The 72,089-nt window shown below is 44.3% G+C and overlaps 2 protein-coding genes across 3 annotated transcripts in view; both read right to left on the bottom strand.

The window, feature by feature from the left end:
- Positions 1-270: 270 nt before the first annotated feature.
- Positions 271-49,963, bottom strand: IL17RE (interleukin 17 receptor E). Its single transcript, XM_069736404.1, has 16 exons — positions 49,587-49,963; positions 30,170-30,185; positions 26,607-26,753; positions 15,945-16,051; positions 15,678-15,801; positions 13,687-13,823; positions 12,886-12,948; positions 11,644-11,710; positions 11,091-11,260; positions 10,774-10,821; positions 10,365-10,410; positions 10,008-10,162; positions 5,941-6,009; positions 5,109-5,163; positions 3,406-3,513; positions 271-1,593 (listed from the first exon to the last, which is right to left on the bottom strand). The coding sequence occupies exons 1-16, from the start codon at positions 49,731-49,733 to the stop codon at positions 959-961; spliced, it is 2,094 nt and encodes a 697-aa protein (XP_069592505.1). The 5' UTR covers positions 49,734-49,963; the 3' UTR covers positions 271-958.
- Positions 49,964-69,751: 19,788 nt separating this feature from the next.
- The window catches only part of JAGN1 (jagunal homolog 1), a 2,926-nt gene continuing 588 nt past the window's right edge, over positions 69,752-72,089 (bottom strand). The window contains exons 2-3 of one of the 2 annotated variants that reach the window (XM_069736405.1): positions 71,564-71,670; positions 69,752-70,579 (exon numbers count right to left, since the gene is read on the bottom strand). In XM_069736405.1, the coding sequence (XP_069592506.1) occupies positions 70,117-70,579; positions 71,564-71,652 (552 nt within the window). In that variant the 5' untranslated portion in view covers positions 71,653-71,670 and the 3' untranslated portion in view covers positions 69,752-70,116. The remainder of the gene's footprint in view (positions 70,580-71,563; positions 71,671-72,089) is intronic. The other variant, XM_069736406.1, reaches the window with a different exon arrangement.

Consider the following 72,089-nt stretch of genomic DNA (forward strand, 5'->3'; position numbering starts at 1 on the left):
TTCTCTCCAGCAGCGTTCGCTGGAGAGAAGATATGAAAAATCCTTTTTTTTTTTTTTTTTCGTGTTTAAAATAAAGATCCCTGTCCCCTCCCCCCTCCCACCCCCTGTGCGCCCGCCCGCTGTTACTAAAATACTCACCCGGCTCCCTCGAAGCGTTCTCTCCGCGCCGCACCTTCTCCAGTATGAGCGGTCACGTGGTGCCGCCCATTACAGTCATGAATATGCGGCTCCACCCCTATGGGAGGTGGAGCCGCATATTCATGACTGTAATCGGCGGCACCACGTGACCGCTCATACAGGAGAAGCTAGCGCTGAGAGGAAGCTGCGAGGGAGCCGGGTGAGTATTTTATTAACAGCGGGCGGTACCGTACAATCAGGAGGCTGCACAGAAAGCCTCAGGGGGGAAAAAAAATTGCAGGAAAAGAAAAACTCCAAATTCCTTCTATACAGAAAAAAACTAAATATCTACATATCATAGAAAAGTGGAGTTTTCCTTTAAGCCAGCCACCGTTGGTTTGGGCGGAATTTTTTTTATTTTTTTTCTTGAAGAAGCATCTAATACTTTAAGCGCAGCTGATCTTGAAAAAAAAATCAGACTGGGAAAAATCCAAAAGTGAATCTTTCATTAAGAGTCATCGATAGACACTCAGGCGGCTCCATTTACAGAATTTTTTTTTTTTCGAGGATCACATCAAAATTCCAGCTTAAAAGTCTATACAAGATCCAAAGGTCCAAAGCAACCAGATCTCTGAACAATAAGTGACCAGATCGAGTCAATCAGTAATCAGATCAATTAATCAGCAACCAGATCGATCCGATCACTCCAGGACGGGACCATTAAAAAGGGGCGGAGCTTATGTTGCATATTCTGAAGCTTAAAGGGCCACTGCGCCAAACTAGTCAGAACCACAATTCCAATTTCTCATGTGCTTGGGTTCCAACTTGTCCTCTCCCGTTATCAGCTGACATCCTCACCAAGTTTCTTTTTGCAAAGTTCCACGTGATGCTGAAAACCCTTCCTTTTTTCGGAGCTTATGAGCTTTTTCTTGAGGTATTTGGCAACTACCTTTATCAGGCAAGGAGGAGAGAGGCAAGTAGTGTCTTGTAGATGGCTGACCAGTCTATAGAGGTCCTTAAACAAGGGATACCTGGAGATCTTCAGGAAGCATTCAGGGATATCCTTCCTTTCGCATAGTCCTTCAAAGTAGACCATGGTGTAGTGCTTCAGGTTTTTACGTCCCTGTTGCATCCCTAAGTCTTTCTCCAGGCAGGACATGGCCGCCCCAAACAGATTAGTTGGGTCCTTCCACCCGATGCTGTTGATTTGCCGTTTTTTCCATTGGTCGTACATGGTCGTGCTTCGTCTCGTCCATATCACCATGACTTTGCCTTTTCTTTCGCTCACCAGCTTCCTCTTTTGGTAAAACCAGGGCAACATGCCAATTTGGCTGACTGTGTTCATGTCCCATAGGTCCAAGATGACCTCGCATCCCAGGATGCCGTGCAGGAAATCGGCAAAGTCACAAATGAGGGTCTTGTACTCTGCCGAATCGGGGGAATACACAAGTAAAATGGTCCTTCTCCAAAGCGGAGCTGTGCGGAGATAAAGAACAATGATGATTAGAGAGCCGCTCACCTGCCAATCCATAGACTAAAACTAGCCTTCATTTATGTGTGCCCCTCGTTTACTCCACGATATGAAACCCTCCCAGTGCCCCCCGAGAGCTCCTCAACCACAGCGGGCGCCACCATCTGGTCCACGTCCTGTATTATAAGTTCTACGAAAGAAAAACTAATTTTTTATGGCTCCTGGGAATATAATATAACCGCTCATATGGGGCAAATCAAGATGAGAAATAATAATCTATACTGGCCACATTATATTGCCATACAGAAGCCAAATAATACCACCATACAGTGCCAAATTATTTCATATACTGCCATATAGTACCTCCAAAACATTGTCGCCCTGGAAAAGTATAAAAGTGCCATAATAATCCCACTATACAATTCCAAAATATTACATTACCCACATAATAGCGCCATACAGTACGTACGAAATAATGCTGCATATCATGGCAGTATACAGTGGCAAACAATTAGGCTATGTGCCCACGTTCAGGATTGTTTGCAGAATTTTCCTGATCAAAACCGGACTCCTTTCGCAGGAAATCCGCACGCTTTTTTTGTGTTTTTTCACGTTTTTTTCTGGAGCATCCCAATACCATGATATAGTGGCAAATCAGCAGATATTCCGCAAAATTATTGAACATGCTGCGTTTTTTTCCGCAATGCGTTGGGCATGGGCACAAACATTGCAAAATGCATTCTAATAATGGGATGCTTAATGTAAGCGTTTAAGCATTTTTGCGGCGGAAAACCGCCGCAAAACCCCCCAAAAAAGGCGAACAATCCTGAACATGGGCACATAGCCTCATACTTCTGAACATAAATACCGTATACAGTATCTGCACAACATTCCCAACAAGTAAGCACATAAGTGTCATAATAATCGCACTATACCGTGCTCTACAGTCACATTTCCCAGAAAATACTGCTATATAGTATGTGTAAAAGATTTCCAACAAGTAAATGCATAAAAGTGGCATTCAGTGTGATAATAATACCACTATACAGTGCCAAAAAATTACTGCCATATAGTCCCGACGATTCAAAGCATCACAGTAAATCTGCAGAAGTGCCAAACTGTGCCATAATACCACTATATAGTGCCAGACAATGACACTTCCTATATATATATATATATATATATATATATATATACACACATATATATATATATGTATATATATATATATATTATATATATATATAAGCCCTGCAAAACATTGCCTCATAGTAAATGCATAAAAGTGCCATACTGTTCCATAATAATACCGCTCCAATTACTGTATACTGCCTGATAAATACTGCCATATAGTACTGTCAAAACAGTGTAAATACACACTGTAAATACATAAGTACCATACTGTAAATACATAAAAGTACCATAATGGTCACTATACAGTGCCAAACAAGGTTGCCCCTAAAATAATTTCATGTTGTACCTACAAAGCATTGCCACAAAGTAACTGCATAAAAGTGTGATACTGTGTCACAATAATACCACTATGCAGCATCGAAACAGTACATTGCCCATATAATACCGCCATATCCCACCTAATAAAACACTATCATAAAGTAACTGCATAAAATAACATCACCACGCAATGCCAAACAACTGTACATGTGGCCAGATGGTGCCGAAAAAATAAGTACCAAACACCAAATGCATAAAAGTGCTGAAATAATACCGCTATACCGTACTCAGACCATGCCCTGTAACTGTGCTGTGTTCAGTGGCGTCGATTGGATTGATTGAAGGGGAGATTTTCTTTTTCTCACCTGTAAATATCTTCCACATCCTCCGACAACTTGTGTAGATGATGAGAATCATCGTGAATATCGCCAGCGACGCGACAAGAGCAAGAAGGCCCAGGTGGTTGTGAGAGACTGGGGGGGAGAGAGACCAAAGAACGGGTGACGAGAAAGTTACCAGTGTGCACCGTGGATGACCCTACACCGATGTATCAGGCAATCGCTCAACCAGCAATTCCTTAAGACTTATTACACAAGCGTTAATTTTGAGTTGTCATGATAAAAGAGATATAATATGGAATTGCTAGCTATGCAATTATCTAATAAGTTTGTATACGGGGTTTTCTGATACTAGTAGTGACCTATCTGTATATTCACTAGTATGGGAGAGAGCCCGCAGTACCATTCACGGCCACTACACAATGAATGGCGCTGCGTCATTCACAATGAACCAAACGATTGGAGGTTCAAGTCCCCGAAGGGCATTGAAAATGGGGGATTAAAAAAAGAAAGTGAAAAGTAATTTAAAAAAATATATATAAGTTTTTAAAAAAATAAGAAATGTGATCAAAATAAGTATTTAGTATTGCTGCGTGTGCAAAAGTCTGATTTTTCAAGAAATAAAATTATTTATCTCTCACGTTAAAAGTCAAATGCACTTAAAATAAATTTTAAAAAAATTGCAGAATTGCAATTCTCAAAAAATGGAATAAAAAGTTATCAAAACATTGTAGGTATCCCAAAATTGTATCAATAATAACTACAGATCAATATAAAAAGGAAAAAAATTGATGAAGTTTTAGAAAATGGCAACACAAACCATATTTTTTATTTTTTACAAAGTTAATAATATATATATCTCAAATATAAAAACACACATAAATGTTTGTTTTCGCCGTAATCACACTGACCTGGAGATCTATATAATGTCTTTTTTTTACTGTATATTGAACACCATAAACACAAAACACAAATAAAAATGGCGGAATTACTGCATATTTTTATACTAAATGTCACGCCGTAAGCGTCGTTAAAGAGGCAGGATGGCGTACTGGGACCCGCACCTATCCCTATCACTTTCCCTTATCTCGGGGTTACCTATGATGGTTAGGAGGCCCGAGCCACCAGCGTATCCCTGTCTCCTGTGCAGGCCCTATCAGTGGCCCCCTCTCCCCCCAAAGGAGGTGGACTGCACCAGTGTATAAATACGACAATTAAACAGGGTATACAGACAGGGTAACTAAAAGTCTCAAACTCACCAAATGCTCACACAACCACAGAGGAAACACAGAGAGGGGAAGAGAAGGAATAAACTAGGAAGGAAAACAGGTTTTACATGCAACCAAAACCGCAGACACCAATCTCTGTAAATAAACCACCAACACTACGCTCCTTCAACCTCCAAGCCAGGCAGTAGAACTGATCACTGACAATAGCTGAAGTCAGGACTGGGTCTATATAGAGGATCAGATTACAAAATCCACTTCAGCTGAGAGAGACCCAGCTCTCAGCAACTCAGCAATAAGGTTAACTCCTACACTGCTGGCACAAAGCAGCCAGGTCAGAATATAGGTGAAGAGCTTCTGTTCACTGTGTGTGAACGAGGCCCAGAGCGCTGCGGTTCTCTGGAACCTCTCTGTCGCGGTAGCTCCGTGACACTAAAGTTGTGAAAATGCAGGGAACTACAAGTCTCAGCATGCTGGGGAGAATACAGCGATGTAGATACTTACAGTCAAATGAGCAGAGGAGATACTGATGTGAATGACGGACATCGGAGCGCCAAACCTACGAGGAAAAGTCCAGCGTCAGAGGATTACAAAGAATGTGAAGAAATGACTGTAGCCGAGATTAAGGCGCCATTCGGACGCTTCCTCTGGTGTCGCCTTTACGCTCAGTGTTTTATCCCATTATCACACCTTTATCAGCCCCTGCACAAAATAATGAGAGCATTGCTTGTACAGTCATTGCCCAACTTAGGATCGGGTGTCTGGGTAACACGTGGTACAATCCACCAGAACCTTTGAATGATCAGAAGAAATGAAGAAAACTCCGATCACGAGATCAATGTCAGCTGGTAACGCAAACGCAAAGCGGATATAGACCCGGTGCACAAGCACCAGCGTCCTACATGTGTACGGCTCCTGTGTAAAGGGGGCTCCTAAGATTGACAGTCCCAGATATTTCTTAACTGGGGTTATGCAAGATCAGAAAAACATGGCTGCTTTACGCCAAAAATGATGCCCCCCCCCGTGTAGAATGTAAGACCGCAAGGGCAGGGTCCTCGCCCCTCTGTACCAGTCTGTCATTGTTAGTTTGCTTACCGTAAGTGATATCTGTAACTTGTATGTAACCCCTTCTCATGTACAGCACCATGGAATCAATGGTGCTATATAAATAATAATAATAATAGGATGTGAATGGTATTGCAGTTCAGTTCTACTCATTTTCATAGAAATGTTGCTGCAATACCAAACCCAACCACTGGACAGGTGTAGCGCTGTACATAGAAGAAAGCAGCCTTGATTCCCCAGTTCTGGGCAAACAAACATAGAAATTTCCTACCTTGATACAATCTCCAATGCCGGGCCAAGGGAGCGATAGCTGCAGATCATCCGATCCAAATTTATAGTGCTGAAAAGAAAATAGTCTCTTTGAATATCAGCGTAATATACCGGTCACCTGCCCAGTGTGGTACACAAGTCACCTCTCCTATGTGATACACCGGCCTCCTCTCCTATGTGATACACCGGCCTCCTCTCCTATGTGATACACAGGTCACCTCTCCTATGTGATACACCGGCCTCCTCTCCTGTGTGATACACCGGCCTCCTCTCCTATGTGATACACCGGCCTCCTCTCCTATGTGATACACAGGTCACCTCTCCTATGTGATACACCGGCCTCCTCTCCTGTGTGATACACCGGCCTCCTCTCCTGTGTGATACACCGGCCTCCTCTCCTGTGTGATACACCGGCCTCCTCTCCTGTGTGATACACCGGCCTCCTCTCCTGTGTGATACACCGGTCTCCTCTCCTATGTGATACACCGGTCACCTCTCCTATGTGATACACCGGTCTCCTCTCCTGTGTGATACACCGGCCTCCTCTCCTATGTGATACACCGGCCTCCTCTCCTGTGTGATACACCGGCCTCCTCTCCTGTGTGATACACCGGTCTCCTCTCCTGTGTGATACACCGGCCTCCTCTCCTGTGTGATACACCGGCCTCCTCTCCTGTGTGATACACCGGCCTCCTCTCCTGTGTGATACACCGGCCTCCTCTCCTGTGTGATACACCGGCCTCCTCTCCTGTGTGATACACCGGCCTCCTCTCCTGTGTGATACACCGGCCTCCTCTCCTATGTGATACACCGGCCTCCTCTCCTATGTGATACACCGGCCTCCTCTCCTATGTGATACACCGGCCTCCTCTCCTGTGTGATACACCGGCCTCCTCTCCTGTGTGATACACCGGTCTCCTCTCCTGTGTGATACACCGGTCTCCTCTCCTATGTGATACACCGGCCTCCTCTCCTGTGTGATACACCGGCCTCCTCTCCTGTGTGATACACCGGCCTCCTCTCCTGTGTGATACACCGGCCTCCTCTCCTGTGTGATACACCGGCCTCCTCTCCTGTGTGATACACCGGTCTCCTCTCCTGTGTGATACACCGGCCTCCTCTCCTGTGTGATACACCGGCCTCCTCTCCTGTGTGATACACCGGCCTCCTCTCCTATGTGATACACCGGCCTCCTCTCCTATGTGATACACCGGCCTCCTCTCCTGTGTGATACACCGGCCTCCTCTCCTGTGTGATACACCGGCCTCCTCTCCTGTGTGATACACCGGCCTCCTCTCCTGTGTGATACACCGGCCTCCTCTCCTCTGTGATACACCGGCCTCCTCTCCTATGTGATACACCGGCCTCCTCTCCTGTGTGATACACCGGCCTCCTCTCCTGTGTGATACACCGGTCTCCTCTCCTGTGTGATACACCGGCCTCCTCTCCTGTGTGATACACCGGCCTCCTCTCCTGTGTGATACACCGGCCTCCTCTCCTGTGTGATACACCGGCCTCCTCTCCTGTGTGATACACCGGCCTCCTCTCCTGTGTGATACACCTGCCTCCTCTCCTGTGTGATACACCGGTCTCCTCTCCTGTGTGATACACCGGTCTCCTCTCCTGTGTGATACACCGGCCTCCTCTCCTGTGTGATACACCGGCCTCCTCTCCTGTGTGATACACCGGTCTCCTCTCCTGTGTGATACACCGGTCTCCTCTCCTGTGTGATACACCGGTCTCCTCTCCTATGTGATACACCGGCCTCCTCTCCTGTGTGATACACCGGTCTCCTCTCCTATGTGATACACCGGCCTCCTCTCCTGTGTGATACACCGGCCTCCTCTCCTATGTGATACACCGGCCTCCTCTCCTGTGTGATACACCGGTCACCTCTCCTATGTGATACACCGGCCTCCTCTCCTATGTGATACACCGGCCTCCTCTCCTATGTGATACACCGGTCACCTCTCCTGTGTGATACACCGGTCACCTCTCCAATGTGATACACCGGCCTCCTCTCCTATGTGATACACCGGCCTCCTCTCCTATGTGATACACCGGCCTCCTCTCCTATGTGATACACCGGTCACCTCTCCTATGTGATACACCGGTCACCTCTCCTATGTGATACACCGGCCTCCTCTCCTGTGTGATACACCGGCCTCCTCTCCTATGTGATACACCGGTCACCTCTCCTATGTGATACACCGGCCTCCTCTCCTATGTGATACACCGGCCTCCTCTCCTATGTGATACACCGGTCACCTCTCCTATGTGATACACCGGTCACCTCTCCTATGTGATACACCGGTCTCCTCTCCTATGTGATACACCGGCCTCCTCTTCTATGTGATACACCGGCCTCCTCTCCTATGTGATACACCGGCCTCCTCTCCTATGTGATACACCGGCCTCCTCTCCTATGTGATACACCGGTCACCTCTCCTGTGTGATACACCGGTCTCCTCTCCTGTGTGATACACCGGCCTCCTCTCCTATGTGATACACCGGCCTCCTCTTCTATGTGATACACCGGTCTCCTCTCCTGTGTGATACACCGGCCTCCTCTCCTGTGTGATACACCGGCCTCCTCTCCTATGTGATACACCGGCCTCCTCTCCTATGTGATACACCGGCCTCCTCTCCTGTGTGATACACCGGTCACCTCTTCTGTGTGATACACCGGTCTCCTCTCCTGTGTGATACACCGGCCTCCTCTCCTGTGTGATACACCGGCCTCCTCTCCTATGTGATACACCGGCCTCCTCTCCTATGTGATACACCGGCCTCCTCTCCTGTGTGATACACCGGCCTCCTCTCCTGTGTGATACACCGGCCTCCTCTCCTGTGTGATACACCGGTCTCCTCTCCTATGTGATACACCGGCCTCCTCTCCTGTGTGATACACCGGTCTCCTCTCCTATGTGATACACCGGCCTCCTCTCCTATGTGATACACCGGCCTCCTCTCCTGTGTGATACACCGGCCTCCTCTCCTGTGTGATACACCGGCCTCCTCTCCTGTGTGATACACCGGCCTCCTCTCCTATGTGATACACCGGCCTCCTCTCCTGTGTGATACACCGGTCTCCTCTCCTATGTGATACACCGGCCTCCTCTCCTATGTGATACACCGGCCTCCTCTCCTATGTGATACACCGGCCTCCTCTCCTATGTGATACACCGGTCGCCTCTCCTATGTGATACACCGGCCTCCTCTCCTGTGTGATACACCGGCCTCCTCTCCTGTGTGATACACCGGCCTCCTCTCCTGTGTGATACACCGGCCTCCTCTCCTGTGTGATACACCGGCCTCCTCTCCTGTGTGATACACCGGCCTCCTCTCCTATGTGATACACCGGTCTCCTCTCCTATGTGATACACCGGCCTCCTCTCCTGTGTGATACACCGGTCTCCTCTCCTATGTGATACACCGGCCTCCTCTTCTGTGTGATACACCGGTCTCCTCTCCTGTGTGATACACCGGCCTCCTCTCCTGTGTGATACACCGGTCTCCTCTCCTATGTGATACACCGGCCTCCTCTCCTATGTGATACACCGGCCTCCTCTCCTGTGTGATACACCGGCCTCCTCTCCTGTGTGATACACCGGCCTCCTCTCCTATGTGATACACCGGTCACCTCTCCTATGTGATACACCGGCCTCCTCTCCTATGTGATACACCGGCCTCCTCTCCTATGTGATACACCGGCCTCCTCTCCTGTGTGATACACCGGCCTCCTCTCCTGTGTGATACACCGGCCTCCTCTCCTATGTGATACACCGGCCTCCTCTCCTATGTGATACACCGGTCACCTCTCCTATGTGATACACCGGCCTCCTCTCCTATGTGATACACCGGCCTCCTCTCCTATGTGATACACCGGTCTCCTCTCCTGTGTGATACACCGGCCTCCTCTCCTATGTGATACACCGGTCACCTCTCCTGTGTGATACACCGGCCTCCTCTCCTGTGTGATACACCGGCCTCCTCTCCTATGTGATACACCGGGCAGTTGCTGTGCATTGGGCACCTACATTATAGATCCCTGATTTGGCCGCTCACCGTGGACACATTATAGACTTTGGATTTCAGGTCACAGCCTCCAGTTTGTGGGTTTTTGCGACACACGGCTGCACTGAACGACGCTGCAATATCGGAGGAGATTGTGAGCAGCACGTAATAAAGCTCAATCTTCGCCTTCATATCCCAGAATCGATCTGTAATTAATCGAGAGAGAAATAATGAATGAAAGAAGCGCCCGGATCCGGAGAGAAGTCATTATAGCGATGCATTGTACCTATTACAGACCGCATCTGCACGGCCTCTTAAAGGGATGATTCCCACACTGCTACATAGTAACGTATGCTACAGTAATCATACATCACTGCGGTATGGTTTCCCACATTTTTTTTAGCTTACCTCCAACATCAGGACATTTTATGTAGCTGTGATTCAGTGATGAGAACTGTGAACAAATGGGATAAAATGGAGACATTTATAAGGGCTTCAATACAAAATCTGTAAGAGATCCTACCTACCATGTGCCTATGAGGGGCCCTGGAGCAGCTGCAGGACTGCACCACCATAGCTATGACCCCATTAGACAATATGGTGCTGCCCCCTGGTGGCCAAATGATTGTATAAAAGGACTTGATGGTAAAGGCAAATGAAGAAATTTTGTGCACTGCCACCTGGTGGTCAGAAATGGACAGCATAGTAAAAAAAAAAGGCCCTGTACTGCCATCTATGGGTAAGACTGTCTCAATACACTAACATTTTAGTCTTGCTGCTAGACTGTAAGCAAAAATATATAAAGACTCCGGTTCACCTCAAAACATAGGTGGTGATCTCTGTCCACGCTCTCCAGGTAATATTCCTGCAAGACACAGAAAATCATAGATTATTACACAATTCTGACAAAACCCGAGTTGCGCCCTAAAATAGCCCTTTAAAGCAAATCATATCCCCTGAGTGCCCCCTATTCCGAGCTGCCAAGTCCTCTTCAGACCGGCACGTGTGGTCCAATACAGAGACCCTAAAGACATCTGTGCTAATTTTTTTATTTATTTTTTATCTTTTATTTTGCGCCCCCAAAGAATATTTTGACCACTGCTTAGATCGGGCCATGACAGATACGAGTGTTACCTTCGCATGTTCTTTAACGATGGTCTCGTTCTCTCTGACACAGCTTCCGTTTTGCTTTCTGCAAAAAGTCACCGTCGGGACCAGAGGACAAGGACTGGAGAATCTGACGGTCATCGTGTTGGAGGGGTGATGGACTTCTTTCACAGAGACCTGCAGTAATTTTTCAATGTCTTTTGGAGAGAAGGTAAATGCGTTATAGGTGTGAAGTCCTGACTATATACATATATATATATACGTACGATGTACATAGGTCTACAGCTAACAGTGCGACTTCCAGGGCCGCTGCTGATCTGACAGCTGCCACTAGAGGGAGCTAAATGCATGTGTGTAGCTACAGCTGCCTGTATACATCTGTATGCAGGGAGCTCCCCCTAGTGGCGGCTGCAGGGATCAGGAATATTAACTTTTTAACATTTTATTTTTCATCTATGGCAGAGATCACCATGGGTCGTCTGATCCCACTTTACTATCGAAAGAACAGACAATTCATCTATATCTAAGGAGCCAATTCTATATTGCAACATGGCTATGTATACATGAATATATGTCTTACATGGCTCTGGATGATCCTGGAAAGGACATTTTTTCTCCCGTTTACTGTCCCGATGAGTGTAAAATGCCTGTAGGAGAAGTAAAATATTCCATATTTGCATGCCCAATATCCTAATAATATGGGATACAAGATAGCCCTGGTAAGTGAATGCCCCACCTGTGAAAGGGGTGAGGTCATGGACAATCGGGTTTACTTAGGTTGCAGGGGGACTGCATGGTACCCTCCAAAGAAATGGATGTTCATTGATGTCTTTGGGCATTTTGTCATACAGTACAATGCAGCTCCCTGATAGATCTCAGCTAGTGGGCACTAGGATCATGGTGGTGGGGGACATGTTGCCTGCTGTACCAGGCATAAACCAGGGATGGGAGTTAGAAGACAAGATTTACCCCTTTTCGACATAATAGCACAGTGCATAGAGCAGGCTCACAAACTGAGCCCGCACCTTCGGCGGCAGATGTTGGCTGTGTGACGTAGCCAGCATTTTCCTATAAGAGCAGCGACCTGAGCTTGCTCTGATCTCCGCTGCTGATAATCTCAGACAGTGGTATATAATTGAACTGGTTGCTCAGTACATACTGACTCCCATCAACCCCCTAACAATGCAATCACGGGACGCCTAGGGGTTGTAAAGTCAGCTGGAGGCCGTCTCAAGGCGCCCGTTGCAGGCACCTTGGTCCTCCTATGAAGTCTAACCTTAACAAAAAAATACCATAAAGAGCAATCGAAACATAGTATGTGCCCCAAAATGGTATGCATCAGATCGCCCTGCAATAAAAACAAGGCCGCATATTGCTTGGCTGAAAAAATAGATAAGTTACGGGTCTTAGAAATCAGATACAAAAAAACAATTTTTTAAATTAAAGTTTTTTAGATTATTTAAATATTTGTAAAAAAAATACAAGTTATATACAGATTATAAAAGTGTCAGCGTATTTGTACTGACCTGGAGAATCATATTTCCAAGTCATTTTCTACCATACATTTAATGCAGTAAAAGCAAAACCTCAAAAAACAATGGTGGAATTCTGTCTGGGGTTTTTGTTCACCATTTCATTGCACTTGGGAAGTTTTTTTCCCATTTTTTTTTTTCAGTGATAAAATGTGCGATGTTCAAAACTAGAACTTGTCCCGCAAAAAAAAAAAGCCCTTGTACTTGAACATGAAAAAAAGAAAAAGTTATGGCTCTTGGAAGAAGGAGAAGAAAAAAATAAATTTGGATTAATAATTAACGAGACTTACCTCAATACATAAACAAGGCAGTAAATTTTCATATGACAGGGAGGAGTTCTGGGAGGAAGAGATCTACGGAAGGGGGAAAAATATACGGCTCTTAATACAGAAAAAGTTGCATCAAAAACACTTGCTGATGGTTTCCAGATATCAGTCAGCAAGACTGTAAACGGAGATCTAGCATAGATGCGAAGACCTGATGTTACAGAAAACATTACTAAGGTGTGTGAGGTGCAGGAACTGTGCACAATAGGCAGGTAAGTTGCAATTACCTGCCTGTTAGTGCTTAGGTACATTTTTTGTTTTTTTTTATAAAGACAGATACCCCCTTTAATTGCACCCTCTCTATAGATAATGTGTAGCACAAAAACAAGTATAATTATATAATCAAAATACACGTAAATCAGAGGATGAGGCACAAGCCTAAGAACGTGTTCACACAGTCATACGGGAAAGACGAAGGAGCATAAGAAGAACCAAAAAACAAACGGAAAATGTGGAAACCTCCGAGACCTAAAACATATAAGAAAGGAAAGGGTGCTAGGGAGGAATATCCACAAACAAACCACAGGAAAAGCAACAGAGATTAGCTAGGCAGCTCATCCTTGGCTGAGGGGCTGGATCTCAAGATGTGATAGGACAGAACAAAATGGGGAACAGGGAGACACCCGAATAAAAGCAAAACCAAAGAAAGGAAAGAAAAGACAAAATAATCATCAGCAGTTGGACAGAGACCAAACAGGCTGTGGTTCAGCAGAAAGGGGAACCGACCACACAGCAAGAGGTTACGAGTCGTGACAGTTTTCTTACCAGCCGCTTGCTACTGGTTTCCAGATCCTCACAAAGAAGGAGGTCGTAACACAGCCGCACGATCACATCTGGGCCTTTGGGGATAGAGATCTCAAACTTCTTCTCCTCCGCTATGTGCCGATAATGAAAATCTGGTTCTTTTACAGGACAGAGAAAAATTGTGTTATTCTGCAAAAAAATATACGGCCCAAATCACTTCACCAAAAATGACAGTAAATGTAAATCGTGGAGTTGTCATCTAATTAAAAATTATGTTTCTTAGCTCAACCTGTTTCTGGAAATCTAAGTGACAACCAACCTGGCTGCCATCACCATAGAACGCTAGAGGAATCTAGACTAAATTTAGTAGAAGCTCAATGGGCTCAGGCGTCGCACTTTAAAAGTCGACTATGATAAGTCTCTGTCTGTTTAGAAAAAAATTCTTCAGTATTCCACAAATATAGTTAATAAGGGTTTAGACAAAAAAAAGAATCTAAAAGATGTAAAAAAGCCAACAAAGAACAAAAACAAGAAAATGCCTTAATTAAACACAATAAAAAAATATATGAAACACAATGAGACAAGAGAAAAAAATAAGTGGAAGGTTAAACAAGCCAAAATGATGTCCATAATCCAGAGGGTAACATGATTAGATAAAAATAGATAATAATCACTTATAATAATTTATCCAGAATTTTTAATATCACAGGGTGTGGGTAAAAGAAGCTGGGTAATAAGTATTAATAACTTATTAATTTAGACTCCCTGATGAAGCAACATAGCGAAACGCGCGTTGGAGTGATGGTGAGGTGGAGCAGGCCACACCATGTAGCTGGATTAGTATGAATTGATTATTCAGCTATTTGTTACCTACTTTCTTTGATACAATCAATAATTATATACATTATTAGTGATTAAGAATCCATAAATCTTTGTAAAGTAACGCAGGCCGATTTGCCTTTAAAGTCTCCAGGAGAGCTGGTGATGATAACCAATATGGCTGCCATCATCACAGAACTCTATAGGGATCGAAACTCAATTTAGGGAAACCTCCATGGGCTGGGGTGTCGCACCCTTAAAGGTGACTTTGCTAAGTCATTAATGGCCCTGATAAAGTGACACAGCCCTCTAATGTCACTGCATAATCAGGCCGATATACCATTAAGGGCTCCAGGAGAGCTGGTGATAACCAATATGGCTGCCATCATCATAGAGCTGAATAGAGTACTAGGTTCCGTTGGGTGGAACCTTCATGGGCCCGGGTGTCACTCCCTAAAAAGCGACTCTGCTAAGTAGCCATAGAGCCTGATAATCTAGCCTGATAGGGGCAACAGAAGAGTTGGGTGATAATAACCAATATGGCTTCCATCATAGAACTCTATAGGGAATAAGGCTCAGTTTAGTGGAACCTCGATGGACCTGGATGTTGCACCCTTAAAGGCGTCTGTATGACACATGTTGTCTCACGTTTCTTAGACATCTCAAGACAAGGAGATTTATCACCAAATTACTAGTTAGATTTGTAAGACTCTTTGGAGGCCATACTGATTAAAATAATTCTCATATATATTATATTTATAAGGAATTTACCACTTTGGACTATTATTTCTGGTTAAAAGGGTCCCAAGACAGAGAATGTCTCTGGTAGAACACCCAGTGATCAGAAGTGATCGTCAGAGGAAACCTACAACAAGTGACTGATTTCCCTACAGCACCGCCGCAGGTGAAGTCAGGTACTGCACACTTCCTATTAAAATCAATTGAGCTGATGGAATAATGCATAGACATGACGTGACTCCTTTTTGTAGCTGATCTCCGCCTAAAAGATGAGCGTCCTGAGAGGGGTCTCCATTTTACTAACTAAAAAATACTGCTTTTGATTAGACAGCATCTTTTTGCTCATAATGGAAACTGTGGTTTTGATTCGCAGTGGGTCTTGCTGATTGACCGCGATGTTGCACTTCCCTTTAAGACTTAAAAATATAATTCCAAAAAAAATCCGTGAAACTTACTTGCATCTGGGCTAGAAATATAATAGGTTTTATTAACAGGAAAGACGTAGTTCGGCAGAGTGCTCAGGGTGACAGATATATATTGTCCAGGCGTGACGATCCAACAGTCATACGTCACTTCCCACTAGGCAGAAAAGAAGGGACATGTATGGGTTAACTGGCTGCCATGACAGATCCGGGCTGGTGGCTCTACATCTACTAGAAAACTACAAGTCCCAGCATGCAGCAGCCACGGGCTGGACATCACTGCTCTATATCATTACTTACCAAATCTACTCTTTTCCAGTTTTTTTTCTTTACAATCCGGAAGGAATGAAACGTGTTTTCACTTATTTCTAGACCCTGAACGACAAAACCTCGGAGATTGGGGAGTCCTAAAATAAAAAAAAAGCAGAGAGTTGTACGAAATAGTTGCAAATAATTTAGTAAAATTTCCAATTTCACAAAACAGACACGCACCAAAATGAGCATTTTTTTTTCCCACCAGAAAACATGGGCAAAACACTTAATAAATTAAATGGGACTGTTTCTGGGGTTTTCTTTGGCATCTTCTAGCAAAAAAAAAAAGGAATTGGCCAGATGTTACCTATAGGAAGTTTTATGTTTGGGGTTCAGTGACTATTTTTTTGCAAAACACGGAATGCTGCTAAGTGTGAAAGAGGCTGTAAGGGGTTAAAGGGTGCACAAAATCGTAAGTTGTCCCTGATCCATAGGATAGAGAATAACTTACTTATCATTGGGGGTTCGACCTCTAGGAACCGATTGCGAGAATTGGACCCTAAATCTCATGCATGAACCGAGGTGTGCAGAGCGTCTTGGATGGAGTGGAGATACACATGCTCTTTTCATTATCTATTGTCTTTCATGGAAACTAAAGCGTGATCATCGTACTATGATTTGTGGCTGATACAGAGCACAGATGGGTTTGTGCAGATAAAAGCATAATGAGGAAGGTTTCGGCTGAAATACCACTACAAAGTCGCAAACAGGTATTTGAAGGTGCTGATCTGATGCCTCTGGAGTCCTGTGAACCACAAGATGTAGGATCCTCCACAGGCTACAGTTTGGCATTAACCTTTTGTTTGGGCGCTCCTAAATAGTGCCCGCAAGCAGAAACCGTTGCAGTGGCCCAGACATACATGAAATCTAATTTAAAAAAAAAAACAGTCTTCTTTATTGATGATCGTCATGCAAACCTGGATGATCCAGATGGATGGAATAGTGGATGGGTGGTGGATGACGACCAACAAGACTGCATCGTCAGCATTGAGGTGGAGGAGTCATGTTTTGGTCCGGAGTTATGGGGAGAGAGCTGGTAGCCCCTTTTAGGGTCCCTGAAGGTGTGAAAATGACCTCAGAAAAGTATAGAGAGAGAAGAAAAGGAAAAAAAACAAGAACCGTGCCACCTGTAGCAAAATCATTTCCATGCTGACAATGCCCCATCTCAGGCTGAAGAAACCTCAGCCATTGGCTGCTATGGGCATAAAAGGAGATAAACTCGTGGTGTGGCCACCATCTTCCCCTGACCTCAACCCTATCGAGAACCTTTGGAGAATCTGCAAGCAAAAGATCTATGCGGGTGGGAGACCGATCACATCAGAACAGCAGCTCTGGGGGCGATTCTGATATCCTGCAAAGAAATTGAAGCAGAAACTTTCCGAAAACTCAAGTTCAACGGAACCAAGAATTGTTAAGGTGACATCAAAGAGGGCGTCTTGGCCTATCAAGATGTTTGTCATCGAAGATCTCAGTAAATGTGACCTCTTATTGTTCCAAATTCAATAAATTACCATTTTCAGTTCTTAACGACCTATAAAATATTTGAAAACTCTGCTGTGCAGAACAATTTGATGTGTTTTGACTACCGTATTTTAGTTTTGAAAAATTCCCGTTCTCATTGGGAGGTTTCTCCAGTAAAATGTGATTTATTCTCTAATGTTCGATGCTTTGAACATTATACCGACTCATCTGCATCAACTGTTTAGGAAAATCAGAGAAAAATAGTATGTCCATAATAATATGGAACGCAATGTAATTTTTTTCTTTGCTATTTCTAATCGGACCAGTAGAGGGCAGTGTTTCTCTGACTTGATATAATCTATAATAACCCGGTGATGACATCATCATCACAGTATTATCGCCAGCACAGGAATGTCTCTGGAAAAGGTCTGGGGCTGGCAATGTTAGGGGGACTACAGCTGGCTGTGTTATGGGGGCACTGGAATTGTTTAGGGGGCACTGCAATTAGCGGTATTATAAAGATGGCTGTTACGGGGCACTAAGCTGGTGCTGTATTGTGGCCCCCTCCCTGGCTACTTTATAAGGGTGCTAGTATGAGGGCACTTCAGATATCGTTTGCTGTGTTTGCATCTTTATACGGGTATTCTCATTCCCTAGATCCCATCCCAATATGTAATAGATTTAATAATAATAATAATAATAATATTAGCAAATACCTCCAATTAGAAATGTAGTATAGTTCTTCTGATTAGCTATGTCGCTTACCGCATGTGCAGGGCATTGCAGTAGAGGAATCCATGGTGACGACCACTCATATAGCGACAGTTAGCTGTTAGTGGTCGTAACCATGGATACCTAAGCTACTGCAATGACCTGCACATGAGGTAAGCGACATAGCGAATCAGAAAAACTACACTACATTATGCTAATAGTATTGTTACTACTCCTACTCCTTATTGGGATAGGATCTTGGAGATGGGACTACCCCTTTAAATAAAGGCAACGGTGGATATATGATTATTTCAATATCAACACAGTTTAATAATCTGGCAAGTGATTTTATAGCTGCACAAACTAGTAATGCCGGTCGCAGCGCCACCACCTTGTCCTCCGCGCCCCAGAATAATATTTGGATCCAACTTAGGGAAATGCAAATTCCCAAGGATGTGACCCGAGCGCCCGGCGGCTGTTCCCTTATTGCAGCTAATGATTGTTTACCGGACTGTTACATAACGGCAGGGCCGGACTGGGACTACAATTCATCCCTGGCATTTGTAGTTACACACGCCCACTTGTCACATGGTGACTGTATGATATCTTTGTACACTTGTAGGTTACAAGAAGTGAGGGGAGTGTAACACGACTATATAACATATAATCACAGCTGTATCCAGCATTACAGCTCAGTCCTATTTATGGCTTTTAGTTGCAGTACCAAGAAAAAACGCTACTTTACCTCCATAACTGGATCTCGTAGATAATGAAGGGATTGCGGAACCTCATTCTGATGCTCCATACACTTTGCCTACAGCCACTTTTGGTTCCGCTGCGCAGCGCGAGACCCGGTGACTCTGAAGAGCGGTGACATCAGTAACGTCACTTTCTACAGATATTTCGGGTCTTGCGCTGAGCTCGGCGACTGTGAAGAGCGGTATTGTTACTACCGTCACCGCTCTTCAGAGTCGCTGGGTCTCGCCAGGTCTGGGCTAGTAGTGGGGGTGTCTGATAGACACCTCTCCATTACTTACACCAGGGATTGATGGCAGCTGACATTACGCAGCTGACATCAACCCTAAAAATCATTACACATACCAGAATTAAATGCTCTGGGGCTGGGAAAAGCAGTAGCGTTAGCGCTATTCCCAGGCGTCAGGTGCTAACTACAACTGTCATCATCCTTGCCTGGTCTCCATGCAAAGCATTTCTGCTGTATTTACATGCGCTGATCTCAGGCCGCTAAACGAGTGTGATCGACAATAGTGAAGCCGTTCACTTGTTTCCCGGCCTCTTTACACCAACTGAGAAAGAATGAAGGGAACAGAACAATTACAATTAGATCAATCTGTCCCCATACAGTATCATGTTATCAGCAGCACATCTACAGTTTACACCGGCGATGTGCTGCTGAGAACAAGGATTTCTGTTCCCACATAAACAATCCAATCACTCGATGCCCGCACGTCAATAGTTAACAACAGCCGCCAGCCAATTGGAGGCTGGCAGCTGAAGTCGACCGCAGGCGCAGCGCACACGTCACATCATTGTCAGTCGCTGGTGAGTGCGCGCTGCTGGAGGGAGCTCGCCGCCTGGAGCGCTGGTCAGGTGAGGAGAACTCGGGTTTTTTTTTTTTGTTTTGTTTTTGCTAACGGCAATCCGGGCGGGCCAGAATGCTGGACAGTGACACTGTCTGACTGGGGGTAATATGCTGGAGAACACACTGGGGCAGCTGATTGCTGGACACACTGGGGCAATGCTGGAGACACTGGGGCAGATTGCTGGACACACTGGGGGCAATGCTGGAGGACACTGGGGCTGATGATTGCTGGAGACACTGGGGCAATGCTGGACACACTGGGGCAGATTGCTGGACACACTGGGACAGATTGCTGGACACACTGGGGCAGATTGCTGGACACACTGGGGCAATGCTGGATACACTGGGGCAGATTGCTAGACAATTGGACACACTGGGGGCAATGCTGGACATACTGGGGCAGATTGCTGGACACACTGTCTGGGGGCAATGCTGGACACACTGGGGCAGATTGCTGGGCACACTGGGGCAATGCTGGACTGACTGGGGCAGATGATTGCTGGACACACTGGGGCAATGCTGGAGACACTGGGGCAGATTGCTGGACACACTGGGGCAGATTGCAGGACACACTGGGGGCAATGCTGGAGGATACACTGGGGCAGATGATTGCTGGACACACTGGGGCAATGCTGGACACGCTGGGGCAGATTGCTGGACACACTGGGGAAGATTGCTGGACACACTGGGGCAGATTGCTGGACACACTGTGTGGGGGCAATGCTGGACATACTGGGGCAATATGCTGGACATACTGGGGCAGATTGCTGGACACACTGTCTGGGGGCAATGCTGGACACTCTGGGGCAGATTGCTGGACACACTGGGGCAATATGCTGGACATACTGGGGAAGATTGCTGGACACACTGTGTGGGGGCAATGCTGGACATACTGGGGCACAATGCTGGACACACTGGGGCAGATTGCTGGACACTGGGGCAATATGCTGGACACACTGGGGGTAATATGCTGGACACTGGGGCAGATTGCTGGACACACTGGGGGCAGGACTGGAGGCATGATGGGCAGAATGTAGATACGGGGCATGATTGGAGACACGGGGCAGAATGAAAGACATGGGGCAGGATTGGATCATGGGGCAGGATGGATACGATGGAGACTGATGGGGCAGGATGGGGAGATCATATGGGGTAGAATGGATACTCATGAGTGCAGGATGCGAGAACATGTGGCTGGAGCCAGGAATGAGATACACGGGGCCAGGATGGGGAATATTATTACCATAGGGGCTAATTAAGGGATATTATTACTGCAGTGATGTATTTATTTTATTTTTTAAGTATACTGTTTTAAATGGGGGAGGGGGGCGGTCCTGTTACTGTGTAGAGTGACACTATGTCGCCTTTTTTTCTTCATGTGGTGTAATGTAGAAGTTGTGGAAAATTAAGTAATGTGTTCTGCAAGCGGAGCTCGAGATAACTGTGTTATTTCCTGCAGAAACGAGTCCTGGCTGGAAGAAATGATGGTGGTCTGTGCTGGATGAAAGATGAAGGACTTTACCTAGAGACATCACTGGTGAGTCAGTGTTACCTATACACTGACACTATACACTGTATACTATATACAGAGGTCCTGTGTACAATGTCACCAGTGATCACTGTATTACCTATACATTATATACAGAGCTCCTGTGTATAATACCACCAATGATCTCTGTATTACCTCTACACAGACACTGCATACTAAGTACAGATCTCCTGTGAATACTGGCACTTATGGTGATAGTATTGTGGTTTTTCTTTTTTATTACTGATCAGTATTGTAGTCAGGGCCGGACTGGCCATTGGGCAATTCTGGCAAATGCCAGAAGGGCCTGTCTGGTCATGGGCTGCCTTGTCTGCTATGTTGTTAGCAGAATCAGTGTTCTCAAGACTCCCATACTGTTAACAGTTGTGACAGAGTACAATGTCACTGACTCCGTCACTTACCCCAGCAGGCCACAGGTATCATTAGAAATATTGGTCTTGTAAATCTTGCTTTCCTCCATCCACGATAATGTTAATAACATATCCCCATCTGTTGCTTGGAAATGGGACAACATTGGCCTGTGTGATTGCAAATGCCAGGGCTGAATTTAAGTCCCAGTCCGTACCTGATTGTAGTATTCAGTCACTATGTGGTGGTAATATGTGGTCTGGAAATGGTGTTGTGGTATTTGTCCCTTGTATGTGCTATTTGGTCACCAAGTGGTGGTAATATGTGATCTTGACATGGTGCGGTGGTATTTGTTCCTTGTATGTGATATTATTCGATCACTCTGGTTGTAATTTGTGGTGTGGTCATGGTGTGGTGGTATTTGTTCCTTGTATGTGATATTATTCGATCACTGTGGTTGTAATTTGTGGTGTGGCCATGGTGTGGTGGTATTTGTTCCTTGTATGTGATATTATTCGATCACTGTGTGGTTGTAATTTGTGGTGTGGTCATGGTGTGGTAGTATTTGTTCCTTGTATGTAATATTATTCGATCACTGTGGTTGTAATTTGTGGTCTGGTCATGGGGCGGTGGTATTTGTTCCTTGCATGTGATATTGGTCATTTTAAAAATTGAAAAATAAATCAAAATATACCTACATTGTATTGCATATTTTAACTAATATTTAATAGGTTACAGTAGAGTAGGGCCCGGCCATTTTTCTGGAATAACCTGGTTCAGGTATATCATGACCCCCGTCACAAGACCCCCGTCACATGACCCCCTTCACATGACCCACCTCACATGACCAGGGGGGCCCACAGTGTCTGAACAGCCCGGGGCCCTGGCTACGCTTAATCCACCCCTGGTCCTCCATATAGTAGAACACACTCCTCCATATATTTAACGAGTCATAAAGCACAAAGTTACACTGTGGCAAAGAGTAAAGTGATATCACTCTTCCATCAAAAACATCAAGACAAGATTTTTTTTTGTGTGAGAATACTCCCTGATAAATCCAAACCAAAAACATGGAGTAAGCACAAAATCTCACAAATCATTATAAAATGTTTCACTTATTTAGTAAATATGAAAGAACAAATATATCAAAGAACGTAATACAATACATACAGGAGACATCCGAGGAACAAACTAGTGGTATAACAGAGAGTACATGGGAACAGAAGTAACATTCTTCATAGTAAAAGCCCAGTTTATGTGCCAATGCACAAGGTGAAAGAGACACAGCTTGTCATTAAATCCATAACACAGTTGCATAGATGAACATGTCGCCAGTCCCAAGATGCACCAAAGTAATCATAAAGGCTTACCCATGATTTAGAGTGAATCCCATAAACTGGGCTTTTACTATGAAGAATTTTACTTCTGTTCCCATGTACTCTCTGTTATACCACTAGTTTGTTCCTGGGATGTCTCCTGTATGTATTGTATTACGTTCTTTGATATATTTGTTCTTTCATATTTACTAAATAAATGAAACATTTTATAATGATTTGTGAGATTTTGTGCTTACATTCCTCCATATAGTATAATACACTCCTCAGTCCTCCATATAGTATACCGTAATACACTCCTCAGTCCTCCATATAGTATAATACACTCCACATAGTCCTCCATATAGTATAATACACTCCTCAGTCCTCCATATAGTATAATACACTCCTCATAGTCCTCCATATATTAAAGTACACTGCAATTCCTCCATATAGTATAATACACTCCTCAGTCCTCCATATAGTAGAATACACTCCTCCATATAGTATAATACACTCCTCAGTCCTCCATATAGTATAATACACTCCTCAGTCCTCCATATAGTAGAATACACTCCTCCATATAGTATAATACACTCCTCAGTCCTCCATATAGTATAATACACTCCTCAGTCCTCCATATAGTATTATACACTCCACATAGTCCTCCATATAGTATAATACACTCCCCATAGTCCTCCATATAGTATAATACACTCCTCATAGTCCTCCATATATAAAATACACTGCAATTCCTCCATATAGTATAATACACTCCTCAGTCCTCCATATAGTAGAATACACTCCTCCATATAGTATAATACACTCCTCAGTCCTCCATATAGTATAATACACTCCTTAGTCCTCCATATAGTATTATACACTCCACATAGTCCTCCATATAGTATAATACACTCCCCATAGTCCTCCATATAGTATAATACACTCCCCATAGTCCTCCATATATTAAAATACACTGCAATTCCTCCATATAGTATAATACACTCATCAGTCCGCCATATAGTATAAAGTACTGCCACAGTCCTCCATATAGTATAATACACTCTTCAGTCTTCCATATAGTAGAATACACTCCTCCATATAGTATAATACACTCCTCAGTCCTCCATATAGTATAATACACTCCTCAGTCCTCCATATAGTATTATACACTCCACATAGTCCTCCATATAGTATAATACACTCCTCACTCCTCCATATAGTATAATACACTCCCCATAGTCTTCCATATAGTATAATACACTACTCATAGTCCTCCATATATTAAAATACACTGCAATTCCTCCATATAGTATAATACACTCCTCAGTCCTCCATATAGTATAATGTACTGCCACAGTCCTCCATATAGTATAATACACTCCTCAGTCCTCCAAATAGTATAATACATTCCTCATAGTGCTCCATATAGTATAATGCCCTGCCATTGTCATCCATGTAGTACAATTCACTTCCCATAGTATAATGCACCCCATAATTCTTCATATAGTATAATGTATTCCCCATAGTCCTCGATACAGTATAATGCAGCCACCCCACAGAATATATTGTAACCCCTGAGTATAATGAAACCCCCAAGAGAATATAATGCAGCCCCCTCATATAGAATAATGCAGCCCCTGCATATATAATATATGGTAGCCCCCTCATAGAACATAATGCAGCCCCCCATAGAATATAACGTAGCCCCTCCATAGATTATAATACAGCACCACATAGAATGTAATACAGCCCCCCATAGAATGTAATGCAGCACAGCCCCCATAGAATGTAATGCAGCACAGCCCCCATAGAATGTAATGCAGCACAGCCCCCATAGAATGTAATGCAGCACAGCCCCCCATAGAATTTAATACAGTCCCCCCCCCAATTGCCCCACAATCCAGTTATCACTCATTGATATATTTTTAAAAACAACACTCTCCTCACCTCTCCTCGTGCCCCGCGCTGCTCCCGGCTCCAGTCTCAGCAGCTGCAGTCTGCCCGCCCGACACACAGCAGGTGCGTGATGATATGATGTCATCGCGCACCCGCAGTGTCAGAGGCAGTGGGGAATGATGGGAGAGGGAGCGACAGCAGACGCTCTCTCCTCCATCATTGCATTCAACTGTACCGGCATCATAGACGCCGGTATAGTTAAATGCGGTGGCGCTGATGGGGGGGGTGAGTCGGCGCTGGCAGGTAGGTAGGTGGCAGTCGTGGGCGAGCGGCCCACGACTGCCACCTACCCTTCTGGCATTTGCCAGAAATGCCCGATGGCCAGTCCAGCCCTGCATAACGGCCATCCAAAAGGAAACCCAACCAGAAGGGTCGATCAGGGGGCCAGTTTGGGTTACCAGTGCTATCTCCTTATTTAAGGTGATCAGTTGTTAATGGAACTTACAACCTTCCTACAAGGATTTCATCATTCTACTGTGCAGAGGATTTGGTGCTCTGTATAAGAAAAAGGCTAAACATTATAGGGACTTTATAAAGCGCCACCCTATATGTAGTGGCTGTGCCTGGTACTACAGCTCAGTCCTGTTAGTCGGCTGCAGTACCAGGCACAGCCACTACAAGGTGTATGGAGTTCATCCAGGAAAACAATTAAAGGGGACAAATCGCTCAGTTGGGAGTCAGACGGCCAATGGTCCGATATTAATGGCAGATCCTATGTGCATCAGGTGAACCCACAGGTTTTGGAAGGACAGTATATTCTTCTAATGTGTGTAGGGGTGTCCGGATTCTCCCAGTGTTGGATAAGGAAGGGTTGGGCATGTTGTACTTTAACATGCCCAATCAGAAGTGTTAGTCCCTTCTTCGGACTGAGCACACATATGTATTACGGAAGGTTATAACAAGGCATAGTAGTCAGACGGCTAAGTGTTTAACTAACTGTATGACCACCTTAAAGGGGTTGGCCCATTAACAACACGTATCACCTAATCACCGCATAGATGATACATGTATAATTGATGGAGGGTCCGGCTGCTGAGGCCCCCACTGATCCCATGAAAAGGGAGCTCGAAGTTCCCGATGAGACTGCAGCTGTATTGAGCATGTGCGACCACTGCTCCTATAGCCTGGTGGTCGCACATGCTCACTGCCATAAGACTTTGGAAGCCATAGCATAAATTTATCACCTATCCTGTGCATGGGTAACACATGTTAAACCTATAAATAGCGCCATAAAGGATATGAATGTAATGGAAACCCCCTTTAAGTGTATACACGACGCCACAACCACTCACAGCCGTCACAATAATCACTGAGCTGAAGTTGCATGAAGGAATTTGCACATTCCGCCCCGATAACTGGTTAATACGTCTATAAACATTACTCCGTAACAAAGGTTGCTAAAATTGTCTCGGCCCGATCAATTGCGTCATAGTGTAAACAGGCGCACATGCACAAACAAACAATAAGTCATCGTGAGATTTGGACCCTGGACCTCAGTGTTGCAAAGCAACAATGCTAACCACTGAGCCATTGTGTGTTAACCACTGAGCCACCATACGCTGCCCCTGGAGATTATGAATAACAGCGCCACTCTAGTCTAAAGGCCGTGTGTGGTATTGCAGCTCAGTTCTGGTACACTTAAAGCAACTTGTGCCAATCTGCCATCACAGTGTAATAAAGAACAGACGGTGCCGTGTGTCACCTACCCGAGGCGTTCACCGAAATGTTAATCCGTATGCACGGTTTACACGACGGCCCTTCATGCAGAGATACGGTGGATATGGTGAGCGATTCGGGAGGAAGCGTCCAGTATGTGACGGGGGCACTTGAATTTGATTGAAAGTAAAGTGATTCTGATCAGGAAAAAAATAGAAATAAAATTGGTTAATTCTCGTTGGTGTCATGCAGTCATAAACTCTCAGAATATGGCTATGCTTTCATGTACTATATAATGGCTATGCTTTCATGTACTATATAATGGCTATGCTTTCATGTACTGTATAATGGCCATGCTGTCATATACTATATAATGGCTATGCTTTCATGTACTGTATAATGCCTATGCTGTCATGTACTATATAATGGCTATGCTTTCATGTACTATATAATGGCTATGCTTTCATGTACTGTATAATGGCTATGCTTTCATGTACTATATAATGGCTATGCTTTCATGTACTGTATAATGGCCATGCTGTCATATACTATATAATGGCTATGCTTTCATGTACTGTATAATGGCCATGCTGTCATATACTATATAATGGCTATGCTTTCATGTACTATATAATGGCTATGCTTTTATGTACTATACTAGATTGTGGCCCGATTCTAACGCATCGGGTATTCTAGAATATGCATGTCAATGATGATTCCAGAATTCGCGGCAGACTGTGCCCGTCGCTGATTGGTTGAGGCAACCTTTATGACATCATCGTCGCCATGGCAACCATTATGACATCTATGTCGATACTGTGCCCGTAGCTGAATCAGAAACGCGGGATTTCTACGTCCTTTATGACATCATCGTCGCTGTGCCCGTCGCTGATTGGCTGATCGCCCGTCTAACGCATCGGGTATTCTAGATAGAATATGCATGTCCCCGTAGTAGTCCCCCGCCAGGCCTCGACCAATCTGCGACGAGCACAGCGACGATGATGTCATAAAGGACGTAGATATCCCGCATCTCTGATTGGTCGAGGCCGCCAGGCCTCGACCAATCAGCAACGGGCACAGCGACGATTATGTCATAAAGGACGTAGAAATCCCACGTTTCTGATTCAGCGACGGGCACAGTATCGACGTAGATGTCATAATGGTTGCCATGGCAACGATGATGTCATAAAGGTTGCCTCGACCAATCAGCGATGGGCATAGTCTGCCGCGAATTCTGGAATCATCATTGTCCATATACTACAGGGACATGCATATTCTAGAATACCCGATGCGTTAGACGGGCGATCAGCCAATCAGCGACGGGCACAGCGACGATGATGTCATAAAGGACGTAGAAATCCCGCGTTTCTGATTCAGCTACGGGCACAGTATCGACGTAGATGTCATAATGGTTGCCATGGCGACGATGATGTCATAAAGGTTGCCTCAACCAATCAGCGACGGGCACAGTCTGCCGCGAATTCTGGAATCATCATTGACATGCATATTCTAGAATACCCGATGCGTTAGAATCGGGCCACAATCTAGTATTATATAATGGCTATGCTTTCATATATTATATAATGGCTATGCTTTCATATACTATATAATGGCTACGCTGTCATATATTATATAATGGCTATGCTTTCATATAGTATATAATGGCTATGCTTTCATATACTATATAATGGCTATGCTTTCATATACTATATAATGGCTATGCTTTCATATACTATGTAATGGCTATGCTGTCATATACTATATAATGGCTATGCTGTCATATACTATATAACGGCTATGCTGTCATATCCTATATAGTGGCTATGCTTTCATGTACTATATAATGGCTATGCTGTCATATCTATCTATATATATAATTGTCTAAGGGTTTTTCCGTCTGTCTGTCTGTCTGTCCTGGAAATCCCGCGTCTCTGATTGGTCGAGGCCGCCAGGCCTCGACCAATCAGAGACCGGCACAGCATCGACGTAGAAATCCCGCGTCTCTGATTGGTCGAGGCCTGGCGGCCTCGACCAATCAGCAACGGGCACAGCAACGATGATGTCATAATGGTTGCCATGGCGACGATGATGTGATAAAGGTCGCCTCGACCAATCAGCGACGGGCACAGTCTGCCGCGAATTCTGGAATCATCATTGTTCATATACTACTGGGACATGGCCAGGCCTCGACCAATCAGCAACGGGCACAGCGACGATGATGTCATAAAGGACGTAGAAATCCCACGTTTCTGATTCAGCGACGGGCACAGTATCGACGTAGATGTCATAATGGTTGCCATGGCGACGATGATGTCATAAAGGTTGCCTCGACCAATCAGCGACGGGCACAGTCTGCCGCGAATTCTGGAATCATCATTGTCCATATACTACGGGGACATGCATATTCTAGAATACCCGATGCGTTAGAATCGGGCCACAATCTAGTATATATATAATTGTCTAAGGGTTTTTCCGTCTGTCTGTCTGTCTTTCTGTCTGTCTGTCTGTCCAGGAAATCCCGCGTCTCTGATTGGTTGAGGCCGCTAGGCCTCGACCAATCAGAGACGGGCACAGCATCGACGTAGAAATCCCGCGTCTCTGACCAATCAGCGACGGGCACAGCGACGATGATGTCATAAAGGACGTAGACATCCTGCGTCTCTGATTGGTCGAGGCCGCCAGGCCTCGACCAATCAGCAACGGGCACAGCGACGATGATGTCATAAATGGCTGCCATGGCGACGATGATGTCATAAAGGTTGCCTCGACCAATCAGCGACGGGCACAGTCTGCCGCGAATTCTGGAATCATCATTGTCCATATACTACGGGGACATGCATATTCTAGAATACATCAGGATACAGCGCAGAAACTATGCCAGGCCTCGACCAATCAGCAACGGGCACAGCGACGATGCTGATTGGTCGAGGCCGCCAGACCTCGACCAATCAGCAATGGGCACAGCGACGATGATGTCATAAAGGACGTAGACATCTCACGTTTCTGATTCAGCGACGGGCACAGTATCGACGTAGATGTCATAATGGTTGCCATGGCGACGATGATGTCATAAAGGTTGCCTCGACCAATCAGCGACGGGCACAGTCTGCCGCGAATTCTGGAATCATCATTGTCCATATACTACAGGGACATGCATATTCTAGAATACCCGATGCGTTAGAATCGGGCCACAATCTAGTGCTTTCATATATTATATAATGGCTATGCTGTCATATACGATATCATGGCTATGCTTTCATATGCTATATAATGGCTATGCTTTCATATGCTATATAATGGCTATGCTTTCATATATTATATAATGGCTAAGCTTTCATATATTATATAATGGCTATGCTTTCATATACTGTATAATGGCTATGCTGTCATATACGATATCATGGCTATGATGTCATATACTATATAATGGCTATGCGGTCATCTACTATATAATGACTTTCACGTTGCACAGAAAATGAATATGCGGTCATTAGTACGGGGTACATGATGTTATATGGCTGCTGATTGATATGTGTTCATATATTACCCACAATAATTACCATTTGTTTTCTCTTTGTAATGGCTAAATAAGGAATGTAAATAAGTAATTTACCTTTTAGAATATATTCCTGAAAATGAAGAAAAAAAAACATTATTAGACAAGAAAACAAGAAAAAAACACAAATTGTAAGCAATTCAGCAAATGACAATATCAGTCTATAGAATGAGGCATCGTTATTACAATAAGAGAACAAAACTAGTAAAATACAATATTCCATGTACCGGCGCTGTATTCACTGCACTTCGCAGCCTAACAGCAAAGTTTCTAATACTTTTTCACAATCTCTGCTTGCTGTGATTGAATAGAAATAGTCTTCTTTACATCCGAAGGTTGATAACTGTACAAATGTACCAGACTCCCTTTGCCATGGACATGATCAGGACAAATTTACCACTTCTGGATTTAAAGGAGACCTGTACCTTGCCATTAATATGTCCATTTTTGATCTGCCGCTGTTCTCCTGAATCCGGCGATGTTTTTCTTTTCTTCCTGCTCCTCACCGTTGCTGAGATATGGCCCTTTCTTTCCTGCGTGTAAAGCTAGTCTTTGTAGCCATATGGGCGTGGCCTTCAGAGGTTTCTTAACGATCCCTCCCAGTTGGATAAAAGGACTAGATTTATATACAGGAAAGAGGAGGCCATATCTCAGGAACGGAGAGGAGCAGGAAGAAAAGAAAAACATCGCCGGATTCAGGAGAACAGCGCCATTCACACCAGGGAATAAAGATATATATTTATCACAAGTGACGGTTCCTCTTTAAATGAGAATGATTCCATTTGCTGACAGCAAGGACACTGGCAAAAAATTGATAGGATGAAAAATGTCACATTTCGCTCTAGAAAATCAGATGTGTACGTTTTCTCTGTTGGAGGACACGATGTTCTACATGCAAATGTGCGAGGTTAATATATAATTACTGTTATGGGTATAATTACAGCAGGAGAACTGGGCACAAAATGGTGATAATTCATCCATATCACAGCGAGGACAGATTAATATCCAGAGCTCAATAGCAAGAAAACAGGATCATATTCAGAAAAATTAGAGGAAGAAGGATCCATAGGCTGGATACAAGTAACATTAGCTGTTGGACTCTTTAATCTGCCTGGACATCACTTTCTTTCCTTTTAACGGAATAAAATAAATAGCAAATGTTATTTGTATCCGGCCGATGGATCCTTTTTTCTCTCCTTTTTTCTGAATGCATCCAATGGTCAATGGACTTGGATCCTGGCTGCACTAGTAAGAAGCAACCAACCATACATCACATCACATGAGGCTTATTTAAAAATTTAGACATATTTTTTCCAAACAGGATCGTAGATTGTACTGGGTTGTGTGTTGGTGCAGACGCTCTGAGGGTGAAGCTCAGCTATGAGCAGACTCAGTATGGACACTGGGTATAGCCACTGGGTATGGTCACTGGGTATGGTCGGTGGGTATGACCACGGGGTATGGACACTGGGTATGGCCACTGGGTATGGTCACTGGGTATGGTCACTGGGTATGGACACTGGGTATGGTCACTGGGTATGGACACTGGGTATGGCCACTGGGTATGGTCACTGGGTATAGCCACTGGGTATGGCCACTGGGTATGGTCGGTGGGTATGACCACTGGGTATGGACACTGGGTATGGTCACTGGGTATGGCCACTGGGTATGGTCACTGGGTATGGACACTGGGTATGGACACTGGGTATGGTCACTGGGTATGGTCACTGGGTATGGCCAATGGGTATGGTCACTGGGTATGGCCAATGGGTATGGTCAGTGGGTATGGACACTGGGTATGGTCACTGGGTATGGTCACTGGGTATGGCCAATGGGTATGGTCACTGGGTATGGCCAATGGGTATGGTCAGTGGGTATGGACACTGGGTATGGACACTGGGTATGGTCACTGGGTATGGCCAATGGGTATGGTCAGTGGGTATGGACACTGGGTATGGACACTGGGTATGGTCACTGGGTATGGTCACTGGGTATGGCCAATGGGTACGGTCACTGGGTACGGTCACTGGGTATGGACACTGGGTATGGACACTGGGTATGGCCAATGGGTATGGCCAATGGGTATGGTCAGTGGGTATGGACACTGGGTATGGACACTGGGTATGGTCACTGGGTATGGTCACTGGGTATGGTCACTGGGTATGGCCAATGGGTATGGACACTGGGTATGGACACTGGGTATGGTCACTGGGTATGGTCACTGGGTATGGCCAACGGGTACGGTCACTGGGTATGGTCACTGGGTATGGTCACTGGGTATGGCCAATGGGTACGGTCACTGGGTACGGTCACTGGGTATGGACACTGGGTATGGACACTGGGTATGGACACTGGGTATGGTCACTGGGTATGGCCAATGGGTATGGTCAGTGGGTATGGACACTGGGTATGGACACTGGGTATGGACACTGGGTATGGACACTGGGTATGGTCACTGGGTATGGCCAATGGGTATGGTCAGTGGGTATGGTCAGTGGGTATGGTCACTGGGTATGGTCACTGGGTATGGCCACTGGTTATGGTCACTGGGTATGGCCAATGGGTACGGTCACTGGGTATGGGCACTGGGTATGGTCACTGGGTATAGCCACTGGGTATGGTCACTGGGTATGGTCACTGGGTATGGTCACTGGGTATAGCCACTGGGTATGGTCATTGGGTATGCTCACTGGGTTTAGCCACTGGGTATGGTCACTGGGTATGGTCACTGGGTATGGTCACTGGGTATGGTCACTGGGTATAGCCACTGGGTATGGTCATTGGGTATGCTCACTGGGTTTAGCCACTGGGTATGGTCACTGGGTATGGTCATTGGGTATGGTCACTGGGTATGGTCACTGGGTATAGCCACTGGGTATGGTCACTGGGTATGGTCACTGGGTATGGTCACTGGGTATGGTCACTGGGTATGGTCACTGGGTATGGTCACTGGGTTTAGCCACTGGGTATGGTCACTGGGTATGGTCACTGGGTATGGTCACTGGGTATAGCCACTGGGTATGGTCACTGGGTATAGCCACTGGGTATGGTCACTGGGTATGGTCACTGGGTATGGTCACTGGGTATGGTCACTGGGTTTAGCCACTGGGTATGGTCACTGGGTATGGTCACTGGGTATGGTCACTGGGTTTAGCCACTGGGTATGGTCACTGGGTATAGCCACTGGGTATGGTCACTGGGTATGGTCACTGGGTATGGTCACTGGGTTTAGCCACTGGGTATGGTCACTGGGTATGGTCACTGGGTATGGTCACTGGGTATGGTCACTGGGTATAGCCACTGGGTATGGTCACTGGGTATAGCCACTGGGTATGGTCACTGGGTATGGTCACTGGGTATGGTCACTGGGTATGGTCACTGGGTATGGTCACTGGGTTTAGCCACTGGGTATGGTCACTGGGTATGGTCACTGGGTATGGTCACTGGGTATGGTCACTGGGTATAGCCACTGGGTATGGTCACTGGGTATAGCCACTGGGTATGGTCATTGGGTATGGTCACAGGGTATGGTCACTGGGTATAGCCACTGGGTATGGTCACTGGGTATGGCCACTGGGTATGGTCATTGGGTATGGCCACTGGGTATGGTCATTGGGTATGCTCACTGGGTATGGCCACTGCTGACCTACAGTATCACCTCTAGGAGGCCGATTCATCAAGACAATTTAGGACAATTTGTGACAGTTTCTGGCACCGTTTGATGGATCCATGTCCAAATTTATATCCAAAAAAGATAAACATGGCGCCGATCAAATACCTATGGGAGCTGCTGAATTGCTGGGCATCCACTTATCTCTTGCAATCATCCTGACATGACACCATTCTTATCCACAGGCTCAGCGCTAATCATTTAAAGGGAACCATACAGCACGTTATACGGCAGTAGTGATATGGCGGCATAGCTGAGCGTCTCCCAATAAAAAACGATCCCTGTTTTTTGTAAAGATCCGATGTGCCGGTCATGAGAGATCTAGCCTAGAAGCCATATGCAAATCGGAGAGGGTGTCAATGCACTTGGATTGCTTCTTCCTGACACAACCTCGGGGCAGTTCCATATAACGTTTACACTAGATTTTGCATGACTGGAACATTGGATCTCTACAAAAAAAATATCACTATGATAGGTTCCCTTTAAGGGGTTAAGCTGCATTACCAGACACAGCCTATGGACAAGGGTGGCGCTGTTTTTTTAATCTCGCATGATCCTTATATTACCAGTGAAGAGTAGAGGAATTAACCCCATGAGCAGTGAGTAAGTGCCCCCTGCCCAGCTTGTACATAGCCCTCCGGACACTGCCGCATACGGTGGCATACACTTTGTTTTGGTGTCAGCTCTCCGGATAATTGGCACAGGCGGCCGGGGTGCAGGAAGGAGCAGTTTGTTTTGGAATTGGCTCCGGCATTGTGTACTAATTGCTGTTTGTTCGCTTTTGCACAGGATGTTCCACTTGTGCAAGAAATAAACGGACTGCGCTCTCCAGATGATCCATCATTAATTTGTATAATTTGTAAGAATTATCTATTTGTTTATCTTCCTAATTGGGTAAAATTGCAAAGTCCCTGTAAAAACAAGCAGCTTTCCAACGTACCAGTTATTAAAAACAGCAAAAACCAAGAGATTTTTTTGTTTTATTGTTTACTGCTCATTGTCTAGGTTACCGGCCACCTCTGCAGTCTATTAGAGGTGGCCGGCTCCTAAGGAAAAAAGTGCAATCTTGCAGACTATTGGGTATATACGTTGCAAGAACACCTCTGAAGCGGGCCGGATCCAGTGTCCCTGCGCCGGTGCGTACTGTCAATATTCAGGAGCGGTGACCCAAAAAAATTGGACAACCGCTTTAAAGGGAATCTGTGAGCACTGCAGGTTTTTGCTATGTAATCTGAAAGCAGCACAATATAGGGCAAGAGATCCTGATTCCAGCAATGTATCACTTACTAGGCTGCTTGTTGTAGTTTTGGTACAATCCCTGTTTTCTCTGCTGTAGATGTAGCAGAGCTTGGATTGCTGAGCCGTGTATAACCCCGCCCACACCACTAATTGGTAGCTTCCTGTTTGCTGTGTCAGCAATCTGCCAATCAGTGGTGGGGGCGGGATTACACAGATTAGCTGGACCGTACTGCACGTGACACCTAGTCCTGTAGTGATAATCTCCTTCTGATAAAACACTGATTGTAGTGAAACTACAACACACAGTACAGTAAGTGATACATCCCTGGAATCGGGCTCTCTTTATTATGCTGCTCTAAGATAAAATTGCAAAAAACAGCTGACAAATTCCCTTTACGATTTTTTTTTTTTTTAAAGTTTGGGCAAAAAATAATCTGATCACATACTGCTCTGCTCCTGAGGATCTCAACGATCAAGTGAAATCTGCAAGGCCACTTTGCAGCAAGTATTCAATCTCCCTACAGCACCACCACTGGGGAATTAAGGCATTACATGGTACCCAGTGATTTTCGATTGATACCTTCTTATCTCTATGGATACCGTCCCTTTAATGTAAGACAGTGCAGGGATCTCCTGTCACCTGGCAGCCATCTGTCTTGGCCCTGAGCCACCTCTACCACCCCACGAGACTGGTATAACCTATGCCCTGTGCCCGGGCGAGACCAATGGGTGTGTAGTCTCTTTTGCACAACATAGACAAGTGTCGAGGATTAAATTAGCAACAGATTAAATGAAGAAAAAAATGTAATTGGCTAATTATTCTAGCTGAAGATGATGATGACACGCCCAAGAGGAAACATTCATTATTTCTTTGTTATTGTGCAATACGTTTATTTAAAGGGGTTGACCGGGCTTACTGTATGGATGGCCTATGACATAGGATAAAGGGTTAATATTGGGTCGGTGGAGGTCTTGTACCCGCCACCCCCGCCGATCAGCCAAAACGCAACAGTGCCATACACCGTATAGTGGCCAAACTCTGGTACTGCAGCTCAGGTCGTATTTATTTTAAATAGGAGTTGCAGTACCGAGCAATGGCCACTACACAATGAAGGGGGCGTCAGCTTTAAAAACAGCACCACCCCAGTCTAAAGGCTGTTAGTGGTATTGCAGGTATTGAAACTCCTCAAACTACCGGAATGAAGTTAAAAAAATTCTAAAAACTTTTTTTTTTTTTTTTTTAATTCCATGGATGAATGCAATGGATTTTCAAATAAGCTGCCGTTACAATCAAAGCTGCTGCGACAAGAGACAAAGAAATAGAAAAACATGTCTGCGTTTTTTTAAGAAACAGCGCCACACCTATCCATAGTTTGTTTGCGGTATTGCACTCAGTCCCAATTCATTTCAATAGAGATGACCTGCAATACCAGACACAACCCATGGACAGGGGTGGCGCTGTTCCTGGAAGAAAGCAGCTATTTTTTTTGTTTTTTTTCACACTGGACACCCCTTTAGTTTGCTAGTAGTGAAGCATCTTGTGGTTAAAATCATCCGATGATGCCAACATCCCTCCAGGGGCGCCATAAACCAGGCTCCGACCATAAACTGTACACTTCAATTTCCCGCTTCAACTTCCAATCAATTTATGATCATTTTACTGCAGAAGTCGTCGTCTGAACATTCTGACATCCTGATGGAAAGTTCCGTCATGTCTCCTGGTTTTCTATATCTCGGCAAAAGCAGAGTCAGGATCAAGACACCTAGAAGAGCCTCCTATGCCCCAAAAATGTTTAAGAAGTAGGGAAAAGGAGAGAATAGACTATGTCCACATGCTGATTTTTTGCTGCATTTATTTAACGTAAATTTTAAGCTGCGTTTTACAGTCTGAGCAAAAGCGATTTCAGAAATCTCATGCACACAAATTGTTTTTTTTTTTTTTCCTGACTGATTTGGAAAACTGCAGCATGTCACTTCTTTCAGCATTTTTGCAACTTTTTTTCACCCATAGAAAGCAATGAGCAAGTGCAAAAACGTAGCAAAAAAACGCAGGTGTCGGGTTTTGCTGCTTTTTTGGTGCAAAAACCTAAGAAGTTGCATCATGTTTTTTTTTTTTTTTTGGGGGGGGGGCATTAAACTTTACCAGCATCCATAAGAGACAATAAAAACGCAGCAAAACCTGATTTTTTTAAGTAGCTTCTTTACTGCCAAGAAAGCTGGTTTTGCCTACAGAAAAGAAAAACGCAGCAAAAACGCAATGTGTGAACATAGCCTAAGACTTTGGTCACACGGAGTCTTTTTTTTTGAATGGATCCGCTACAAAATCCGCTTGAAAACCTCTTTCTATTCATATGAGTTTTGGGGGCTTTTTTTTTTTAAGAGGATATGGAAGAAATGCTGGTGGAAAGGCAAAATGCATGTTACTTCTTTGAAGCAGGTCCTGAACGAAACCTCTTCAAAATAGGCACCGTCCAATCAAAAGGCTGCAAGGAACGTTTAAGAAAAAGGAAAACTCCTAAAAAAACAAAAAAAAAAAAAGAGGTTCTTGTAGAAGTTTCTGCTTGGAAACTTAGTGTTTTTGAACCCATGAAAAACCCAGTGTGAACACGCCATAAAAGCTATATATTTCATAAATAATACTGCCATATATTACACAAAAAAGGGCTAAATAGTATCCAATTATGATAATTATTATGACGAGTTCAGGGTAACGCCAGTAAAACCAAATTTCCCTTTTTAATTAGTGTCTAAGGAGTAATTTCTCTCCTTGTGTAGAGAGACATACCTGACATGCCAGTGTAAGGAGACTTAGGGTTTGTGCACACGTTGCAGATTCCATTGTGGATTTTTCCGCGAGGATTCGGCAGAATCCGCAGGTAAAATGACCTGTGTTTTACCTGTGGATTGCATTGTAATCCTAATGCAAAGGCAGCAAAAAAAAACGCAACCTGTGTGCACAGACGTAATGGGATTTGAGAAAACGTTTTGCTCAATTTGTTGTGAAAAAAAACAGAACTTACCCTCCCCAGGTCCAAAGCAGTCAAACCACAGACCAGGGCAGGGCCGGAGACACATCACTGGACTGGGGAGGGAAAATAAAATGCAGTTGTGTTGGTTTTTTTTTTTACAATAAGTTTTTTTTAAAAAGGGACAATCCCTAGCATGGTGGCTCAGTGGTTAGCCTTGCAGCGCTGGGGTCCTGGGTTCTAATCCCACCCAGGACAACATCTGCAAAGAGTTTGTATGTTCTCTCCGTGTTTGCGTGGGTTTCCTTTGGGCACTCCGGTTTCCTCCCACATTCCAAAGACATACTGATAGGGATTCTAGATTGTGAGCCCCATCGGGGACAGTGATGATAATGTGTGCAAAATGTAAAGCGCTGCGGAATATGTTAGCGCTATATAAAAAATAAAGATTATTAAGATTATTATTAAAGGGACGACTGAGCTGTCTGTGACTTCCTTATGACAAGTCTATAAAAAGGCAGAAGGTGATGACATTTCGAGAAACTGCTTTGCATCTGCCTCCAACAAGGAAAAAAAAGAAAAGAAAATCCTGACGTTCTCCCCTAGAGACGGGCTGTAAACAGAACTGGTGGAACGGGGTTAATTATAGGATGACGCCCGCGCTTTATATAAAGGCAATTCGCGGGAATATCTCTCAGCGCAACGATGAGCTGCAACATGTCGGATCCGTCCGATCTCCACCTATAGCCACACGGTGATTCACCGGCTCATCACTGCATCGTTTGTATCTAGACTACTAATGGAATGCAGAAAAACAAAATCTGGAAACCATCAGCAAGCAGGATAGCCCTAAAGCACCTTATATATGGCTTTATTTATTTTTTCAGTATGTCAGCCTCGTATATTAGATATTCACGAGTTAAAAGGAACCTGTCAGCGCTTGGAAGAAGCCATAGAATATTTAGATAGATGGCCATAAGACTAGTTCTGTATACAATGCAGCATGCTGACAGGTTTCCTTTAATGAGCAGAACTATAAGGGTATTGGAGGGTTTGTAGGAAATTATGGCTGCTGTCTTCTAATATAAGGGCCGCCCTCATCCTCAGGTTGTGTCTGTTATTGCAGCTCACCCCTGTTCACTGGAATGCTGCAATACCTGCCAGAGACTAAGCACAGGTGTGGCGCTATTTCTTAAAAAAAAAAAAAAAGCAGACTTTTTTTTATATAATTTCCTTCCACCTTTAAAGTGTTAATGATTCATATATCACTAATATATAGATACTATTATAGACACTTTATTTAAAAAAATCAGATCCGTCAACAGCTACTTGTTGATCGTTTCCATGTAAGAATTTTCCTGAACTGCACTGAATGCAAACAAGGCTGAAACTGTAGAAAAATGAAGCTACTGAAACAACATATTCCATCCAATGTGTGACCTACAGCTTGTCACGTCAACCCAGACGGGGTCGCACCGGACTAATCTTGTCTCTTCCTATAGTCCTTGGACGGTTCTTAAACTTTTTTTTTTTTAAATGCTGGAGAATGTTTTAAAACAGGGGTGTCAAACTGCATTCCTCGAGGGCTGCAAACAGGTCATGTTTTCAGGATTTCCTTGTACTGCACAGGTGATAATTTAATCACCTACACAAATAATGAGTTGGTGATTAAATTATCGCCTGTGCAATAAAAGGAAATCCTGAAAACGTGACCTGTTTGCAGCCCTCGAGGAATGCAGTTTGACACCCCTGTTTTAAAACCCATACCTAGCTGTAATAGTTAAGCAAAGTCCTGAGCCAGATCTCTTGCTTTGCACTGATGAGGAGTAAACACCCTGAAACATGTGTCTGGCTTGGCTTCTTATCCTAAATTTTGTGGCAGGTTTGTTAAAGAACCGACAATTACTTTTAGGATGGCTCCATCTAATACACTACAATTTCTATGAGTTGCAGAATATTTGGACCATTCTTAATGTGACTTATGTTCACCCATCCTCAGTTTCTCCATGGTAACAGACAACAGACAAACCCTGTGTAGTCGGATCCTGCAGCCATGTATTCCTCCACTTTCCAAACCCCTCTTCTTGCTAACCTACAAACAGTAGAGATGAGCACATCACCACAGGATCAGATTATAGAATTTGTTTTGTTGTCTGTATCCATGGTGACCAATAGGTCTGCATAGAAACTGCATACACAAAGGCAAGAGTAGTTTTTCTGTAGTTTTTCCTTGCATTACAAAGGATTGACACTGGAAGATGGTGCCCATTTATTGCCTAATATTAGAAGACAGCAAGAAAGGAGCTACATAAAGGATATGCCCCCACCGCCATAACACTGCAGATTTGTGGACAGCCCCTTTGTTACCGTATATGAGGTGTGTAAGTGTCGTGCTCAGACACTTACATCCCACTAAATGAAAACGGTAGCCCTTAGTGGCTAAATTAAAAATTAATAAATTAAAAATAATTGATTATATAATCAAGAATTATTAATGCAAAATTAAAAAATCGCGGCACCTTCCCTTTAACGAGATCTCAGCAGCGACGGCATAAAAGTGTAAAATTACATATTTTAGAATTTACACGTAAACTATGTGAACAATTTCCAGGCACTAGAACCCAAAGTTCCTGAGAAATGCTGAAATATAGGGCAAGAAATGCAGCCTACATTCACCACCACAAAGAGCTGTTTGCTGTCGGTTGCGGGTTTCTAAGAAAACCCATCTGATGATTCCGCCTAATCTTTCACGCTCCGCGGCGTAGTATTAAACACGGCCCTAAAGGGGTTAGGTGACAACCCGAATCATAAAGCCATCACCAAGAGAGAAGGGAAGTTTATGTAACAAGCGATATTTGATAATACAAAGGTGAAAAAAACATTGTATCACTGTCAGCAAACTAATACCTGTTCTTATGGGGATGCGTCTGGTATTAACACTGTGGGCGCTGGCGGGACGCTTAAATCCAGTGTCATGTACCATCTAATGCTAAAAAAAAGGCAGCAAGATGGCTCAGTGGTTAGCAGTGCAGTGCTGGGGTCCTGGGCTCAAATCCCACCAAGGACAACATCTGCAAGGAGTTTGCATGTTCTCTTCCTGTTTGTGTGGGTTTCCTCCGGGGTCTCCGGTTTCTTCCCACATTCCAAAGACATACTGATAGGGAATCTAGATTCTGAGCTCCAATGGGGACAGTGCAGAGAATGTCTGTAAAGCGCTGAGGAATTAATGGCGCTATATAGGTAAGCATAATAAAATAATAAGGATTTTTATACTAAAATAGGGGCACGGATTCCTAAATCCTACCACCAAATTAATAGCAAATATGTCGGCTCCCCACCCCTATTAAGATGAACACAGCAGGTTATGGCATATTGTACTCCATAAGTGCTATCCTCTGCAGCTGTTGTAGGGACCATACTTTTTTAGCATTGTGTAGTGGGAACCCAAACTGGAGGAATGGGGAATTAGGCCAAGACAACAGTCCCAATATTACCAGGACAGTCCTCGGAACGGTAATGTAAGGCTACGTTCACATTTGCGTTGTTGTGTGTTGCGTACGCGACGCAACGCACAACGCATGCAATAACGCATTGTTTTGTGACGCATGCGTCCATTTTTGGCTTGATTTTGGACGGAAAAAAAATGCAACTTGCTGCGTCCTCTGCACCCTGACGCGCCAAAAATGACGCATGCGTCACAAAACACAAGACAACGCATGTCCATGCGCCCCCATGTTAAATATAGCGACGCAACGCTAATGTGAACATAGCCTAAAAAGTATGGAGCTTGGACAGTCACTCTTGCTTTGGGGAAAGTCTTACATTTTGGGATTCTTTTCCACCTAGTACAGTGGTCCCCAACTCCAGGCCTCGAGGGCCGCCAACAGTGCAGGTTTTCAGGATTTCCTTATTATTGCACAGGGGTTGGAATCATCACCTGTGCAGATGATCACATTACCACCGATGCAATACTAAAGAAATCCTGAAAACCTGCACTGTTGGCGGCCCTCGAGGCCTGGAGTTGGGGACCCCTGACCTAGTATGTATGTCCAAGGATAATGGGGGAGATAAAAACCCACCATTTAATTGCATCAGGGGTTGCAATACCTGTCTCCAAATCTTATACAATAGGGAAACATTGCAATGCAGTTTGGACAAAATATTGCCAGGACTCACAGACAATGAAATGTTGCCATGAAGGACAGTAAGGCTATGTTCCCACGTTGACATTTTGGTGACTTTTTGAGAAAAAAAAAAATGCAAGTAACCTATTTTACTTAATGGGTGCAGAAAATCTGCAACATCAAAAACTCACCAAACGCTCACTGTGGGAACGTAGACTAATAATAATGTGTGCACAGTCTTTTTGCTGAGTTTTTCGAGAGATAAAGCCACGTTTTTTGAGGAGTTTTGATTTTGGGGGAATATTTAGAGTTTCCACTCAGTTTTCAGATCATAAATCCCATGGTATTCATCCAGGCTGTGGTCACTGTTGGCGCAGACTCCATATGCCCAATAGTAGACTGCAATATTATTGCAGGTAACCCTACTACACCTTAGAGCCTAGAATGCTATGATAACACAGTCAGCTCTGCTACATCTGTATTTTTCATTTCCCAAGTCAAGGTGACATAGTAATCTCAAAGGTATATCTACTATGGACATCGGCACGGACATGTGGACAGGTAAGGCTGGAATTTTATTTAGACCCTATTATCGTGGAAAAGACCATTAGATAAAGTAACCAAAACCTTCCATCTGTGTATAATCTGCGGCGTCTCACATAAGTTTCTAAACTGGTCACATTTCGCAGCACAAGCGGTAACACAATACACACTGGGAATGTAACACGCCACCACGCCAAAAAAAAAAAAAGCCCCGACTTTTGTTCATTGTGATGGGTGTGAAAATAATCTCCAAAAACATAACATGCCTGAACAAAAAGAAATGAAAATAATATGGAGAGAAATATCACTATGCGGCTCCCCTTTAATGGTCCGATTATTAGCACATTTACTTCACAACTTCAGATTTACAGGGGATGACCAGAATTAGAAAAAAAAACATGGCGTATATCCTCCCGAAATGGCACCGCACTTGCTCATGGGATGTGTTTTTGGTATTGCAGCTCCATTGAAGTGAATGGGTCTGAGCTGCAATACCAGACACAACCTGTGGACAGGGGTGGTGCTATTTTTGGAAGAAACTATGTTTTAAATTCTGATCAACAAGACATTCAGTTTACCATATAATGTACTGAAACAAGGAAAAAAATTACAAATGGGATGAAATGGTAAAAAATACATAAGCAATTCTGCATTTTTAAAAATTTTTTTTTTTTTTGGGGGGGGGTTGTTTTTAAGCTTTTGTTGTGCAGTAAAAATGCCCACAATACTGTAATGTGTTTCCCTTAAAGAACAACTAGATTTAGAGCGTTATTGCTGGACAATTAGCTTTATATTGTGCTCACACAAATAAATTAGATAACAGCACATAAAAATTAAAGTCGAACACGTAACACACCATCTACTTGGCTTTGCCTGTTGGCTTGCCCCAGGAGGAAGCTGATAGGCGAAACCCATGTTTTGAAAAAGATGCCGTTCTGCGAGTTTCACATACTTTTTATGTGTTTTTTTTAAATAATTTATTTTTGTATGTCAAACACGTGGCATAACAGCTTCTACCCAACCAAGGGATTTGTCCGTCAGCTTCTTCCAGGGACAAACACCCACAGGCGAAACCTAAACATAATACAAAGCTAATGTCTGGCAGCACCGCTCTATGTCTAGTTGTTCTTTAAGGCTACGTGCACACGTTGTGGAAAGTCCTGCGGATTTTTCCGGACTAATTTTGGTAATTCCACAGGTAAACCGCACTGCAGATTACCTGACGAATTACTGCTGATTTACCGCAATTATTTTGCGGTTTTTGTGCGGATTTCACATGCGATTTTACACCTGCGGATTCCTATTATGGAGCAGGTGTAAACCACTGAGGAATCCGCACAAAGAATTGACATGCTGCGGACATGGCATGTGCACTGCGGATTTTGTTTTCCATAGGTTTACATGGTACTGTAAACTCAGGGAAAACCGCTGCGGATCCGCAGCAAAATCCGCAACGTGTGCACATACCCTGAGGCAACCTTTGGCCAATATTGTGGGCGGTGATTGCTTGTAGAACTACTGATCTCAGCAGGACAGATATCTATATCATTGGATGAATACACCAATACTGGAAGAGGGACAGAGAGGGAGGATTCTGGATAATGTGGATTCTGCTCTAAATATCGTCGAGTTGCATTTTATCTGTTTTTACTGTGAAACCTGTTCGACCGCTTTATTGAACCTTGTCTTGCCCAGGTCTCACTTGTGCCCTGGCGGCGGAAAGAGGACCTGATGAAATAATTATAAGAGCACCAACATAGCAGCCACGTGGGTCTTCAGCATGTCGAGGTGGCGGTGGGTGATGGGCACAAAAACAGATGCCCAGGCAGGATCCATGCATCTAAACGGAGCTGTCAGACATTCAGACCTCCCAACTGTCCCGTATCCAACGGGGCAGTCCTGATTTTGAGAGTCTGTCATGGGCAGTACCTTATTTTTCCCACCCTGCAGAGCCACATATATCTCCACCCACAAAGCCTCACACCAGTCATTGGACGTGGTATATCTCGATTTTTCCAAAGCGTTTGATACCATGCCGCACAAGAGGTTGGTACACAAAATGAGAATGCTTGGTCTGGGGGAAAATGTGTGTAAATGGGTTAGTAACTGGCTTAGTGATAGAAAGCAGAGGGTGGTTATAAATGGTATAGTCTCTAACTGGGTCGCTGTGACCAGTGGGGTACCGCAGGGGTCAGTATTGGGACCTGTTCTCTTCAACATATTCATTAATGATCTGGTAGAAGGTTTACACAGTAAAATATCGATATTTGCAGATGATACAAAACTATGTAAAGCAGTTAATACAAGAGAAGATAGTATTCTGCTACAGATGGATCTGGATAAGTTGGAAACTTGGGCTGAAAGGTCGCAGATGAGGTTTAACAATGATAAATGTTAGGTTATACACATGGGAAGAAGGAATCAATGTCACCATTACACACTGAATGGGAAACCACTGGGTAAATCTGACAGGGAGAAGGACTTGGGGATCCTAGTTAATGATAAACTTACCTGGAGCAGCCAGTGCCAGGCAGCAGCTGCCAAGGCAAACAGGATCATGGGGTGCATTAAAAGAGGTCTGGATACACATGATGAGAGCATTATACTGCCTCTGTACAAATCCCTAGTTAGACCGCACATGGAGTACTGTGTCCAGTTTTGGGCACCGGTGCTCAGGAAGGATATAATGGAACTAGAGAGAGTACAAAGGAGGGCAACAAAATTAATAAAGGGGATGGGAGAACTACAATACCCAGATAGATTAGCGAAATTAGGATTATTTAGTCTAGAAAAAAGACGACTGAGGGGCGATCTAATAACCATGTATAAGTATATAAGGGGACAATACAAATATCTCGCTGAGGATCTGTTTATACCAAGGAAGGTGACGGGCACAAGGGGGCATTCTTTGCGTCTGGAGGAGAGAAGGTTTTTCCACCAACATAGAAGAGGATTCTTTACAGTTAGGGCAGTGAGAATCTGGAATTGCTTGCCTGAGGAGGTGGTGATGGCGAACTCAGTCGAGGGGTTCAAGAGAGGCCTGGATGTCTTCCTGGAGCAGAACAATATTGTATCATACAATTATTAGGTTCTGTAGAAGGACGTAGATCTGGGGATTTATTATAATGGAATATAGGCTGAACTGGATGGACAAATGTCTTTTTTCGGCCTTACTAACTATGTTACTATGTTACTATGTTACCACATATATGGCTGCTCTGTGCGCACAGGACCTGTGATGAGGTCACAGGAGGGGAGGAGTCGGAGTCAGCAGCATTTAAAGGGTTAAAGAGCGGTCGGAGCTGCCGTTAGCGGCGGATGCCCTCTGTTTATCACAGCCGACACCCGTTGTGTGTGCGTGCTCAGCTCCTGAGCCTACGCCACACTCATGCACCCAGGGGTGCTGCTATCATGAAGCAAGTTGAATACTTTGCCTCAGGCGGCAGAGCATCCTTAAAGACAGGGGGCGGCAGAGCGGCAGTCAGAACACGTGGTGCCAACTCTCCCTGTAATCCCTGCTCTGACACTTGGTGACAGTGCAGTGTCACAACAACCTAATGTGCGGCGTGCCCGGCAGGTGACTGTTACTTACCCGGGCTGAGGTGCAGAGGTGCCCAGTCTCCTGACCTGCTGGGACACACACATTGCTGGGAGTCGGACTTGTACTGATTTTACTACGTGTGGGAAGGCACCGTTTTGCAGTTCACCTCAGGCAGCAGAGAGGCTAGGTTCACCCCTGCATGCACCTGACATAGGATGTGCTATTACGTCCTATGTCGGGAATGGCTTAATGTAGTGCGTCCCGTAGAACACGCCCTGCTGATAGGAGTGACAGTAACAGCCCGATATAATAGTAACGGTCCATTTCCAGGAGGAACAATAGAGGTAAGGCACCATGGAGACTTCTGAGAACTAAATATGACAGCTCTGTAATTACATGCAGTTATTTACTGCTGCAGACATAGACGGCTCCTCTTTAAATGTTGTATCTAAGCCTTTGTTTTAGGATGAAACGCACACCCTATATATAAAGTTCTCTGAAGTAGACGCGACAATCACCAACTCATCATTTATATGGAGGGAAATTCCTCCGCCCTCTGTGTAACATTTTCTTTATTACACCTCAATATATTTTACACATGTCTGAGACTTCTCAGGGCCATACAGACAGGATATAACAATGCACATAGGCCCTAACAGCCACAGTCCCCCTAGTAACCAAGACTAGTCCTGTTCTTGGTGCCCATAGCAACCAATCAGAACACAGCTTTCATTTTTCCAGGGCAGATTATGAAATAAAAGCTGTGCTTTGATTGGTTGCTATGGGCAACGAGGCCTTTACCAAGCAAAATCCTCTAAATACTGCTACAGGTTGCAGCCGTTTGGGTATAGGGCCGGTGTTCGGCCTACTAAACACTTTTACATTTGTGCCAAAAACTCTGGAAAGTAAAGGGAATATCCCTGTGACAAGCTGCACAGGTGTAATGGCCCCCACTTCCAGGTGCCATATATAATCCTAATGTCTTGTTATGCGGCAGAGGGGATGTTGGGCCCCTTCTGGCACCGCTGCTATGGTGCAGCTGTACCCATTTTAGCTTAGTTGAAATGGCAGCCATTTTTCGGCATGTTTTTGACGCCACTTTGTTTATGAGGTGTTTTTTCTGCTTCGATTTATTCAGCAGTCATATTTGGAAGTCTCAAGGATTGATATCCTAATTGTGGGGGAAAAAAATGGGTGGGGGGGAAATAGCACCATGTGCACCATAGGCCGCGCTACACAGCTGAAATCAGCAAGAAGTTTATTACAAGAATATTTGAAGTAGATTTTCATTTGGATTTTGAAGCAGAATTCGCTCCAAAATCCACATAAAAAAACCTCACTTCAAATACTCTTGAAATAAGCATCACTTAATGGGTAAACGCGCATATAATGCGCACGGTGATGTTTTCCCACGTGGAAAAAGAAGCAACACGTCAATTCTTCAGGTGTTTTGGATTGAGGAAATGCTCCGTATTTGACTAATGAATCAATAGAAGCAGTAAAGGAAAACGCAAGTGAGCAATGATTAATGAACAGGGCCGTTCAGAGGAGAGCATTTTCATGCAGACACAGAAAGTTGCAGCGTGCGCTCGTCTTCTGTCCATTCAAGTCTATAGGTGCAGTAAAACATAATGTACATCCATGCTATATCCGATTTTTACGGATACGTTGTCACTATTAATATACGAAACTGTTTTTGATCGTGTCCATTTTTTAACTATTGATTTATAAAAATGGATGCAATACGGATGTCAAAAATGGACACATGGATGGAATACGGGTGAAAATCGGCCATTTTATCTGAATGAAAATAAGACGATTTTTCGTACACTCGCCTAAACCCAGCGTGGACGACCCAAGTTCACATCTTCATTGGGATAAGCCGAGCCATACTGATCAGCTGCTATGAGGTATTAGGCTATCAGCCGAGCCCTTGGATATTGGCCTTATACGTCCAGAGAAGTTTACATGTCAGAAGCCCCTCCAGACATTGGACACTGCTCTCAACAAAAAGGTAATAGCGGAACGTCTTGTTTTTAGACCCCCCCTCCCCCGCGTAATTCTACATTTTGTGGTAGCATATGCCGTACAGTCATACATAATAATCTCTGTGCAAAACCAGATATATAATATGTCACAAAAATAATAAGCAAATGCGCTACATATAATGAATAGAACTGATATCTGGCTACTTATTTATCTGTCTAAATTAACAAATAAATTCCATGGTCAGTAACCTGCAGCATTCCAGCTGTTGCAAAACTACAAATCCCAGCATGCTGGCAGCTCTCTGCTGTATAGATTCTATATAAAAAAAATCTATCAACAGTATCAACAGTATAGCACATCTATCCTCATATCTTTTTATCTATCTATCATATCTATCTATCTATCTATCTATCTATCTATCATCTATCTATCTATCTATCTATTATCTATCTATCTATCTATCTATCTATCTATCTATCTATCTATCTATCTATCTATCCACATTATTCCCTTAGTCAGGTAAGACCCAGATAGATAGCTTTGTTTTTTTTTTTTTTTTGTTTTTTTTATAGAATCTTATTTATCTATAAAGCAGGGTCTGACCAGCATGCTGGGAGTTGTAGTTTTATAACAGGTGGACTACGGCAGGTTGTAAAACAACTTGTTGACTAAAGGAATCGTGTATGGATAGACAGATTAGATAGATAATAGATGGATCATAGAAAGATAGATAACACATAAATAGATAATAGATAACGTAAGGCTGCCGTCACACTATCAGTATTCGGTCAGTATTTTACATCAGTATTTGTAGCCAAAACCAGGAGTGGAACAATTAGAGGAAAAGTATAATAGAAACATATGCATCACTTCTGCATTTATCACCCACTCCTGGTTTTGGCTACAAATACTGATGTAAAATACTGACCAAATACTGCTAGTGTGACGGCAGCCTGATAAATAGATAGATGATAGATAATAGATATGAGATAGATAGATAATAGATAGATAATAGATATGAGATAGATAATGGATATATAGATAATAGATAGATGATAGATAGATAATAGATAGATAATATGTAATAGATAGATAGATGATAGATACAGTAAATAGATAGATATGAGATAGATGATAGATAATAGATAGATAATAGATACATGTAAAGATTGATGTGATATAGTACAGATAAATACTGCAGCTAGATACATAGATTGATAACTACATACATATGAGGACAGACATGATATACTTTAGATCACGTTTTATTTTTATAAACTATTTATCTATAGTATTTTACATCTATCCACATTATCTATCTGCACTATATCACATCCGTCTTGGCATCTATCTATCAACACATACTCAGACATTCCAAAAAGTTAACAACAACAATTCTTACAAAGTTGGCGGAGACATCTTTCCCAAAAATTTCGACTCCACTTTCCTCCTCGGAGCAAGAATCCTGCCCTCGGCTGACGTTTAGGAGTAGTAGTCCCAGGGTGAGGAAGACAAGCGAAAGCCAATTCCTTGATCCCAGACTCCCCATGGATTCCGGTGGTTTAGCTCATTGCGGACTGCGGCTATCCCACCTGGACACAGCGCTCAGGCCCCATAATGTGGGAGCAGCTTAGTGCCCCCTGACGCCTCGGTGTACCCTGTGTGTCCTCCCTGCAGGCGGCCTCAGTCAGTGGCATGGTGCAGCCGGCCCAGCCACATTTTTGAGTTTGTCACCTTTCTACATCGCTGTCACCACCCTGTGGAGCTGCGTTTGCTCCTCCTCGGGCTTCTACACCTCCCTCCTGGTACTGAGCTCTTCCACCCACTTCTGCCTGCGTTACGTGTTTTGCACAATACTTTCCTGGCAGCCGGCCGCTCCCAGAGATGAGCGTTACCTGCTGCCTGTGGCCGCGCTGCCCCCCTAGCTCCATAGGGCATCTGCACAGGCGACAGCCACTCCATCACTTATCCCAGGCAGCTCATGGACCCCAATGCAAAGGTTCCAGCGGGGCCCCAATTATTGCAAGTCTTTAATAGCATTAGTCTTTTTATATAAGCCAAAGGGACTTTTTGGGCCCCCCTGGCAATAGAGCACTGGAGCCCTGGTGTGATTGCAACCTCTGCACCTATTGTAGTTACACCCCTGATCCCAGGCCCCCCAAAGTCTTCTGGTATTAAACTAGCTAAGAGCTTATTATGCAAGAGATATGTATAAAAAAAGAGGAAATGACCCTTGAAAGGGTAAAAAAGTGGCTTCTTTTTTACAGAACCAGCGCCACCTCTGTCCGTAGGTTGTGTGTGGCATTGCACTCCAGCTCTATTAAAGTATGTGGTGCAATACCACAAACAACCTGTTCACAAGAGTGGCGCTGTGGTTTTCTTTTGTTTGTTTTGTTAAGTAGTCATCTTTTTCTAATCCATGTACATCACACCCCGGGTGCTGGTGTATGGAGCAGCATATATTCGACCCACTCCCCTTTTTGTAAAATTTAAAAATAAAGAAATTTAAAAAATTCAATTAAAAATTGAACACTCCCCTATAGCTCCTCCGAAGGAGAGATGTAGAATTACACAATTTCCAGTAAAATCAATGTAAAGCTTGGACATGTTGGGTTCTCCATAGAGCGTGATGGGAGAGCAAGCGAATGGCAACTGAGGAGAAATCCCAGAATTTACAGTCTCCTGCAGTCATCCCATGATGGCTCCTACCCTGGTAGATGTACGGTGAGCAGATGATTAGGTAGATGATCGTGAGGAGAAGAAGCGTTAGACATTATTTAGTGCTTACCTATAGCGCCGTATGTGCATCACTACAGGAACTCTGAGCATTGGCCCCACCGTTATTATTATAGGGGGGGGGAAGATTCTTTACAACAGTCCCAGAAATGATGTCAGCAATGACCGTAATGTAGTGACCCCAAAGCCAACGTTGTGATGTATTCACTCTAGAAGGGGTAAGAGCCGGTACACAGCTAGCACTGCATGACATAACAATGATACGTTGTGTATAGCAAAACGTTATATACGCTTCCAATATACTAGAGAGATTGATAGATGGTAGATGGATAATAGATAGATAGATAATAGATAGATAGATGATAGATGATAGATAGATAATAGATTATAGATGATAGATAATAGATAGATAGATAATAGATAGATAGATAATAGATAGATAGATGATAGATAGATAGATGATAGATAGATAATAGATTATAGATGATAGATAATAGATAGATGATAGATGATAGGATAGATAAATAATAGAGGGATAATAGATGGATGATAGATAATAGTTATATAATAGATAGATAATTGATAGATATATAACAGATTAATAGATAATAGATAGATGATAGATAGATAGATAGATAGTAGATAGTTAATAGATAGATGATAGTTGGATAGTAGATAATAGATAGTAGATAGATAATAGATGATTGATAGATAATAGTTATATAATAGATAGATAATTGATAGATAGATATATAACAGATTAATAGATAATAGATAGATGATAGATAGATAATAGATAGATAAATGATAGATAGATAGATAGATAGTAGATGATAGTTGGATAGTAGATAGATAATAGATAGTAGATAGATAATAGATGATTGATAGATGATAGATAGTAGATAGATAATAGATGATTGATAGATAGTAGATAGATGATAGATAGTAGATAGATGATAGATAGTAGATACCCACAGACATGAGATTCTCCTGTATCAGATGAGTTGCATGCTGTCCTCGTCTCGTCCCCCCGATGTGCAGTCTTTGCCCTTTCACCCCAATAGGGTCCCCAGCATCTTTGGTGGTTTGGGGTGGAGCGTGTCTGAGTATTTCGGTGAGAGTGAAGCTTCTGAGATCAACTTGGAATGAAAATGTATTTGGATAATTCCTTCTGTCGTAAACATAATGGATTCTGTGTTTGTCAGGACAGGAAATCTCATCTTTGGGGAAAAAAAAGCATTAAAAATAAGATGGCTTTGAAGGCGCATTCCTCCCACGGCTGACTTTCCGCCTACGCGTTACTTACCTTCTGCTGGTCCAGACATGACCTTTCCATCACGTTTAGTGAGAAGTGTAAGACGGTGCTCTGCAACCTGTGAATCTTCAGCTAATGCAAAACTACAACTCCCAGCATGCCCTGACAGCCGCAGGCTGTAATCAGACGCTCTGTAGAAATGGATCCGTCATTTTCCATCAGCTGTTTTACAATGAAATGTCAAAAGTGTCTATTTAAGGTTCTATTGCACAAATGATTCTCCATTCACCTCTTTGCTATTTTTTGTGCAGTGCGGGCGAATTATACAAGGAAAATCATTTACGTCTGTGACCGAGCGGGACGTCTGAGCCCAGATAATATTTCCGGGGCCATAAATAAAACCATGGAGCCATTCTCCAACATTAGAAATGACAAAAATGTCAGGTAAGAGGAAGAAGCGTAAATACAATTATAGAGAAAACCCTCATTATTGACTTCAAGTTTTAGAGGCGAAAATTCCTCCAATCAGCACCTTAGAAGTCAAGAAAAACACAACTGAAGGGGGTAAGTGCCTAATATATATCTAAGCGGGGGCGTACACTAAGTGGGGGAGGGACCTATAGGAACAATGAAAGTTATCTCCACCTTTTAAAGGGCTACTCTATCTGTTAGAAAGGTGCCGTCGGGGGGGTGGTACCAGCACTCGGTGATCCCAGGCAAGTGCCAGGATCCACTGCACCCGGGGGTCCTACTTGGCCCTATGCCTGCTACATATATGGAGTGGATTTAGGAGCTGAAGCTGTTCCTTAAGATGCAGGTGCCGGCTGTGTTGTACAGATGGCACCAAGTCAAACTACTGCATTCAGATGTCACTCAGCTTACAGCAGCTTAACCCTTTAGATGCAGCTTTAATTGTGACAGTGACGTTTAAGGGGTTGGAAAGGGCATGTTTATAGTATTATCCTGGCAGCCAAGGGCCTACTGAAGGGCCCCCTTGTCTGCCATGTTTGTACACTTATGACACCCAGTTTGGGAGTTTCAGTATTATGATCAGTTAACAGTAGGGATGGGCAAACTGGAACGGTAAAGTTCTGGGTTGGTACCAGACACCTAGTGCCCGGTACTGAACACCGAACATGGACTTCTAAACAGAAGTTTAGAAAAACTGTGGGTTCTTGCGCTGTCACACAGAGGACAGTGAGTGGACTAGCGGCTGTGACCGGCGGTGACATCAGTAAGCTTACCGCCGGTCAGAGAAGCTGTTTCCCATGCTGTCACACAGAGGACAGTGAGTAAACCAGCGGCTGTGACCGGCGGTGACGTCAGTAAGGTTACCGCCGGTCAGAGAAGCTGTTTCCCACGCTGTCACACAGAAGACAGTGAGTAAACTAGCGACTGTGACCGGCGGTGACGTTAGTAAGGTTACCGCCGGTCAGAGAAGCTGTTTCCCACGATTTCACACAGAGGACAGTGAGTAAACTAGCGGCCGTGACCACCGGCGGTAATGTCAGTAAGGTTACCGCTGGTCAGAGACGCTGTTTCCCACGCTGTTACACAGAGGACCACGTGGGAACCGTCGACTATTCGGGCCCCCTATTGACTTGAATGGAGTTCGGGATCAAGTTTGGGTACTGTTCTGGCACCCGAACCTAACTTGTTGGACCCGAACATCCACGTGTCCGCTCATCCCAAGTTAACGTCAGCATTCTGTGGTTATTCTTCATAGGAGAATGATCATTTTTTAATACACTGCAATATTACAGTATTGCAGTGTATTTTTACAAATGATCGATGGATCAGGTCCCAAGAAGGACTAAAAAAATGTTTAAAAAAAACAACAATGAAAAATAGTTTAAAAAAATGAAAAAATGTATAAAAGTTCACATCACCCTACTTTTCCCAAAATGTTATTAAAATCTAAAAAAAAAATATATAAACACAAATATTTGGTAACAGCCCAAACTGATAAAATATAATAATATTTATATAAAGGAAGGGACAAACCAAAAAATCGAAATGGCAGAACTGACATTTCTTGGTCACTTCATTTTCTCAAAAAAAAAGTTGCACGGACGCTAAATTGGCAATGAGAAAAAACTACCGGATGTAAAAAAAAAAAAAAAAAAAAAAAAAAACCTCCATTGACCAAAAATGAAGAAAAGCTATACCTTTTTGATAGCAAGAAAAATTAAAACAATCTGGGAAAATTCAGGACAGTTTTCATGTATGTTTGAGTGGCAGACCACCCGGCCGCACACCAGTGAGAGCCCCACCGCCAGCTGTAAGGATATACTATGTCAGGAGGTCGCACTCTCCGTAATTCATGAATCATTTCTCAATCTTCATCTTGGGGTTTCGGGGCCCTTCACCCCAGGACGTTGTTTTCCATCGCCAGTCATCTAGAGATACCAGATTGGTGTACAGACACCCACATTGATTTATGTGGCGATGGCAGCTTCACATGAAAAAAATCCCACCTTTGCCACGGTTTCGCCCACACACCAGACTTACGAGGTGCAGCAGTACAAGTGTTTTCCGCAAACCTCCCCGAAATTAAATAATGAGAAAAATAGTCACCGTCATAGAGAGCGAAACAAATGTAGTCTCAAGGCTCCGTACAGAAAACTGTATTTTCTAACAAGTGTTTTAAGTAGATTCTTCATTCTTAAAGAGAATGTGTCACCAGGAAATAGCCCAATTTTCAAATGAGATTTTTAGGTGATTTTTTTTACTTTTTATTTTTTTTAATTTTTTTAATTTTTTTTTCGTATCACTATCTATAAAAACAGTCAATAAATAAAAGATCTTAATTGTAATTTTCGCAGTGGCCGCTATGCTTAATATTGGAATCCTATTTCCTCTTTTTCACATGGACATTACCAGCAATGCTGACCCACTAAGACACTATTTGTTTGCATTGAAGCATTATCTAAGCATGCTCTAATCCGGGCAAAGGTGCTTGTGAATGGAGGAGGAGGTGAGCTATGACATCACCTATTGTGAATGGTGGATCCTGTGTTATCTACTGTATATAGAGGTGTTATCAGTCATTGTACAGGAGGAGGAGGTGAGCTGTGACATCACCTATTGTGAATGGTGGATCCTGTGTTATCTACTGTATATAGAGGGGTTATCAGTCATTGTACAGGAGGAGGAGGTGAGTTGTGATATCACCTATTGCGAATGGTGGATCCTGTGTTATTACTGTATATAGAGGTGTTATCAGTCATTGTACAGGAGGAGGAGGTGAGCTGTGACATCACCTATTGTGAATGGTGGATCCTGTGTTATCTACTGTATACAGAGGTGTTATCAGTCATTGTACAGGAGGGGGAGGAGGTGAGCTGTAACATCACCTATTGTGAATGGTGGATCCTGTGTTATCTACTGTATATAGAGGTGTTATCAGTCATTGTACAGGAGGGGGAGGTGAGCTGTAACATCACCTATTGTGAATGGTGGATCCTGTGTAATCTACTGTATATAAAGGTGTTATCAGTCATTGTACAGGAGGAGGAGGTGAGCTGTAACATCACCTATTGTGAATGGTGGATCCTGTGTTATCTACTGTATATAGAGGTGTTATCAGTCATTGTACGGGAGGAGGAGGTGAGCTGTGACATCACCTATTGTGAATGGTGGATCCTGTGTAATCTACTGTATATAGAGGTGTTACCAGTCATTGTACAGGAGGAGGACGAGGTGAGCTGTGATATCCCCTATTGTGAATGGTGGATCCTGTGTTATCTACTATTTAGCACTAGATAGTGGTTAATATTTAGGCACTTCATAATACTATGATCTGGATGATGTATGATGGTACTATGTAAGTATTGCATAGCGATATTATTTTGATAATGTATGGCGGTATTTTGTCCACTTTTGACAGACACTATTTGAGCACTACATAGAGGATAATATACTAGACAAACCTTAGCAGTATTATTTGGATGTTGTATGGTGGTACTATGTGAGCACAGTGTAGTGGTGGTATTATTTTTTAAGTATGTTGCAATATTATTTAAGCTCTCCTATGTGTGTGACTGAGATTATATTGTGACCCCATTGGGGACATAGACTTATGCACGTAAATATCATGTAGAATTCTGCCAAAAGTAAAGAGTTAATCACTCACACCCGTATATGTGTCATCGGTGGAGGAACTTTTCTAGCTGTGTGAAACGAGGACATGGTTGTTCTTCTGGTTTCCTGTGTGCTGAAAAGAACGGGGTCTAAGAGATTATGGAAAATCATAGTAATGAAGACGATGACCGGTAACAGAATATCTATGATCCATGTATCTATCCCACATACACAAGTGTTGCAATGCCACGAGGCATAAGAGATGGGGGTCTGCGGGTCAGGACGTCGGGCCTGTACCATCATAGGTTTACATTCTTATACATTATTTGTGAGATGCCTGAGACATCATTCTTAAAATATCTCACAGCTGCTGATAAATGTCTCTGACGACTGTAGTGAATGACACACCAACGTCTCACCGACTCTGACCCGGCTCCATGTGCTTCACTGAGGAACATGAATCCTTATGCTGCTCATTATATCTCCCAGCCTTATGTCTCTCTTCCACCTCCATAGGCCTATACTTCCATCATTTGGCTTCTTTACACCACGATCATCTCTCCTCTTAAAACTGTGTTCACATAGGCTACGTTCACATTGGCGTTCCGCCAATGTGCGTCGCTGTTGCGCCGGCGACGCAGCGGCGACGCAGCGGCGACGCGCCCCTATGTTTAACATAGGGGACGCGTGCGTTTTTAGGGTGGCGTTTTTCGACACTTGCGTCGTTTCCGACGCTAGCGTCGGACGCAAGAAAATGCAACAAGTTGCATTTTCTGTGCGTCCGATTTTGGTCGCGCGCGTTTTTTCGTGCGTCGCGCGTTGCGTCGCCGACGCAGGGCGGCGCAACGCTAGTGTGAACGTAGCCATACTGCTGCTATGGTGCAGGGTTTTTTGCCACGCATTTTGAAAAAAACAGTTTTTTTCGCATCCATATGTTACTACAGACAAGTCCAGGCTGTTATGAGCCGTGTCTTCGTCACCAGTGAAATCTTCCTTGATTTGAAGACCTTGTCCAGTGACTCTTGTTTATTTGCCCATGGTTATTCGTCGCTGTATCATGATTGATCATCGATCCTTGTAGGTTGAAGCCCTTTACAACTTCCAGTTGGTCGCCGTCCATCTCAAATGTGTCCCGATCATAATGGGCAGTAGGCAACATCTTTGTCTTCCTTATATTGAGAAACAGTTTCGTGCTCAAGCGTTCCATCTTGAGACTCCATAATAAGTCCTTCATTCCATCTACACTTGTTGCTACCAATGTTGTATCTTCTGCGATTGTTGAGGATTCATCCAGCAATTTTGATTCCTTCTTTTTCGGCAAGTCCAGCCTTCCTGAAAATAGGTTCTGTATATAAATTGAAGAGAAATGGTGACCGGACACAGCCTTGTCTGACATCTCCCTCTACTTTGCACCATGCCGCGTCACCGTTCTCCGTTCGGACTGTTGCTTCTTGGTCGATGTAAAGGTTCCTAATGAGGCTGATCAGATGGTTCAGCACACCCGTATCCTTCATGGTATTCCAAAGTTTCTGGTGATCAAAATAGTTGAAGGTTTTGCTGTAGTTGATGGAGCAAAAATAGATCTACTACTCTTTGTTGTATTCTTTGGCAATTTCCATTATTCATCTAATGTTAGAAATCACATCTCTTGTTCCTCTGCCTTTTCTGAATCCTGCTTGTTCCTCTGGCCACTCTCTGACAAAGTAAGGATGTAGCCATCTTTGTAGGATCTTCAGTAGTATTTTGCTGGCGTGAGGTATGAGCGCAATAGTCCGATAGTTTCCACCATCGGTAGCATCTCCCTTCTTCAGAATGGAATAAACACGGACCTTGTCCAGTCCTTGGTCCATTTACCAGTTCTCCATATCGGTTGACACAGGCGGGTGTTGCTTCAGAAGACTTTATTAGCTTTACTGGAATATTGCCACATGTAAGCATTTTTGTTTTCTTTACAGAACCTTTATCTCTTCATCTTTCAAGATGTTCGGTGCGTTATGATTTTCAGTCTCAGTCTCTTCCAGTATCACCGAGTCGTTCTTGTAGAGGTGCTTTGTGTACTCCTTCCATCTTTCCTTGATCTGTTCTGGCTCATTTAGTTTGTTCCCGGTGGCGTCTTTCAACATTCCCACTCTTGGTTGAAGGTTTCATCATATGTCTTTGATCTTTTGGTATGCTTTCCTGGTGTTGCCCTTCAGATGTCCACTTTCTATCACTGTACATATTGTTTGGTAATAAAGGTCTTTGCTTGAATGGCTCTTCTTTAGTCTTTTACTGATGTTGCCTTTGTCCTGTTTGTTACTTTTTGCTTTCGTCAATTGTCTTTCTTTGATTATCTTTAGAGTCTCTTCTGTTAACAATGGCTCTGGAGAGGTCTCTTCTGCCTCTTTTTTAATGTGTTTCTGGCTTCTTCAGTAATAATAGTCTTTATATGTGTCCATAATCCATGTCCAGTGCTATAAATCGGTTGTGCAGACCGTTCCAAAAACCTTGAGGTATGTTGGTCAAATCAAAGTTGGAAACAACCTGTTGTCTAGTATGTTCCTCCTGGCCTTGTACTTGCGGTAATGATTGATGACCTCCATTGTTGGCTAACACATATGTAGCCAATCTGATATTTATAGGCCCCATTTGGTGATGTTCAATTGTCCATGTGTAGAGTCTCTGTTTGTAATTTTGTAAGAATATGTTCATTATAGACAATTGATTTGTCATACAAAAGTCAATGAATCTTCCTCCAGCCTTGTTTCATTCAGAGTCAAAAGTTTCCATCGATTCCATATTTGCCACATCCCGCTTTGGCATTCAGGTCTCCCATAATAATGAGTAAGTCTTGTTTTGGCGTCTTGTTGATTTCTTCTTGAACTTGATTGTAGAATAGTTCAAGGTCCTCCTCCTCGGATTGTGTCCATCTTAGTTTGCTAATTCCGAGTAAGTTGAGTTCTGTTCTATCGATTTCGGATTGATGATGTTGAGTTTGCCTTGGTTCATTGTTCGTCCATCCAAGTTCCAAATTTTATATCTTTGCAGCTTTTGATCTTCCTTTTCGACCAAGTGAGATCAGCACCAAGACGTCTTGTGGCTTTGATCCTGGCCCATCATGAGCATTGGTCATACTCAGGTCGACCATCGGCTCTTCCCCAGTGCTTAAATAATACCACCATACAGTGCTCAAATTAATGTTACGCAGTGTCCAAATAAATCCACCATTTACCACTCAAATAACATCAACATACAGTGGCCAATAAACCCACCATTTAGTACTAAACATATGCAGCTATACAGTGTCTAAATAATACAACCACACAGTGATCAAGTGTGAGCTGCATTCACACATATGTAATAGGCGCTATATAATATGAATATATATTACTGCGATACATGTAATATAAGTATTTGTGTTGGTTTCAAGCTTTAGAGTCAGGCCCCTGTACAGGTTGCACACCCCTAATGTTTTGCATTTAACCACCTAAACCACATTGTAGCGCACTGGTTTGTCCGGTCTTCTGCATTGATTTTCAGGCTTTGTTGTATATTTACATTCCTTTCTCCTTTAGCAAAGTAATGACCCAAGAGAAGCTAAAAACGTGAGACAATTATACCAGATATAGTCATGTTTGTTATTAGTTGTGAATAGAGTGGATTCATAAAATTATGTCTATCTTTGAACTCCCTTCACAGTTTATAGTACTAACCCTGAGTTACCTCCTGTATTATACCTCAGAGCTGCACTCACTATTCTGCTGGTGCAGTCACTGTGTACATACATTACATTACTGATCCTGAGTTACATCCTGTATTATACCCCAGAGCTGCACTCACTATTCTGCTGGTGCAGTCACTGTGTACATACATTACATTACTGATCCTGAGTTACATCCTGTATTATACCCCAGAGCTGCACTCACTATTCTGCTGGTGCAGTCACTGTGTACATACATTACATTACTGATCCTGAGTTACATCCTGTATTATACTCCAGAGCTGCACTCACTATTCTGCTGGTGCGGTCACTGTGTACATACATTACATTACTGAACCGGAGTTACCTCTTGTATTATACTCCAGAGCTGCACTCACTATTCTGCTGGTGCAGTCACTGTGTACATACATTACATTACTGATCCTGAGTTACATCCTGTATTATACCCCAGAGCTGCACTCACTATTCTGCTGGTGCAGTCACTGTGTACATACATTACATTACTGATCCTGAGTTACATCCTCTTTTATACTCCACAGCTGCACTCACTACTCTGCTGGTGCAGTCACTGTGTACATACATTACATTACTGATCCTGAGTTACATCCTGTATTATACTCCAGAGCTGCACTCGCTATTCTTCTGGTGCAGTCACTGTGTACATACATTACATTAGTGATCCTGAGTTACATCCTGTATTATACCCCAGAGCTGCACTCACTATTCTGCTGGTGCAGTCACTGTGTACATACATTACATTACTGATCCTGAGTTACATCCTGTATTATACCCCAGAGCTGCACTCACTATTCTGCTGGTGCAGTCACTGTGTACATATATTACATTACTGATCCTGAGTTACATCCTGTATTATACTCCAGAGCTGCATTCACTATTCTGCTGGTGCAGTCACTGTGTATATACATTACATTACTGATCCTGAGTTACATCCTGTATTATACCCCAGAGCTGCGCTCACTATTCTGCTGGTGCAGTCACTGTGTACATACATTACATTACTGATCCTGAGTTACATCCTGTATTATACCCCAGAGCTGCACTCACTATTCTGCTGGTGCAGTCACTGTGTACATACATTACATTACTGATACTGAGTTACATCCTGTATTATACCCCAGAGCTGCGCTCACTATTCTGCTGGTGCAGTCACTGTGTACATACATTACATTACTGATCCTGAGTTACATCCTGTATTATACCCCAGAGCTGCACTCACTATTCTGCTGGTGCAGTCACTGTGTACATACATTACATTACTGATCCTGAGTTACATCCTGTATTATACTCCAGAGCTGCACTCACTATTCTGCTGGTGCCGTCACTGTGTACATACATTACTGATCCTGAGTTACATCCTGTATTATACCCCAGAGCTGCGCTCACTATTCTGCTGGTGCAGTCACTGTGTATATACATTACATTACTGATCCTGAGTTACATCCTGTATTATACTCCAGAGCTGCGCTCACTATTCTGCTGGTGCAGTCACTGTGTACATACATTACATTACTGATCCTGAGTTACATCCTGTATTATACTCCACAGCTGCGCTCAGTATTCTGCTGGTGCAGTCACTGTGTACATACATTACATTACTGATCCTGAGTTACATCCTGTATTATACCCCAGAGCTGCACTCACTATTCTGCTGGTGCAGTCACTGTGTACATACATTACATTACTGATCCTGAGTTACATCCTGTATTATACCCCAGAGCTGCACTCACTATTCTGCTGGTGCAGTCACTGTGTACATACATTACATTACTGATCCTGAGTTACATCTTGTATTATACTCCACAGCTGCGCTCAGTATTCTGCTGGTGCACTTCTGGTATTCTGTTCACCAGAAAGGAAAATCTCGGTGAGAATGTTAAAGGTCAGTACCAGACTAGAGTGTGGGTGGCTTAAAATATATAGAAGTGGAATATTGGCATTGTACCAAATAGTTAACTGGGTCAATCAGTAATAAGGGGGAAATATTTTCTCACTGACCTACTTTTATTTGTTTTTCTTTGAGGTTTATAACTGAATCACTGATTTCCCTCTTGAGGAGCGACTCTACAAGGGACCCCGCTTGCCCCCTGTTGGGACTGTCACTGCCTCCTCTCCAAGAAATCAAAGATCAGTAAGGAAAGTGAGATCATTTCCAATGGTTGGAAGGCTGCGGTCACACTATCAGTATTTGGTCAGTATTTTACATCAGTATTTGTAGCCAAAACCAGGAGTGGGTGATAAATGCAGAAGTGATGCAGATGTTTCTATTACACTTTTCCTCTATTTGTTCCACTCCTGGTTTTGGCTACAAATACTGATGTAAAATACTGACCAAATACTGCTAGTGTGACGGCAGCAGAAGTCTGACATCAGGAGTGAGTGACGTAGATGACGGCGTCATAAGAGATGAGCTGCAGAGAATAATGACTGACAGCCGCACGGAGTCATGAAGGATAAGTCGCGTCTAATCAACATGGTGGGTTTCTATGAGTAGGTGAGTGCAAATCTGGATGTTGGTAATACGGCCGATGTGATTTATCTGGACTTTGCAAAGGCATTTGATACTGTACTGGGAGCAGTGGGGACCACAGAGATCTGTGCTGGGAGAAGTGGGGACCGTAGGGATCTGTACTGGGAGCAGTGGGGACCACAGAGATCTGTGCTGGGAGAAGTGGGGACCACAGAGATCTGTGCTGGGAGAAGTGGGGACCACAGAGATCTGTGCTGGGAGAAGTGGGGGCCACAAGTATCTGTAATGGGAGCAGTGGGGACCGTAGGGATCTGTACTGAGAGCAGTGGGTGGGGACCACAAGGATCTGTACTGGGAGCAGTGGGGATCACAAGGATCTGTACTGGGAGCAGTGGGGACCACAATGATCTGTGCTGGGAGCAGTGGGGACCATAAGGATCTGTATTGGGAGCAGTGGGGACCACACAAATCTGTATTGGGAGCAGTGGGGACCACAAGGATCTGTACTGGGAACAGTGGGGACCACATGGATCTGTGCTGGAAGCAGTGGGGACCACAGGGATCTGTGCTGGGAGCAGTAGGGACCACAAGGATCTGTACTGGAAGCAGTGGGGACCACAAGGATCTGTACTGGAAGCAGTGGGGACCACAGGGATCTGTGCTGGGAGCAGTGGGGACCACAGGGATCTGTACTGGGAGCAGTGGGGACCGCAGGGATCTGTACTGGGAGCAGTGGGGTCCGCCGGGATCTGTACTAGAAGCAATGGGGACCACAGGGATCTGTGCTGGGAGCAGTGGGGACCACAGGGATCTGTACTGGGAGCAGTGGGGACCGCAGGGATCTGTACTGGGAGAAGTGGGGTCCGCCGGGATCTGTACTGGGAGCAGTGGGGTCCGCCGGGATCTGTACTAGAAGCAATGGGGACCACAGGGATCTGTGCTGGGAGCAGTGGGGACCACAGGGATCTGTACTGGGAGCAGTGGGGACCACAGGGATCTGTACTGGGAGCAGTGGGGACCGCAGGGATCTGTACTGGGAGCAGTGGGGTCCGCCGGGATCTGTACTAGAAGCAATGGGGACCACAGGGATCTGTGCTGGGAGCAGTGGGGACCACAGGGATCTGTACTGGGAGCAGTGGGGACCGCAGGGATCTGTACTGGGAGCAGTGGGGACCGCAGGGATCTGTACTGGGAGCAGTGGGGTCCGCCGGGATCTGTACTAAAAGCAATGGGGACCACAGGGATCTGTGCTGGGAGCAGTGGGGACCACAGGGATCTGTACTGGGAGCAGTGGGGACCGCAGGGATCTGTACTGGGAGCAGTGGGGACCGCAGGGATCTGTACTGGGAGCAGTGGGGACCACAGGGATCTGTGCTGGGAGCAGTGGGGACCATAAGGATCTGTACGGGGAGCAGTGAGGACCACACGGATCTATACTGGGAGCAGTGTGGACCACAAGGATCTGTACTGGGAGCAGTGGGGACCACAGGGATTTGTGTTGGGAGATGTGGGGACCACAAGGATCTGTACTGTGAGCAGTAGGGACCACAAGGATCTGTACTGGGAGCAGTGGGGACCACAAGGATCAGTACTGTGAGCAGTGGGGACCACAGGGATCTGTGCTGGGAGCAGTGGGGACCACAGGGATCTGTACTGGGAGCAGTGGGGACCACAGGGATCTGTACTGGGAACAGTGTGGACCACAAGGATCTGTACTGGGAGCAGTGGGGACCACAGGGATCTGTGCTGGGAGATGTGGGGACCACAGGGATCTGTACTGGGAGCAGTGGGGACCGCAGGGATGTGTACTGGGAGCAGTGGGGACCGCAGGGATCTGTACTGGGAGCAGTGGGGTCCGCCGGGATCTGTACTGGGAGCAGTGGGGACCACAGGGATCTGTGCTGGGAGATGTGGGGACCGCTGGTATCTGTACTGGGAGCAGTGGGGACCATAAGGATCTGTACGGGGAGCAATGAGGACCACACGGATCTATACTGGGAGCAGTGGGGACCACAGGGATCTGTATTGGCAGCAGTGGGGACCACAAGGATCTGTACTGGGAGCAGTGGGGTCCGCCGGGATCTGTACTGGGAGCAGTGGGGACCACAGGGATCTGTGCTGGGAGATGTGGGGACCGCTGGTATCTGTACTGGGAGCAGTGGGGACCATAAGGATCTGTACGGGGAGCAGTGAGGACCACACGGATCTATACTGGGAGCAGTGGGGACCACAGGGATCTGTATTGGCAGCAGTGGGGACCACAAGGATCTGTAATGGGAGCAGTGGGGTCCGCCGGGATCTGTACTGGGAGCAGTGGGGACCACAGGGACCTGTGCTGGGAGCAGTGGGGACCGCAGGGATCTGTACTGGGAGCAGTGGGGACCGCAGGGATCTGTAATGGGAGCAGTGGGGTCCGCCGGGATCTGTAATGGGAGCAGTGGGGTCCGCCGGGATCTGTACTGGGAGCAGTGGGGACTATAAGGATTTGTACTAGGAGCAGTGGGGACAGCAAATAAAATTTAGATGAGGGACACGTTACTTCCCTTCAATCTCGGGAGATCTCCAGTGGTCGGACCCCCAGTACATTCTGTACATTGGTCCCGGATCTTGTGCAATGACGGGTTTTGGACTCTACAAGGAAGTGTCCATTCGTGGGGTTTTCAGGACCAGCAGAGCAGCTCTGTGCAGACATGTCAGAGTTTCCTTTGGGGAACAATGTGCAGCATTACGTTCACTGTCTTATCTATATGTCAGTGGTTTCTGTTATTTTACTCTTTGTTTGTCTTTGTAACCGGTTAAAATGGCTTCTTTATCCGCGTGCTGGCGTGACATATCAGACATCATTTTTTTAACTATATCACAGTGTCCGTCATTTTCTATTATATTCTCCTGCCTAATAGAGCCTCTGATGCAGATGACAACGCACAAGGATCCTATGAAAAGCTCTGTCATTTATTTACATAGCCTGGAGCCACCTACTTCAAGTGGGGGAAGGAGATCAATTCTGTGCAGAAGGAATTGGTCCCCTTCCCCCTCTGGTAGCTGACAATATAGTCTCTTCTTTGTGCTTAACCGCAGCACAAAGGGAATCCATGGAGACAAAAAATGATGGTGTTTTTTTTAAGACAAGAAACTGCAATTTTTTATACTTTTGTCATATATGGATTTATGGAACAAGCTCTTGAATCGAGGTAATTATGGCTCATATGGAGGCTGAGAAGCATAAAGACACCCGGATGAGGCATCCTATTATGTGTAACGCACGGATTGGTTTCATTACCTGGGTGTCATAGCTGCAACGAAGAAGGAAAAGTTTTGTGTGGCAGTAATCCATGAGCTGGGTGAGTCAGTGATGCACTCGGAAGCTCAGGTCCTGACATACGTTTGCACAATTTTCGATCCACGTTTGACTTTTTTTGTCTAAAATAAAGGTTAAGTGCTAAAGTAAAGATCATTTTTTTTTACATTGCGCAAAATCAGTCAGCTCCAACTTTTTGCAAAGGGAAGAGGGAGCGCGCAGAGAAATTGATCATAATTTACTCCACAAAAGTGGGGGAAGTTACGACAAAAATGTAATGCTTCATCTCTCCTGCGGGGGCGCTGCACGCCCTGTGTACAACGTATCTTCACTGCAATGGGCCCCATTTCTCCCCTGGTATTTCTGTAGCACCTGCAGCTACGCACGGGGGCACAAGTAAGGGACCAGCACATTTCTGACATAAGGTGTGACTCCCCAGATATGTGGTCACTCTCGTTCTAGCTCCTACGGCTCATTTCTAGCATATCACTTAAAAAAAACAAAGCCGAAAATAATAGTTTGTAGATTACAGGGTTTGCATGTTCTAAAATACTTTATTAGGGGGTCTATGCAGAGAGGGGGTCATCCCCAGATAATGTCTCTTTATCTGGAGGACTCTGCACGTCCGGGTAGTGTACGGTCCGCCCGTAGATTTTGTGTAATACTTCCTCCCTCCTGCGGGGGTGCTGCAGAAGAGATGAACACTTAGCGCTCAATTCATTATTTCACTTTTTTTTTTCTTTTTATTTATCTTGTGCTATTTGTTAAAGTTCTTCAAAACAGTTGACGTGTGAATTTTGTGTAGAATCAAAAATGCTTTTTTTGTTTAAACTTTTTGTGCAGTTTTTTAGTGTAAAAAAAATCATATCTTCTACTAAAAAGTTGGAAAATTTGTGCCTGCAGAACACAATAGCGCACAAATTAAAAAGGCAGGAAAGAAATATCTGCTGCGCTCGCAGGCAACATGTTTCAGACCTGCATTATCCTTTGTCAAGCCCGACCATGCAGGTCCGAAACATGTTGCCTGCGAGCGCAGCGGATATTTCTTTTCTGCCTTTTTAATTTTTTACGTTGTTATGTTCAACCATTTTTTGTGACTTTTATATTATTGGATCAATAAAGCAATTATTTTAAGAAGATATTGAAGAACTTGTGCAAATAAGAAAAGGGACTTAAAACAACGCAAATGATGAATCCGGCCCGGATTGCTTGGCGTCGTGAAAGCAATGTCGACCTGTTATTATCTGTGAGAACCTGGTGGATAAACTTGTCCTCAACCTTTGTTGCTGCGCACAACCCGACCCAACCAGTTATAGCCACCCCACTGGTTCCACCGAGGCACGAGGGAAGGCTACTGGACTGGAAACACAAGGCAGCGCCCTCTAGTGCTCAATTTACTGCACTCAGGAAGCTGGTATAACCTGGGACTCCATTGTATGTAATTCTATATTTACAGCTGGTATAACCTGGGAATCCATTGTATGTAATTCTATATTTACAGCTGGTATAACCTCGGAATCCATTGTATGTAATTCTATATTTACAGCTGGTATAACCTGGGCATCTCCTGTATATAACTATGTACAAAACAGACCAAAAGTTTGGACACACCTTCTCATTTCAAGATTTTTCTGTATTTTCATGACTATGAAAATTGTACATTCACACTGAAGGCATCAAAACTATGAATTAACACATGTGGAATTATATACTTAACAAAAAAGTGTGAAACAACTGAAATTATGTCTTATATTCTAGGTTCTTAAAAGTAGCCACCTTTTGCTTTGATGACTGCTTTGCACACTCTTGGCATTCTCTTGATGAGCTTCAAGAGGTAGTCACCGGGAATGGTCTTCCAACAATCTTGAAGGAGTTCCCAGAGATGCTTAGCGCTTGTTGGCCCTTTTGCCTTCACTCTGCAGTCCAGCTCACCCCAAACCATCTCGATTAGGTTCAGGTCTGGTGACTGTGGGGGCCAGGTCATCTGGCGTAGCACCCCCATCACTCTCCTTCTTGGTCAAATAGCCCTTACACAGCCTGGAGGTGTGTTTGGGGTCATTGTCCTGTTGAAAAATAAATGATGGTCCAACTAAAAGCAAACCGGACGGAATAGCAAACCGCTGCAAAATGCTGTGATAGCCATGCTGGTTCAGTATGCCTTCAATTTTGAATAAATCCCCAACAGTGTCACCAGCAAAGCCCCCCCACACCATTACACCTCCTCCTCCATGCTTCACGGTGGGAACCAGGCATGTAGAGTCCATCCGTTCACCTTTTCTGCGTCGCACAAAGACACGGTGGTTGTAACCAAAGATCTCAAATTTGGACTCGTCAGACCAAAGCACATATTTCCACTGGTGTAATGCCCATTCCTTGTGTTCTTTAGCCCAAACAAGTCTCTTCTGCTTGTTGCCTGTCCTTAGCAGTGGTTTCCTAGCAGATATTTTACCATGAAGGCCTGCTGCACAAAGGCTCCTCTTAACAGTTGTTGTAGAGATGTGTCTGCTGCTAGAACCCTGTGTGGCATTGACCTGGTCTCTAATCTGAGCTGCTGTTAACCTGCGATTTCTGAGGCTGGTGACTCGGATAAACTTATCCTCAGAAGCAGAGGTGACTCTTGGTCTTCCTTTCCTGGGGCGGTCCTCAGTTTCTTTGTAGCGCTTGATGGTTTTTGCCACTGCACTTGGGGACACTTTCAAAGTTGTCCCAATTTTTCGGACTGACTGACCTTAATTTCTTAAAGTAATGATGGCCACTCATTTTTCTTTACTTAGAATTTATATTAGGGCGAGAAAAAAGCAGCTAACAGTCTATTCAGTAGGACTATCAGCTGTGTATCCACCAGACTTCTGCACAACACAACTGATGGTCCCAACCCCATTTATAAGGCAAGAAATCCAACTTATTAAACCTGACAGGGCACACCTGTGAGGTGAAAACCATTCCCGGTGACTACCTCTTGAAGCTCATCAAGAGAATGCCAAGAGTGTGCAAGGCAGTCATCAAAGAAAAAGGTGGCTACTTTAAAGACCCTAGAATATAAGACATAATTTCAGTTGTTTCACACTTTTTTGTTAAGTATATAATTCCACATGTGTTAATTCATAGTTTTGATGCCTTCAGTGTGAATGTACAATTTTCATAGTCATGAAAATACAGAAAAATCTTTAAATGAGAAGCTGTGTCCAAACTTTTGGTCTGTACTGTATGTACAGCTGGTATAACCTGGGAATCTCCTGTATATAATTACAGTGGATACGGAAAGTTTTCAAACCCCTTTAAATTTTTCACGCTGTTTCATTGCAGCCATTTGGTAAGTTAAAAAAAGTTCATTTTTTCCCTCATTAATTTACACTCTGCACCCCATCTTGACTGAAACCCCCCCAGAAATGTTGCCATTTTTGCAAATTTAATGAAAAAGAAAAACTGAACTATCACTTGGTCATCATTTGTCCAGTGCAGTGTGTGCAGCGATCGAGGGCCTAGTGTAGGCCTTCTGGCTAATAGGGCAGGAAATAAATGTTATCCTTGATGTCTTTAGCTGAAAGATGAAAATTCTAGATGTAATATTTTCTAGCAAGTTGTGTCTGCAGGATGGGGGGCTTGAAGTTCAATAGAGCCGAACAAATCCATTTACAGGACCGCGGTCCAGCGCACACCAAAAAGGGACCCCTGCAAACTATCTCCTAGATGACGGGATCCTCGATGCCACTGCGGCTTAATAGGAAGCATCGTTGCAGTGTGACATGGCGCTGGGCGGACTCATCTGACGAGGTGCAGGGAGGAAGAGGCCTTCAGATGGTCGGGTGGGCACAGAACACAGCTGGTGTTCACTGCTGCATCTGACACCCAGGACGCCTCTAGGCACCGCTACGCCACAGTATAGGGCCAGAGGTGGTCCGCAGAAAGTGAGGACCGACTGTCAAGGAGGAATGGACTGGATGACGGACAAGGGCAGCGAGAATCTAATTCTCATTAACATTTTATGAAAATATAAAAGTTCTGGCTTAGTTTTCATACAAGATATTCATTTATTTTCACATCCTAAAACACAAAGGGAGGCGCTGATGGATTTTCCTTATGATATGGAATATAAACCCTGATATGTGAAGGCTTGTCAAAGTAAATTCGGCTCAAATCAGCAGCGGCCTCGTGTAGAGGAAGTGACAGGTCACGTAATAAAATACATCATGCACCTTGTGTCGTCCCCATCATCTCCCCCCTCCGGTCACTTTTCTTTCCCTCCATAGTTCTCCTCATCGTCTCCACCCTCCAGTCACTTTTCCTTCCCTCCATAGTCCTCCTCATCGTCTCCACCCTCCAGTCACTTTTCCTTGCCTCCATAGTCCTCCTCTTCCTCTCCACCCTCTGGTCACTTTTTCTTCTTCTCCTGAGTACTGGTGAACCACGAGTCCAGGAGCTTCTTGCTGTAGTAAATCTGCCAGGCGTGAACCTGCACGGCCACAACCATAACCAAGTACATGACGGAGACGGCAGAGAAGCCGAAGATGAAGCGGTAAGCTTTGCCGTGGCGGTACAACTGCTGGGCCATGGGGAACATTTCCATGCTGCCGTAGATCAAGGGGGCGATAGAGAAGAGGCCGGTGCTGATCATGGAGATCACCAGGTAACTGATGTTGTTCCGAGGGAAGGCGAACAACCCGAAGAGAGAGGGCACGATGCTCAGGAGGTACGGGTACTCCCACTGGTACGGCATGGCTACCAGATCGTGGGACACTAGTTTCAGCTGGGCCACAGTTGTCTGAGCTGCGAGCAGCACCCAGATGAAGATGTGAGCGTAGATCAGTTTCTTGATTTCATTCTTTAGAGACACGCTGAAATAAGAGGAAGAAAACATTAGGGTGTAAAGGAAACGTTTAATGAGAAAAATCAACAAATAAATTCATTTGAAAGTTGATTGCAAAAAATAAAAAAAAGTGGCACAGGGATAATAAAAGGCTGGAAAAGAAAGTGGTAAAAATGAAAAACAGCCGGAGGGTCAATGTTCAACTATACGACATGAATGTGTATAAAAAGCATCATGGAGAGGCAGAGTCTCCCAGAAGCAAAGATGGTCAGATGTCACCGATTTGTAAACAACGCAACTAAAAATTGTGAAAAATTAGAAAAATGTTCCTCAACGTGAAATTGCAAAGACGTTGAATATCCACCATCTACAGCACAATGTCATCATTGCACTCTTGTTTCCTTTACAATTTGCAGAGAGATCCAACCATTACACAGGTCAGGGATCCTCTACTTTTGGAGCTTCCTTGCAGCTTGGCGCTTACTCTCTTAATTGAGGCATTGTGAACGCAACAATGAGTCTGTTTGTCCCCGGAGGGAGAACGTCACCTTAATATGGTGGTGCTAAAAATGTCCGAAAGCTGCCCCCTAGGCTGCTGCATGCAAAATACAATATCACTGCAGCGCCACCAAGTGGTATGAAGTAGAATTACACAGCCTAAACATTAAAGGGGCTGACCTATCAATACACAGGATAGTGGGGGTCTGACACCCAGCACCCCCACCAATCTGCTGCAATCTGCTCTCGCGGATATAAGTGATGCATGGGACAGATCACGGTAGTACCAGACGTTGCTTAGTGGCCACTGCTGAGTATTTTATCTACTATTGGTCATCAATGCAAGATCAATGGGGTCTCAGATGCAGTGCCAACACTAATTTCATATTGATGACATCTCCATCAAACAGGTACAGTAGTTACTGTGCCCTGGACAACCCCTTTAACAACCCAAGATATGACAGGCGATGGCTGGAGGAGAAATGACGATAAATCTACTGGCAGTAACAGATACCTCATCTGATAATGATTGGCCACTCTTTCTCGATGTAGATAATCATTTCCATCCGTCCCGGCCGCCCGAGGACCTGCACGGGAAGCCATTGCCGATGTTCACACCTGCTGGAGGTAAACACATGATTATAGCAGACACGGACGAGCGAGAGTAACAGAAGCCCCCGGTGACTGACAGCACACAACCCTGGTGAATTATTAGCCAACTTCTGCAGCTAAACACACTGTAGGTGGGTTCCTACCCCTTTCATTGACTTGGAATATGGCCCCTGCGTGGTCATAAAATAAAAAGGAAAAATACTCCAATCCGCCACCAACGTTCTGCTTCTTTATCGGCGCAGGACCGCTTCAGCCAATAAAGGGTAGACTTGGCCTCAGGCTTCATGGTAATGTTGGTGACCGCGGTCGTGCCATCACGGGACAGGGACAGATCGGTTACATGCGACTGTCTGTGCAAACTTTGATGCCAGTCACTCGCGCCCGACTATTTGTTTTTACTTCACTTTACAAATGTTGGATCCGTTTTG

This window comes from Ranitomeya imitator, chromosome 8, assembly GCF_032444005.1.
Source record: "Ranitomeya imitator isolate aRanImi1 chromosome 8, aRanImi1.pri, whole genome shotgun sequence".
NCBI lineage: Eukaryota > Metazoa > Chordata > Amphibia > Anura > Dendrobatidae > Ranitomeya > Ranitomeya imitator.

Bases quoted from the DNA above. Each gene is read 5' to 3' on its own strand.
- IL17RE (XM_069736404.1), bottom strand. From the start codon at position 49,733: ATGGGGAGTCTGGGATCAAGGAATTGGCTTTCGCTTGTCTTCCTCACC. The intron at 10,163-10,364 runs GTAAGCTAAAAA...GATTAATTACAG, and splicing joins AAAATGTCCTGATGTTGGAG to ATCGATTCTGGGATATGAAG. The intron at 6,010-10,007 runs GTGAGCGGCCAA...TTTTCTTTTCAG, and splicing joins AAGTCTATAATGTGTCCACG to CACTATAAATTTGGATCGGA.